A 72,089-nucleotide genomic window follows, 5' to 3' on the forward strand; every position below is an offset into this window, starting at 1 on the left:
AGAACAGCGGCGATGGACTGATACCTTCCTGAGAGGCTGGCTGGAGGGGTCCAACGCGGTGCGGAGGGAGTCAGTGGAGGCATCCCAGACTCGGGGGCGAGTCCTCAAGTTCCATATCCGTGAGGGGTATGGGTTCTTAGAGGAGGAGTGGACCGGACATGAGGTATTCGTCACCCGTGAAGTCATCAAGCGCGACTACCTGCCCCACCGTTTCCACAACCTGCATGTGGGAGACATAGTCCACTTTGTTAAATGTGAATGTTCCAGGGGGTGGTACGCGGCTGCGCTCACCCGACCGTACAAATGGGAGGATGTCCTCGAGAAGGACAAGGAGGTCCTCCAACGAAGAGCCAAGAGAGAGGCTCTGCAGCGCTGGGCTAGCGAAGCCCCAAAAGGATTCCTACCCCCTCTCAAAGCCAGTGTCCTGAAAGAGGAGGAACCCAGGAAGTGGCAGTGGGGAGACATCGAGAATGAAGGGGAGGAAGTCTTCCCGTGCTGCAGCAGGGCCACCTCTCTCAGTGAGGCGCCTGATGTTGACTCAGCAGCCAAACACCCAGCAGGGGCTGAGGCAGTTGAGCAGGGAACTGCCAGAAGGACTCAGGCTGGTGTCAGTCATGAAGTCAACAACTTTACAGTGACCAGCTACGGCCCTACCCAGGTCGGCTGTTGCAGTGCTACATCCTCGGACGAGGACCCCGGGCCTAGCAGATACCCTGATCAGCCTTGGAAGTGGAAGCAGCCACCTTCGTCTGCAGCATGGGCCGCCTTCATGAAGGAACGGGGGGAGGCCCGGAAGAAGTGAGCTAGCTGGCTAAAATGTCCGTTGACCTTTCACCTCTTCCTTTATCAGGACCCACCAGCGGTAGTCCTGTCTCTGGGACTGTTTCCCAATGGGGGCGGAGTGCCCCATGTTGAATTAAGTTAAAGGAAAATAAAAAAAATTGGAGGACTGTGCCTCTGCCTCCCAGGCCAGGAAGGCCTTAAAGCAGCACTACAGTTGAGTGCCAAAGGGAGCTGCTCTTTTTGTTTTTACTTCTACTTTTATTTTTGTTGCGCTTGTTGCGTCTTTTTCTGCTGGAATTTAAAACACTGAGGCACACTGTGAGGATGACTGTCCTCTAAATTTAAGAGACTTGTGGCCTAGCGGGAAGAACCGGTGACCCCCGCTAGGGCCAAGAAGAAAGTGACTCACGGGATGCTCCCTGTGACCGTGTGCCTCAGAATGCAGCCTTCAAAGTAGATTGAGGGCTATTGGTGTGTGACCTGTCTTAAAAATATGGACATGGACATTGTGTTTCGAGGGTCCTTGCCGAGAAGGACCGGTAGTTTTGAGAAGTTTGAAAGCTGATAATGGACTGTCCTGAATTGCAGTTCTGGGGCCCTTAACCGAGAAGGGCGGGTCTCCTACTCAAGAAGAAGACTCCAGGACCAGTCATGTACTAAAATGTTTTAGTAAATGTAGTAATGTGCTATGATGTTATAGCTGCTGATATGTATTGATTGTTTAGTGTGGTTGGGGACGACCAACATTAAAGTGTGGGGGAATGTAATAGTGGGGAAGGATGTAGCCTTCCCTTGGCACTGAGGTAGTTAAAAGAAGTGTTCCTGTAGTTAGACCTCTCTGAACTGTTGGTAGGCCAAGCTAAGGGGTTAGCTTCAGTGGTCCAGTCAGTAGAGTAGAGGGGGAACTTAGTGCCCTGATCAAGCCTTGAGTGATATAGAGCTTGTTCCTGGCATAATTCCTTGCGGGCTGCAGTACCTGTAAACAGCCACAAGATGCCACTGTCCTGGGTGCAGATGTCAGGTTGAGTCTGCTAGCAGTGTTACAGACAGTGATGGGTTCATGCTGTGTGATGACAGCTCACAGAGGGTGGGCACATTAGGAAAATCTCTGCTTAGTTTTCCAGAAGCAGGAAGTGATGAGCAGTAAGAGATAGGATAGTGAACTGTACAAGCAGCCTGACTATATGGTGGCTGCTAGGGTAGACGGGAGCTCCATACCCTCAGACAGTGGGAACACCAGTGTAAAAGTCTCCCTACGCAAGAGTCCTGTTAGCCGGCCGGAGAAACTAAGAGGTATTGAGGACGCGGGGCACTTCTAGTCTGCAGGAAGCAGAGGAAGATAAGTAGGACTCCAGGCTAAGACGTGGGGGAGATATTGGATCCGGAACACTGCTGGTATTGCAGAAGAGTCTCTTGGGCTAGAGATTAGAGTCACAGAGATGCTTCACTTAAAAAGTGAACCAGAGCTGAAGATGTTGCCAGCGCCTGTGAGAGAGATAATAACCTGGCGGGCCTTATCCATTATATCTGCCTGTAAATACTGTACATATTCCTCCTCCCCAAGTAAAGTCCAAGTTTTGGTTAAGAATCTCGTGTCCTCTGAATTTATTGCTGCCCTGGTCCCAGAAGAGAAATGCCTGGAGACAGCCGCCATCGGATGGTTTGAAGTAAGTGGAGAGCACCACATACACAGCCACACATCAGAGGGAGGACTCAAATTGTCTGTAGGGTGCCAGAGCGAGAGGGGGCTACAGCTCGCCCACGACTACCTCGCTGGGGCACCTTACATATACAACAGGTGCAGGCGTATACTTTGGAGAGACCTCAGATTGAGCTGTATTAGGTGTAACATTTTTTCATGTGTCGTAGTTCTTTTCTAGACTTTATTGGGTGACCTTTTTGGCTTATTTGTATTTTGACTTACCTTAATCCTTAAAGTTGTGATGATGAATATAATAGTTTCTCCAAGTGTCAAGTAAAACATTTAATTCTCCCACAATGTCTGAATGCTGATGATTCTGCTGAAAGCTGAAATTTGCAACAATTTTTGCATCAAATATTAGGTGCACGTGTATTGAGTAGATTCAGAAATAAAGGCTCTATATATGACGGGGGCCATCTTTATTATACCCCTAACTGCACCAGTCAAAGTTGGTTATGATCGCGGCAATTCAGCTACTTAGATGGCACGGTCAATAGTGACCACAGCATTTAAGTAGTCTAACGGTCGGAGAAGGCTCCATTTTTCACTGCATCACACAACACACAATGCTATCGTGGGCTGCTTATGGGCTATAATAGCAGACAAGGACCCCTTTTCTGCAATCTTTGTGCTCCTGCAAAACCTTTGAAGTTTTTGTTATCATCTTGTTTGCCAAAAATTGTAACTGAAAAGCATTCGAAAAGTTCCATAATTGTGCAAAATAAATGATATCTCATACTGCAAAAAAATATGCCCTTATGCTGCTCTTTCAACAGAAAAAAAGTTCTTTGTCTCATAATAAAGCACCACAAATCAAATATAATTTTTTTTACATTTTTTGTCCATTTTTTTCAGTATATTATATGTTGAGTTAAACATTAGCTTTCAAAATCAAAACTTATCCTGCTACAACCAAGCTCCTAATAATATGATTTCAACAGAATGAAAATTATGGCTCTTAGAAGATGGGAAAAAAGTAAACTAGAGGAAGAAACAAAGGACATTTCTCCATGGTGGGAAGGAGTTAAACACAACATAGATTGAGGTCAAACTCAACATACAAGTGCTTCTAACTAAATTAGAATATCATCAAAAAGTTCATTTATTTCAGCTCTTCAATACAAAAAGTGAAACTCCTATATTATATAGAGTTATTACACACAGAGTGATCTATTTCTAGTGTTCATTTCTGTTAATGTTGATGTTTATGGCTTACAGCCAATGAAAACACAAAAGTCATTATCTCAGTAAATTAGAATACTTTATAACAACAGCTTGAAAAATGTTTTTAAAATCCGAAGCTGGCCTGATGAAATGTATGTTCAGTAAATGCCCTCAATACTTGGTCGGGGCTCCTTTTGCATCAATTACTGCATCAATGCGGCAATGTGGCATGGAGGGATCAGCCTGTGGCACTGCTGAGGGGTTATGGAAGCCCAGGTTGCTTTGATAGCAGCTTTCAGCTCGTCTGCATTGTTGGGTCTGGTGTCTCTCATCTTCCTTCTGACAATACCCCATAGATTCTCTATAATAGATTCTCTATGGGGTTTAAGGTCAGGTGAGTTTGCTGCCAATCAAGCACAGTGATACTGTTGTGTGTAAACCGGGTATTGGTACTTTTGGCCGTGTGGACAGGGGCCAAGTCCTGCTGGAGAATGACATTTCCATCTCCAAAAAGCTTGTCGGCAGAGGGAAGCATGAAGTGCTCTAAAATTTCCTAGTAGATGGCTGTGCTGACTTTGGTCTTGATAAAACACAGTGGACCTACACCAGCAGATGACATGGCTCCCCAAACCATCACTGATTGTAGAAACTTCACACTAGACCTCAAGCAGCTTGGATTGTGGCCTCTCCACTCTTCCTCCAGACTCTGGGACCTTGAAATGCAAAATTTACTTTCATCTAAAAACAAGACCTTGGACCACTGAGAAATAGTCCAGGTCTTTTTCTCTTTTGCTCAGGCAAGACACTTCTGGTGTTGTCTATTGGTCATGAGTGGCTTGACACAAGGAATGCGACATTTGTAGCCCATGCCCTGGATACTTCTGTGTGTGGTGTCTCTTGAAGCAATGACTCCAGCAGCAGTCCTCTCCTTGTGAATCTCCCCCAAACTTTTGAATGGCCTTTTCTTAACAATCCTTTCAAGGCTGCGGTTATCCCAGTTGTTTGTGCACCTTTTTCTACCACACTTTTTCCTTCCACTCAACTTTCCATTAATATGCTTGGATACAGCACTCTGTGAACAGCCAGCTTCTTTAGCAATGAGCTTTTGTGGCTTACCCTCCTTGAGGAGTGTAACAATGACTGCCTTCTGGACATCTGTCAAGTCAGCAGTCTTCCCTATGATTGTGGAGCCTACTGAAACAGACTAAGGAACATTTTTAAATGCTTAGAAAGCCTTTGCAGGTGTTTTTTGCTAATTATTCTAATTTACTGAGATAATGACTTTTGTGTTTTCATTGGCTGCAAGCCATAATCATCAACATTAACAGCAATAAACACTTGAAATAGATCCCTCTGTGTGTAATGACTATATAATTTATGAGTTTCACTTTTTGTATTGAAGAACTGAAATAAATTAACTTTTTGATGATATTCTAATTTTGTGAGAAGCACCTGTAGTTCAAGGTCAGTCAAATTTTCAGGTTGGAGGAGTCATGTAATTGGGCAGAATCAAGACATGAAAAATTCCTGAAAATATAGTTGCCAACGGCTATGCTATATAGCACAAAAAAACAAAGTTGAGGTAGAGTCTGAGGGAGAGATGTGACAGAGCAGTAGTTGGAGGTCCATGGGGCACAGAAACCCGGTCCGATCAGCAGCAGGGGAACATTAGTCAGGAACTCTAAAACGACATTCCCTTAAATGTTCGGGGCCTACGGTCCACAGGAGTCAGCACAGTAGATTGTCTCAAAATTTTCCCAGGAGGGGAAGTCGGACGGGGAAATAGTATAGAGGAAATGGAACGGGACTCTTAAAACTGCAAGTGACGCGTCCCTGGGCCTGCTGCTTCGCGCGGCATCGCGCGCGAGGGGGAGCTTACCCGGATCCGGATCAGATGGGGGTAGTAGTCCTCGTGGCGGTGACCCGGTCCATGCCCAGGGTGTCAAACTAAGTGGTTGGCAGTCTTGGTAGATGTTGTTTCAGTGTCGACTACGCCACCCGTTGATTTGCGGTCACAAGGCCGCCGCTGCAGAACAGTCCGCTGAGGCCGGTAGTATGTGTGCAGCATAGATGGTATAACCCCCAACGGGAGGGGTATGGCCTCAGGGCAGCTGGTGCGGATGATGATGGAGGTAGTGATAGTGCAGAAAGGAGAGTCAGAGACGTGAGATGCAGTTTCAGGGTTTTTACTCACAGGTGTTCCTTCAGTCACTCTGGCCTTGAGTGACCACCCGAGCCGTGCTGCATTCACCAGGTGTGGGACTCGGCTAACCCCCAGGCAGTTCTGGAGCATGGTCCTGAGCTCCCTTCTCTTTCTCTCTCCGCTGGCCGTCCCCACCAGGGATCCACCTTTGTCCGGTTCCCTTGGGCCTTCTATGGTGAAACCTTCTCTGGCTTTCCTGACCCTACTCTTGGTGTACCTTCCTGGTGGATGTGGTGAGGGTCGTGGCAAAGTTTGACCACGACCTCCGGTTCCTGGTTAAGGGTTACTTTTGCCTCCGCCAGCTTGGGATCCGGTGCCCTCTTCTGCCAACCCTTCACCCTTCTGGCTTAATTCTGGGATCTCAGGGTTCCCTCTTGGTCTTATGTCTCCGGGCCTTTCTTCCTCCTACTCTCTGCTTCAGGCCTGGCCCTGGAGCTGGGCCCAGCCGGAGCCACAGCTCCCTGTCAGCCCTCTTGGCTGAGCTCCTCTCTGAACTCTCCTGGACTCTCTGACCCTGTTCCTAAGATGGTGCCCACCATATATACTCCCTCTATGTGTGAGCCCAGGTGACTAGCACCCAATGGGCTCCTACTTCTATGCCCAGAGCCCCTCCCCTATCTGCCCCTACACTACTGGGATGTTCCTCCCCCCCTCCCACTCCAGCCAGGGACAGACGCTGTCGTACCTGCACATCTAACTGGTGGGAGTACCGTAGTTCTGTCCCCCGGAAATGGGATGTATGTAGTGCATGCAGCTTGCTGAGCTCAGTTCCACACTCCATCCTTACCCGGGAGTGGAATACCACACCTCTGGGTCGAGGTGCAATACCCCTGTAGCAGCCGAGCCCTCGGGGTGCTACATTCCCCCCTGGTAAATCACAGCACGTCCTCGGGCTGTAAAAGAGCAAACAATATAAAACATACAAACTTTTTCAAAACATACACGAACATATAAAACATTATAAACATTATCAGATTCTAGCAATATAAACTTTTTCATATAAAACTCTTTTATAAAATGTTCTTGTTCTTCTGGCCACGGTGCACTTGTGACCAGGTAAAGTGCTACAGTCACTGGGAGGAAAACAGTAATCCTCCTATAATACCGGTAGGGGGCGCTTTAGGAAGCGCAACTATTTACAAGGGTATGGCCGCTCTCAGTCCTCGGCCAGTGGGAATAAGGGATGGCTGCTCACAGTCCTCAACCTGTTAAGGGATACGGACACACGGGTAACAGTTTGCTGGTCCCTACGGGTCCTCTTGACCTTCCTCGAACCGCAGCTCTTTCTCGGTCAATCTGTGCACATGGAGAGCATATGGACCTTTGGCACATTGATGCCGGGTGAAGGTGACCTCATCACCCAGGTAAAGATCACGTCCTCTGTAGAGATGAGCGTTGTTCTACTCGAACTGTTCGCCAATCTCAAATTCGAGCTGTTTTGGGCGGTGTTCGAGCCGGTCGGCGAACACGAACAATTTGAGAAAAATTCGGCTGTTCGAGGTTATGTTTGATAACTGTTCGTGCACCAAAATCATAACTGGATTTTTTCTCAGTAATGATGAAAATTAATGTTAATACGCAGTTTGAGTGTACAGCGGGGCGGGGGGAGGGGCAGGGGATGGATCTCTGCAGGAACAATGAAGATCTCCATTTTTTTTTCTCTTTCCCGCATTTGCAGTGGGGAGGTGCAATCTGTCAGCCTATCAGCAGCGCACACACGGAGCGAAGTGCTTTTTTTCACACAAGCAAGGGCATGTGTGATTGGCAGTGTATGTCACATGTCCTTGCCCTATAAGACCAAGCCATTTTCCCCGTCGCCACCATTTTCTCACTGCTGCAGCTGCGTGTTAGACGGCACCGCTGTTGCTGTGTGCGCTATACCTTGTTAATTTCAAGCCAATTTTCGCACAAATATACAGATAGCTTGGGAGTAGGGAATAGTTGTGATTGCAGTCCTTTTAAGGACTAGGTTACAGCATTTCCTACGACTTTAATCAGGCAGGTCTGTGCTCTTAAATAGATAGATTGTGGGAGTAAAGACTAATTGTAATTGGAGTCCTTTTCAGGACTAGGTTACATCAGTTCCTATCAGTTTTTGCCAGGCAGGTCTGTGCCAGTGCTGTGCAAGTTTTTTTCACAGCATTTGGCTGAATCTAGCAAAGATAATCCTTTTTGGCCTATTGCAGAGTGTGTTAGTCAGTGGAGTAGCCTATCTGTGTTGCAAGATATACCACCTGTGTATAGAATACCAATTTTTTTACTGCACCTAGTGAAGTAAAATCTTTTGGGCATAGCATCATTCTATTAGTCCATCTATACTGACCTCCATCAGGTTGCAAACTGAATATAATTTTTTTCTGCATCTAGCTCTGAAAAAATATTTGGGCTTCTAGCAGTGTGTGGGACTTGGTCTATTAGTCCATCTATACTGACCTCCATCAGGTTGCAAATTAAAAATAATTTTTTTCTTCATTTAGCTCTGAAAAAATATTTGGGCTTCTAGCAGTGTGTGGGACTTGTTCTATTAGTCCTTCTATACTGACGTCCAGCAGGTTGCAAATTGAATATAATTTTTTTCTGCATCTAGCTCTGAAAAAATATTTGGGCTTCTAGCGGTGTGTGGGACTTGGTCTATTAGTCCATCTATACTGACCTCCATCAGGTTGCAAATTAAAAATAATTTTTTTCTGCATCTAGCTCTGAAAAAATATTTGGGCTTCTAGCAGTGTGTGGGACTTGGTCTATTAGTCCATCTATACTGACCTCCATCAAGTTGCAAATTAAAAATAATTTTTTTCTGCATCTAGCTCTGAAAAAATATTTGGGCTTCTAGCAGTGTGTGGGACTTGGTCTATTAGTCCATCTATACTGACCTCCATCAGGTTGCAAATTAAAAATAATTTTTTTCTTCATTTAGCTCTGAAAAAATATTTGGGCTTCTAGCAGTGTGTGGGACTTGTTCTATTAGTCCTTCTATACTGACCTCCAGCAGGTTGCAAGTTGAATATAATTTTTTTCTGCATCTAGCTCTGAAAAAATATTTGGGCTTCTAGCGGTGTGTGGGACTTGGTCTATTAGTCCATCTATACTGACCTCCATCAGGTTGCAAATTAAAAATAATTTTTTTCTGCATCTAGCTCTGAAAAAATATTTGGGCTTCTAGCAGTGTGTGGGACTTGGTCTATTAGTCCATCTATACTGACCTCCATCAGGTTGCAAATTAAAAATAATTTTTTTCTTCATTTATCTCTGAAAAAATATTTGGGCTTCTAGCAGCGTGTGGGACTTGTTCTATTAGTCCATCTATACTGACCTCCATCAGGTTGCAAATTAAAAATAATTTTTTTCTGCATCTAGCTCTGAAAAAATATTTGGGCTTCTAGCAGTGTGTGGGACTTGGTCTATTAGTCCATCTATACTGACCTCCATCAGGTTGCAAATTAAAAATAATTTTTTTCTGCATCTAGCTCTGAAAAAATATTTGGGCTTCTAGCAGTGTGTGGGACTTGGTCTATTAGTCCATCTATACTGACCTCCATCAGGTTGCAAATTGAATAAAAAAATTTTCTGCATCTAGCTCTGAAAAAATATTTGGGCTTCTAGCGGTGTGTGGGACTTGGTCTATTAGTCCATCTATACTGACCTCCATCAGGTTGCAAATTGAATAAAAAAATTTTCTGCATCTAGCTCTGAAAAAATATTTGGGCTTCTAGCGGTGTGTGGGACTTGGTCTATTAGTCCATCTATACTGACCTCCATCAGGTTGCAAATTAAAAATCATTTTTTTCTGCATCTAGCTCTGAAAAAATATTTGGGCTTCTAGCAGTGTGTGGGACTTGGTCTATTAGTCCATCTATACTGACCTCCATCAGGTTGCAAATTAAAAATAATTTTTTTCTTCATTTAGCTCTGAAAAAATATTTGGGCTTCTAGCAGTGTGTGGGACTTGTTCTATTAGTCCTTCTATACTGACTTAGAGCAGGTTGCAAATTGAATATAATTTTTTTCTGCATCTAGCTCTGAAAAAATATTTGGGCTTCTAGCGGTGTGTGGGACTTGGTCTATTAGTCCATCTATACTGACCTCCACCAGGTTGCAAATTAAAAATAATTTTTTTCTGCATCTAGCTCTGAAAAAATATTTGGGCTTCTAGCAGTGTGTGGGACTTGGTCTATTAGTCCATCTATACTGACCTCCATCAGGTTGCAAATTAAAAATAATTTTTTTCTGCATCTAGCTCTGAAAAAATATTTGGGCTTCTAGCAGTGTGTGGGACTTGGTCTATTAGTCCATCTATACTGACCTCCATCAGGTTGCAAATTAAAAATAATTTTTTTCTTCATTTAGCTCTGAAAAAATATTTGGGCTTCTAGCAGTGTGTGGGACTTGTTCTATTAGTCCTTCTATACTGACCTCCAGCAGGTTGCAAATTGAATATAATTTTTTTCTGCATCTAGCTCTGAAAAAATATTTGGGCTTCTAGCGGTGTGTGGGACTTGGTCTATTAGTCCATCTATACTGACCTCCATCAGGTTGCAAATTAAAAATAATTTTTTTCTGCATCTAGCTCTGAAAAAATATTTGGGCTTCTAGCAGTGTGTGGGACTTGGTCTATTAGTCCATCTATACTGACCTCCATCAGGTTGCAAATTGAATAAAAAAATTTTCTGCATCTAGCTCTGAAAAAATATTTGGGCTTCTAGCGGTGTGTGGGACTTGGTCTATTAGTCCATCTATACTGACCTCCATCAGGTTGCAAATTAAAAATATTTTTTTTCTGCATCTAACCCAGCCAATAGTTTTGGCCTAATACCACAGTTTGGCCACTCAGCTCTGCTCGGTTACCATCCATTGTTTTTTTGTGCAAACAACTCCAGAGTTGTGAATTAGTTAACCACCAAAATGAGTGGAAAAAGGCCTGCTGCTGGTGGAAAGGGGAATAGGCGTGTTGGGAAGGGGAAAAAAGGTTGTGTCCGTGGGGTAGGTGCAGAAGAAAGACCATCTTCAAGCCAAACTAAAATGTCTACTTCTTTTAGCGGACAATGTGATAAGATCCCTTTCTTACGGCCACGCCAATCGCTACAAATTCCAGATGAGGCACAAAAACAGCAGGTGCTTCAACAGATATCAAGTGCTCCTTTAAGTGGGCTCTCCTCCACATCAACTTCAACATCACAAATACTCCAGTCCTCAAAGGTGTCACCCAAATCGCACTTGCTTCCTCACAGCTCCCAAATCTCCAGCTGCCCGTCTGAGTATGAGGTAGAACAGATGGTTGAGTCTGCAGAGCTGTTTACTCATACTATAGCCTGGGAATCAGAGGTCGACTCCAGCGCTTCTGTGAATCCAGACGAGGAAATGATCTGCACTGATGCCCAGAATCTTTATGAGTCGGATCCAGGACCAGACGCAGAAGGTTCTGACCATAATGTAGACCCTCATTCCCAAACTGTAACTCCTGTTGGTGGAGACAATGAGGAAGACGATGATAAGACTCAAATACCTGATTGGAGCGACAACTTTAGTTTTTTGTCAGGGCAGGAACAGGTTGGCTCTGAGGACGACGGGTGTGATAACGCACAGGGTGATGATGATGAGGTCGGAGATCCCACTTACTGTCAACCCACAGTCAGCCAAGAGATGAGGTCAGCAGAGGAGGTGGAGGAAGATGCTAGTGACGACGAGGTCAGGTTGCGCCTTCCTGGACAGAGACGTAGTACTGGAAGCACGTCAACAACTGCATCCTCAAACACAACTCTGCCTCTCACCACAAGTCGTGGTGGCTCTTCAGGTCGCATGGGTGCTAAGCCTTGCATAGCCTGGGCATTTTTTCAGATCGATAAAGATGACCCAACTCGTGTTATCTGTAACATTTGTCAGCAAAAGCTAAGTAGAGGCCAAAAAATACATAGTTTGAGTACTTCATGCATGAACCGGCACATGGACATGAAGCATAAGTTGCAGTGGGAAGCTCAGTGTGCTACAATGCGGTCTAGCCGGCCGGGCCAACCACCGTCTGCCATATCTTGTGCATCCGCGGCCTCTTCATCCTCTGTGACTGGGGGGACAGCAGTCACACCTGTTTTGGGGCGCAGACCTGCCACCTCTTTACCCGCAACAGCCAGCGTGATTGGCAGGTCATCATTTTCTTTGGAGGTGGTAACACCAGCTGGTCTTGAGCGCTGTCCGACATCGATAGCACCACCTTTGGATCAAGGCAACCTAACATGTCCGCCTGCATCTTCCTCACAGACCGGCAGTTTGCCGGGGACACCCTTATCAACCCCGTTTAAGCACAATAGCCAGCCCTCGGTCCCTCAGATGTGGACAAGTAAAAGACCATTTCCTCCTAGCCATGAGAAAGCTAAGAGGTTGAATTTCACCATCTGCAAGCTCTTGGCTACAGAAATGCTGCCTTTCCGCCTGGTGGACACAGAGGATTTTCGAGACCTTATGTCCGTCGCAGTGCCCCAGTACCAGATGCCCAGTCGGCACTACTTCTCAAAGAAAGGTGTGCCTGCGCTCCACCAGCATGTCGCACACAACATCACCGCTTCTTTGAGAAACTCTGTGTGTGACAGGGTGCATTTCACCACAGACACTTGGACGAGTAGGCATGGACAGGGGCGTTACATGTCGCTGACTGGGCACTGGGTAACTATGGTGACAGCAGGACAAGGGGCTGCTGTCCAAGTCTTGCCGTCCCCACGAGTTGTGCGTCAATCCTCTTTATGTCATTTTTCCTCCACTGCTTCTGCCTCCTCAACCTCCTCTCGGTCTTCCACCTGCACCCAAAGCCTGTCTGGTCATGCCACAAGCTTTCTAACTGCGCAGAAGGGATCCTGCACACCTCCTTACTATGCTGGCAGTAGGGATCAACGTCATCAGGCGGTTTTTACATTGAAATGTCTGGGAAATGTGAGTCACACAGCTGAGGAGTTGTGGTCAGCTCTGGAGAACCAATTTCATGAATGGTTGTCTCCACTGGACCTGAAACCAGGGAAGGCCGTGTGCGACAATGCTGCAAACCTGGGTGCGGCCCTTCGCCGGGGCAATGTCACACACGTGCCTTGTATGGCTCACGTGTTGAACCTGGTTGTCCAGCAATTTTTAGCCCACTATCCCAGACTAGATGGAATTCTGCAGAGGGCACGGTTGCTGTCTGCTCACTTCCGCCGTTCGCATCCCGCAGCTCAGCGACTTACATCTCTACAGAAGTCGTTGGGCCTGCCACTTCACCGGCTAAAATGCGATGTGCCTACCCGGTGGAATTCAACTCTGCACATGTTGCAGCGACTGTGGCAGCACCGACAAGCCCTGGTGCAATACGTTCTGACGTATAGCCTGGGCCAACGAGATTCAGAGGTGGGGCAAATCACGCTGGAGGAGTGGTCTCAGATCAGGGACCTATGCACCCTTCTGCACAGTTTTGAAATGGCGACGAAGATGTTTAGTGCTGACGATGCCATTATCAGCATGACTATTCCGGTGATTTACATGCTGGAGCACATGTTAAACAGAATTCGGAGTCAGGTGGTGGCACAAGAGGAGGTGGAGGAAGTAGAGGAGGAGGAGTTGTATGCGGATGGGCTAACATCTGCAAGGTCCAGACGGTCGGCAGCACCAGGGCGGCAGGCATGTGAGGGTGGGGGAGATGATTTTACCAGGGCGCATGGTAGCAGCCAAACTAGTGAGGAAGGTGCAGGAGCCCAGGAAGAAGTGGAGGACGAACTGATGGAAGACTCATCAGATGAGGGAGACCTTGATCACATTTCTGTTGTGCGAGGTTGGGGGGAGAGGACAGAGGAAGGAAGCATGATTGTTACCTCGCCACCAACACAACAGGGACTTGGTGCTCCTGGATGCGCAACACACATGAGTGCCTTCTTGCTGCACTACCTGCAACATGACCCTCGAATTGTGAGAATTAGAAATAATCCTGACTACTGGGTTGCCACACTGTTAGATCCCCGGTACAAAAGTAAATTTGCAGAAATTATTCCTGCCATAGAAAGGGATGCACGCATGCAGGAGTATCAGCAGAGACTGTTGCAGAATCTTACATGTGCTTTTCCACAAAATACCAGTGGTGCACGTAGTGAATCTCACAGTTCCAACTTGCCAACCGTGGGACCGTCAAGTGTTCAGCACTCAAACCGTAACAGAACCACAGTATCTGCTGGTAACATCAATTTTGCGGAATCATTTCACCACTTTTTTAGCCCATCCTTTGCAAGGCCACAGGAGACAAGAAGTCTGACACATAGTCAACGCCTAGAGACGATGGTACAGGAGTATCTCCAAGTAAACATTGAAGCCACGACTGTGTCACTGGACCCTTGCTCTTTTTGGGCTTCCAATCTGGATAAATGGCCGGAGATAGCCACTTACGCCTTGGAGATCTTGTCATGCCCCGCAGCCAGCGTTCTGTCTGAACGTGTGTTCAGCGCTGCTGGTGGTGTGCTGACAGATAAGCGCACGCGGCTCTCCACTGATAATGTAGACAGACTCACGTTCATAAAGATGAACAAATCATGGATCCGAAACGACTTTTCTACCCCTGTGTCATCCTGGGGAGAGTAAAAGCTTGATGATTGGTTAAAATCACCCTACCAACCGTTTTAAGCTTTCAAATTACTAATCATGTTTATCTGTATCTTGACTGGAAAATAATTTGGGCTTTGTAGCAGTGTGCAGCACTGATCCTATTAGGCCATCTATAATAAGCTTCACCAGATTTAAAATTAAAAATAATTTTTAGCTGCATCTAGCCCGGAAAATAATTTTGGGGCTCCGAGATGCGCAAGACACATAAGTGCCTTCTTGCTGCACTACATGCAGCATGACCCTCATATTGTCAGAATTCGAAGTAATCATGACTACTGGGTTGCCACACTCTTAGATCCCCCAAACTTTTCGATCAACCTTTTCATTTTAATAAAGGCCAAAAAAATGGTCATTTTTGAAATTATAAGCATTAGCAGGTTGTTAGAAACTGAAATCAAACAGTTTTCAACTCAAAACTTTATTCTAGGTGATGTTACATTTTCACATAGGACCCCTTGTTCGAAAGGAGCTTCTGAACTCTCTCGTCCATTGAATTTGTCAGGTTTTGGATGGTTTCTGCTTCAATTGTTTTGCATGAGGACAGAATACCCTCCCAGAGCTGTTGCTTAGATGTGAACTGCCTCCCGCCATCATAGACACTCCTTTTAATGATGCTCCAAAGGTTCTGAATGGGGTAGAGGTCAGGGGAGCATGGGGGTCACACCATAAGTTTGTCCCCTTTTATGCCCATATCAGCCAGAGATGCAGATGTTTTATGTGCAGCATGAGATGGTGCATTATCATGCAGAAAAATGATCTTGCTGTGAAATACACGGTTCTTCTTCTTGAACCATGGCAGGAAGTGCTGTTTGAGAAAATCCACATACATTATGGAGTTCATCTTTAGCGCCTTCAGGGATCCTAAAGGGGCCGACAATCTCTCTCCCCATGATTCCAGCCCAAAACATTACTCCACCTCCTCCTTGTTGGCGCTGTAGCCGTGTTTGCGTGGGGTGTCCATCAACCAGCCATCCTCCACTCCATTCATCTGGACCATCGAGCGCTGCACGGCACTCATCCGTGAACAAAACAGTTTTGAAATCAGTCTTCATGTAATGTTTGGCCCACTGGAGCCGTTTCTGCTTGTGTGAAGTGGATAGAGGAGGTCGACAGGATGGCGTATGCACAGCTGCAAACCTCTGAAGGACCCTGCATCTTGTTGTTCGGGGGACGTTGGAGGCACAAGCAGCTTCAAAAACTTGTCTGCTGCTATGACAAGGCTTTTTTGCCGCTGCTCTTTCAACCTGACGTAATTGCCTGTAGGAAAGAGTCCTCAATTTGCCCTTATCAGCACGCACACGTGTGTACTGTGAATCAGCTACATACTTCTTGATTGCCAAGACACTTCATCCTGATCATCGCACAATGTTGATTGTAGTCATGCCTTGACCTAAACACTCCACAATTTGTTGCTTCTCAGCAGCCGACACATCCTTTTTCTTTTCCATTTTGGCAGAAAATGTAGGCTGCTTAATAATGTGAGAGAGCCTTCTTAAGTAGTCTTGCCTTTCATTGGACACACCTGCCAAACTAATTAGCACAGGTGTCTGCAATTGCTTACAGTGATATAAAGAGCCCTGACACACATCACCATCAATGAGTTTAACTGACAAACAAACAAATTCTTCCCTTATCACTCCTAAACACTTTTTGCATAATAATTTGGAACGCGGTGTACATGTGCTTTTCCACAAAACACCAGTGGTTCACGTAGTGAATCTTACAGTTCTAACTTGCCAACCGTGGTCTGTATGGAATTGTTCAATAAAGGGCCCAAAATTAAGATAACATAGATGGGAGAGGTCTCTATGAATAGGAATTCCTAAGTATTTGATACCCTGTGAGGGCCAGGCAAAGGGAAAGTTGGACTGGATGGAATCCTATATGGATTTAGGGAGGGAGACATCGGGGGAGCTGTGCCAGGATCTCCACCAGGTCTTGTGGGGTGGTGGCTTGCAACAGGCTCCTGACCACTGGGTCGGTGCTGCCTGACTCTCCCTCCATCTCCGGGTGCGACCTCCCCAGACTCCTCCAGGTTGCACCCATCCTCTCTCTTTTGTTCTTGATCCGCCCACACTGAGGGTGGTCCCGGGGCAGCTTGGTGATTGTCAGTCCCAGGGGCAGACCCCCCACGCTGACGGACATCTCAATCATTACAGTCTCTGATGGTGGGGGCGGTCTTCGCTTTTGGCGCCATTCTTGGACCTGGCCCACGATGGGAGGTGGTCTCTTGCCACCCTCTGGCACGCCCATAATGGCGTCCGCTCTGCCAGGGCGGGAAATCTTCTCGGATGGCAGGAATCGTCTCCCAGTGGCGGGAAACTCCGTGGATGGCAGGAAAAGGCTGCAGATGGCGGGCAACCGGCGGGAAATGATCCGAGATGGCGTCCGATGGCGGGGACCCTCCGGGACTGGCGGGAGACTTCTTCTTACGGTACTTATAGACTTTTCTTCAGGCACGCAGTACCCGGTGGTTGCGGGCACGTAATCCTGCCGACTACGCCAAAGTTGACGCGCCCCTGGGCCTGCTGCTTCGCGCGGCATCGCGCGCGCGGGGGAGCTTACCCGGATCCGGATCAGATGGGGGTAGTAGTCCTTGTGGCGGTGACCCGGTCCGTGCCCAGGGTGTCAAACTAAGTGGTTGGCAGTCTTGGTAGATGTTGTTTCAGTGTCGACTACGCCACCCGTTGATTTGCGGTCACAAGGCCGCCGCTGCAGAACAGTCCGCTGAGGCCGGTAGTATGTGTGCAGCATAGATGGTATAACCCCCAACGGGAGGGGTATGGCCTCAGGGCAGCTGGTGCGGATGATGATGGAGGTAGTGATAGTGCAGAAAGGAGAGTCAGAGACGTGAGATGCAGTTTCAGGGTTTTTACTCACAGGTGTTCCTTCAGTCACTCTGGCCTTGAGTGACCACCCGAGCCGTGCTGCATTCACCAGGTGTGGGACTCGGCTAACCCCCAGGCAGTTCTGGAGCGTGGTCCTGAGCTCCCTTCTCTTTCTCTCTCCGCTGGCCGTCCCCACCAGGGATCCACCTTTGTCCGGTTCCCTTGGGCCTTCTATGGTGAAACCTTCTCTGGCTTTCCTGACCCTACTCTTGGTGTACCTTCCTGGTGGATGTGGTGAGGGTCGTGGCAAAGTTTGACCACGACCTCCGGTTCCTGGTTAAGGGTTACTTTTGCCTCCGCCAGCTTGGGATCCGGTGCCCTCTTCTGCCAACCCTTCACCCTTCTGGCTTAATTCTGGGATCTCAGGGTTCCCTCTTGGTCTTATGTCTCCGGGCCTTTCTTCCTCCTACTCTCTGCTTCAGGCCTGGCCCTGGAGCTGGGCCCAGCCGGAGCCACAGCTCCCTGTCAGCCCTCTTGGCTGAGCTCCTCTCTGAACTCTCATGGACTCTCTGACCCTGTTCCTAAGATGGTGCCCACCATATATACTCCCTCTATGTGTGAGCCCAGGTGACTAGCACCCAATGGGCTCCTACTTCTATGCCCAGAGCCCCTCCCCTATCTGCCCCTACACTACTGGGATGTTCCTCCCCCCCTCCCACTCTAGCCAGGGACAGACGCTGTCGTACCTGCACATCTAACTGGTGGGAGTACCGTAGTTCTGTCCCCCGGAAATGGGATGTATGTAGTGCATGCAGCTTGCTGAGCTCAGTTCCACACTCCATCCTTACCCGGGAGTGGAATACCACACCTCTGGGTCGAGGTGCAATACCCCTGTAGCAGCCGAGCCCTCGGGGTGCTACACAAGCGTCTCATAGGCCAAAGAGATCGACCATGTAAGGGACAGCTCGTGACAAATGGACGGTGAATATTAAAATATGCTGTGTGATGAACTGTGAACCTGGAAAAGGATGTACCCAATACTTCATGGCCCCACATGCTGAAGTTGGACTGTTAAAGGGGTCGTCCGGTACTTTTAAAAAAATGCCAGTGTTCTTTAATGATAAATACAACGTTCTTTCTAATTACCTTGTGCTGCTGATACTGCCTGTGAGCGGCGCTATCGGTGGCCGCTCACCGGCAGCACATGACCCCACGCTGACTTCACGCGGTGGCTGCTGGGTTGTGGGCGGAGTTATTCCCCTGCATCACACCCGGCATCCACCACGCGCTTTCCCAGTGAATGAGGACAGGGAGAGAGCGCAGTGGATGCCGGCTGTGACGCAGGGGAATAACCACACCCACAACCAAACAGCCACCGGTGGAACTCGGAAAAGGAAACCTCGGCTGCAGCCGCAACTTGTTGTGACGACGGCAGATGTCAGCGCCAGCGGTTTTCTTTTTGCAGCTGTAAAGTTTATGCTGGACAATAAAATACATGCTGTTTTGATATAAAACCCTGTGCCACATGTGTCCAAGCAACTACCCGAGAGTGTGAACCCCTACAGTATGGAATATACCATAAGAAGTAGTCAGTGATAGACTAGATAGCAGGTGATGATTCAGGTCTGCCATATCTTATACACATTATTCTATTTTCAATCTCACTTGCTTTCATCTTTGCACTCCATGGTCTTAGTTGTTTTTGCAGTAGCTGCCTGGCACTGGCTTACTTTGGTATTCACTAATATCCCCAACTTCTTTCTCATATAAGCTTTCCTGACTATTTTATTATACAATTTGTAATGATAATATTTGATTTCCCATATACTGTACATAATGTTACCTGCGGAATTACCTGTAGATTTTACTAGTTTAAAAAAATAATAATTATGTAATCTTTCCAAAAGAAGTTTAATGAAGTGTACTTGTTCTACAGACACTGCAAAGCTGATCAAGTGATAAAATACCACACCACTTGGGTGCCATTTCTTAAATACAATAGGGCATATAGTAATGTACAATTGCCGTATTATAATTATTATTTTTTTTACATTTGCAGCCTTTTTGAAAAAACTGCCCAATTATCCACAACTAAATTCATGGAGAGCAACCCAACAGCGTATCCAACCTCCGGTATTTCACTAATGTATAGCACTTCTAACCCCGCCAATTATGATTATGACTATAGTGATGAAGAGTATACAAAATCCTTTGGAGATTACTTCGCTTCGTTTTGGTGATGTACGCTTTGACTTTATTACTGGGAATTATTGGAAATGGCCTGGTTATCTGGATCGCAATATTTAAGATGAAGAAGACAGTCAACGTCATTTGGTTCCTTAATTTATCAATTGTTGACTTCATCTTCATATTATTTCTCCCCTTGCGCATCATCTCCTGTCTTTATGTAAGCACATGTCCCGATGCAAGAGAAGCATGGGGGAAACTTTAATATGCAAGTGTAATTTTATCTAATCTCTCAATGAACTTGCACCTAATTTAGCAATTTTTCAAAGTGAATGATGAAATCAGGCAGAAAGGGGAGGAGAGAAATGGCTCACAAGTGGAGAAAATAAAGCATATTTCTCCATTAATATATATTACAAAGGTTTTTTTTAATTTTTGTGCCTATATTCTTGATTTAATTTTAAGGTTCTTCACTGTAGAATAATGTTCTCCAGAAATATGTCAAATATGTTGAAGTTCAACCGTGACATCGGTTATAACATCGGATCCCGAGTCAATGAAAACTTATTGTTAATAGAAGATCCTCTTTTGCCTTAACACTTCGAGGACTGAGAAAGTTGCAGTTGTTTTTTTTTTTTGTTTTTATTGATAAACAAGATTTTATCTTTTATCAGTCGCAACATTTTTGTTTCCGCACCTTTAGAACTGTGATTTTTGTAATATGAGTTGTATAGTTTTTTTTGTTTTTTACATATTTTGACTCAGCCCATTCTGTTACAATCAATTTTCATTTTTGCTCTTTCCTCTTTTCCTCCCTTTTTTTTTCCAAGTGTCACAACATTCCTTTAGTGGTGAAAACAAAATTCAGAAATTTGGGAAAGAAATGGATTTGTGTCGCCATTTTTTTAAATCTATAACTTTTTTATTTTCCTGCTGATGGAGCTGCGGTAAGTCTTGATTTTTTCAATGGTGACCTGAACTATTTTGGAGTACAAGTGATGTTTTGATCACTTTTTATTGCATTTATTTTTGAAGGTACAACAGACAAATATGATCTTTTCATTGTTTTTTGTGCAATTTGTCCATGATTTGCGACTGTTTGACAGCTTTAATACATGTGAGGAAGGCTTGTTTCTTTCGCATTCCTCACATGTATTAAAGCTGTCAAACAATCGTAAATCATGGACACGGGAGTGATTCAAACATATCACTGAGTACACTGAAGATACTCGCCCGAGCATACTCGCCAAAAGGGTTAATCAAACATACTCGCTCATCACTAGTTGTCAACTGTTAAAACATAAACATTAACATTACAATAAATTTTATGTAGGTTTTTGCATGATTTTTAGGACTAGGGTTTGGGATAGTGATAGTAATAGAGTTAGAGCTAGGGTTAGTTTTAGGGCCAGGGTTGTTATAAAATAAATATATTACAAAAAGAAAATATAAGAACACAAAAAATGAAGCAAAAATATAAAAAGTAAAAAAATATATTAGAATAGTGTATTTTTTTATTTTATGTTGGAATTCAACAATAATAGAAAAAGCATAAGGACAATTGAAAATTGCTTAAGAATTTTTTTTTATATGAAATACACGTGCTTGCAGGTTAAAGAAGCCAAGACTGGCCAAATGGAGAAGACTCAGAGAGTGTTCATAGTCCGTGGGTCAAGGGAACAAAATACTTGCCTTTATTTATTTAATTGGTACACCAGGTGCCCTTTGGATACTTTGTGGATTTTGTGCCCACGTTTGGACTTGTCTTTTTTTTCATGTGATGCTAGGTCTGAACTCTTTGAGAACTGCCCGAGACAGTTGGCAGACAGCTTCTGTAGAATCGAAAAGTGGTGGTGACCCCATCTCTGCCCTCTCTGTGGTTCTGCTCTCACTTGGCTGATTCCTCTTCTACCTTGTAACCTGCCACAGAAACCTCTCTGCTGTCACTAACTCTATTCCCAACTTCAGGGATAAGAAATTACGGGAGTGTGCCGTCTACTCAGTAGAGGAGCGGACAACAACTGACCTCTGTCCTCCTCCGGGTACCCTGCTCTGGCTCTAGGGTATCTCCTTCTTATGGTTAAAGCACCTTCTCCACTTTTTGATTATCATCACAGTTACTTGGATTTTCACCACCTTAATTAGAAGTTTTTCTAGGAGTCTAACAAGTCATTGTGACTTTTGCACCGGAGAATTACAGTTCCTCAGTCGCGTTTCTGTCTTCCTCATATTCTTGTGGCATAAAGGCCTCTTCTTTCCTTGATTATTCTGCTATTTCCTTTGGTTTGCATCTAATGGTCTTCTACAAAAGGCACCGGATGAGGTGTTATGGATTCAGCATATTTGAGGAAGATCAAGATGGCAGGTACAAGGACCTTCAGAAGGACACCGTCTGCCATAATAACCGATTGCATTACAGGGAGCAGACGGGAGCTGGTGCTTACATGAACTGGCAAGGGTGTCATTGTAATGTTACTGTCAGGGATTGACCGAGGCATTTAAATTGTTAAACAGTGTGATAGAAGCGAGTTCCAGTCATTGCAGTAACAGGAAAATAATGTAATAGTCAAAGTCCACCAGATATAAAGCAGTTCTGTCTCCTGAGCCATCTTCATACTATCCTGTACTTTATAGGTCATTAAAGAGTTAAATGGTAGCATTCAAATCTGAAACTTGACCCTGCTAAATAAAAATTTTTCATATGACAATATCAACAGAAAGTTTATAAAAATGTTGGCTCTTGGGAAATGGAAAGAAAAAACCAAAAGTAAAATAAAAAAGGGAAAGGTTAAAACACAACATTGACCAATATGGTCGGTCAATACTTGGAGGTTGGTTGGAGGAGCTATGTAGCTGGACAGATTCAATGTGTTATAAATTGCTGAAATATGTTTTTTTGCCATCGCTGTTGTATGAGGCAATAATCATCTTCAATTCCCATAAAGAATAGTGATGAGCGAGTATGTTTTATTAATCCCTTCGCCGAGTATGCTCGGGCGAGCACCGAGTAGTTACAGCTGCTCGGTGATATGTGTGAATCACTCCCGTGTGCATGATTTGCGACTGTTTGACAGCTTTAATATATGTGAAGAATGTGTAAGAAATAGACATTCCTCTCATATATTAAAACTGTCAAACAGTCGCAAATCATGCACACGGGAGTGAATCAAACATATCACCGAGCAGCTGTAACTACTCGGTGCTCGCCCGAGCATACTCGGCGAAAGGGTTAATAGAACATACTCGCTCATCACTAATAAAGAACAGACGAAACGGCTCGATCTCCAGATTATCCTTACAGTGATTTTATTTAATGTTGTAAGCAATTTTGTACATCATTCTGGTTATAAACTAATTTGTTATACATTTTACAATCTAAGATTGTATCAATGTAATTGTTGATTTCTTTTGAGGTCCACCTTTCTTATAATAATGGTTGCACAAATGTCTTTTCAACGAACAATTGAATTAAAAGAAAAAATAAAGTTGAACCTCTTTAAGATATCCAACCATTGGGACACCCGGGTTCTGGTGTATTCACTATGGTTTGAAAATTTGTGCAAACTCTTAATGGTTCTTGGTCTTGCTCTTCAGGTCTTTTAGAGACTTAAAAAAAAGCTTTCTCCAAAATGGATTGGAAAGAGCTACAGAATTTATCCCTAAAGTCCCGACCCATAAATACATAGAGAAAAGGGTTGACGCAGCTGTTCATGAAGGCGGCAAGCTTGCTGCGATATGAAACCCAAGCCTAATTCTACCATATACATAATCATAATCATAATCGTCCTGATAAAATGAATTAAATTCCAGTATGGAGAAAATATGATAAGGAGCCCAACATATGAAGAAGGTAATAATCACGGCGATTATGACTTTGAAGGGCTTAGAAGAGGTGGCCATGTGTTTTTTTTGGATACGTATGGCAATCACAGAGTAACACGTGACAATGATTATGAATGGAATACAAAGTCCCACAATTAATCTTATTATCACTGTCATTTTGTGGCGGTAAATACCAAGATCTAGTGACCCTCCCAGATGAAAGTTGTTATAACATGAAATTCTGAAATTATCTTCATAGGTATCTCGAAATATAAAGTATGGTAAGCTTAATAAAATGGCCATTATCCAAACAGTTGTGATAACGATCAAAGCCAGTCTCGAAGTTCGGTGGTTTCGACACCAAACTGGGAAGATGACAGAGGCACAACGGTCCATGCTGATGACAGTGATCTGGAAGACGCTTACATACAGATTGATGAAAACCACCATGCCGCTCAACTTGCACATGAAGTTTCCGAAGAGCCAGTTGAGATCATTAACCAGGTGGATGATACGCAAGGGGAAAAACAATATGAAGAGGAAGTCGACAATTGATAAATTAAGGAACCAAATGATGTTGACTGTCTTCTTCATCCTGAAGATTGCGAACCAGATAACCAGGCCGTTTCCGATAGTTCCAAATAGAAACGTCAAAGAGTACATCACCAAAACGAAGTAATTTACATAGGATTCTAGGCGCTTTTCATCACTTATGTCATAATAATAATCGGTGGTAGGAGTGCCATTCAGGAGTGGAATACCGGAGTTTGGATATGCTGTTGTGTTGTTCTCCATGACTTTACGTGTTGATAGTTGGACAGTTCTTCAAAAAAAGCTGGAAATTTAAACATAAAAAGAGTATTTAAAATAAGTGTAAACTACTACTGTACATGTCCATTGGTCTTAATGATGGCACCCATGTGCTTTGTTATTTTATCATTGGCTTTACAGTCTCTACACAGTAATTAGGAAAACTAAACATTGAGGAAACCTTATTATGTAAGCTATTCCTTTTGAAAAATATTCCACTGATTTTTTTTAAAACCCCACACTGTAAAATCTAGAGATAACTCCACACACAACATTATGTCTAAGGAAAATTAATGTACATGAGGAATAATATAATTTATGGTAATTGCATAATTTGTATTTTGCATTTTTCACTAGATTTCTCTTCCACAGCTCTATATTTAATTTTCAGCTGTCTTTCACCTACCATATTTTTCAGAGTATAAGACGCACTAGACCATAAAAAAATACCCCAAATTTTGTGGTGGAAAATAGGAAAAAAATATTTTTCATAAGATGGGGGTCCGTCTTATAGTTCGAATAGGTATCTTACCTGGGGGGCGTCGGTGGTGGAGCGGGGTTCACAGGAGGTATAGTCCCTTATGAAGCCGACGGTGGCAGAAGTGGATCAATGCTGCGGGCCCTGGGTGGGAGAATGGAGTGCCCCAGCAGCAGGGGTTTGCGAAAGTGCTAGAGCTGGATCAAAGGAAGCAGGATCCCTCCCTCAAGAACCCGGCAGTGGCAGAAGCGGTGAGATGCTGCGGGGCCAGGGTCGGTGGTGAGACAGAGTGGAGTACATTGCTTTTATTGCTTTCCTGGCGGCCATCTTCCTGAAGCTGCCGCCCATGGCTTCAGGAAGATGGCCACTCGAGCCGGTGTATGCACAGTTGATATTTCGGCTGGGCCAGGATCCCAGTCTGCCCATGTGGCCCACGGCTTCAGGAAAATGGTCACTGGGAAAGCTCTGCCTGACCGCTGATACTGAGCCAACAGCATCGCACCGCTTCTGCCGCTGATGGGTTCCTAAGCAAGGGACCCTGCTTCCTGTGATCCTGCTCCACCACCACAGCAACTCCGTTGTAAGCTACATTCGGACGATAAGACGCAACCCTCCATTTTCCTCCCAAATTTGGGGTGGAAAAAAGTGCGTCTTATGGTCTGAAAAATAAGGTAGTTTGTAGATACTGCCCTCTATGATGTCTCCCATACACAGCACACACATACATGAATGATTCCTACTGTCCTGTCTATACTGTATGTAACACATCTTCATAAGCAGCAGAAACATAGGGAAATCTTCAATTGGCGGCTGTAATCTGATCTCTCAGTAAACTCCCAGTCTGATTTTAGCAGTTTCTTAAAGCAAATAATGAGGTCAGGAGGCAGAGGAGTGGAAAAGTGGTTCATAAGAGGGAAAAGAAGCAGATTCATCTGATCAGAAATATTACGAAGTTTCTTATTGGGAAGCTTATTGAAATGGGGATGAACAGTTAAATGACAAATTTTGTTTCTACTCCATCCATATCTATAGAAACATTTTCATTATGTGCATAGTAACAAAATTATCTATGTAATGACTGTACATTTTATAGTAGAATAGTAAACTTATAGCATCTCTGGGTCTTCTCACCGACATCACAGTCACTACACGTTCCCTGGAGGATACATGGCATATACATCGGTTACTTACTTGCTTATCTTCAGGGTCGGCTTCTTGTCTCACTTTTCAGGTTTATAGCAAAATAAAAATCATCCACAAGTAGGTGTCAACTATATAGAAATTGAAAATTGTGAAATCAGTTATTTCACCAGATCCCAAGTCAGAGAAAGTTTCTTGTAAATCGGAAATCCTCTTTTGCATTAACCCTTTAATGTCTGAGCCAACTGTAGCATTTTTTTGGTCAATACATTTTTTATCCACCATAACATATTTTTTTTACATCTACATTGCTGTTTTTTTGTGAGATGAGTTGAAGATTTTTTTTCAGTGTTTTCTCGTAAGTCAACCCTTTTCTACATCAGGGAACTGTTATTTTTGCACTTTTTTCCTGTCTTCCTTCCAAAAGTCATGGATTTTCCATCTTTCCATTGACACAGCTATGTAAGAGCTTGATTATTGCGGGACGAGATGTAGTTTTGAAAGACACATTTCATTTCGCCATATACAGTAATTTACTTGAAAATAAACAAAAAAAATGAATTGCAGTGAAACGGTGAAAATAAAAAATGCAATTCGAACATTGTTTTTTGGGCTGTTTTTTTAGTATTTCTCATGCATTCTAGCTATATGCAGTACTTAGTGATGAGCGAACGTGCTCGCCACTACTCGGTACTCGCCCGAGCATCACTGTGCTCGACAAGCTCGGCGCTCTGAGAGTATTTTCGGGTTGCTCAGGAGGGAGCTCGGGTCCCCTCCCTGCATGTTTGGCGCTCTTTAGAGAGTCAATGAACATGCAGGGATTGCTTGCCATGCACTATAATGCCGTAACCATGTTGGTTGTGGGCATTACAGTGATTGGCTGGCCGTACAGCATTATCAGGTCTATTTAAGACCTGATGACGCTAGGCTCGTTACAGTGTACCCTGGAAACAGGCCAAGTAGGGAGAGGTGCTGCTGCTGCTGAATCAGGGAGAGATTTTCTTGTTTATACTTAGTATAGGTATTCAACAACCTATATCTATAATATCCATCTGATCTAACAGTCCTTCTGAGGACTAATCCAGCTGCATATATTCAGTGGTGATAGAAGGAGTTAGGCAGGAAGGGTATGTGACAGACTGTAGTGCATGATACAGCACAAGACGGTCCATTGCACGTTCTGACTGATCCTGCTATTACAGATATTTGTAGACATAGCCCCAGATATTAGGGGCTAGGGCTAATTTTTTTTATCTTAATCCTGATTATTTTCTTAAAAAGCAATCCAGAGTACACCATTTTTCTGCTTCATTTGCTTGTTAGCACTGCAGAATACAGCCAGATCTTTTCCATATTACAGCGATAAAAATCCAGAAATTTGAGTTGAACGTGGAAAATATTGGCCTCCATTTACATTTTGTTGCAGTGTGTCAGTGAAGCTGTTCACACGAGGTTGCTGTGAAGAATAGTATTAGTAAACTACAGGCCCTCTATTTAAAACCATGGTTCTGTCAGACATATCACATATAACTGTGTTCCAAAATCAGCCACTTCTGGTTTCCATTTCTATTTTGTTGCAGTGTGTCCGTCAAGCTATTCACACAAGGTAGCTGTGAAGAATGGTATAGGTAAACTACAGGCCCGCTATTTAAAACCATGGTTCTCCGTCAGATGTATCACATATAACTGTGTTCCAAATTCAGCCATTTCTGGCCTCCATTTACATTTTGTTGCAGTGTGTCAGCGAAGTTATTCACACGAGGTTGCTGTGAGGAATAGTATTAGTAAAATTAAGGCCCGCTATTTAAATTCGAGGTTCTCCGTCATACTTATCACATATAACTGCGTTCCAAAATCAGCCATTTCTGGCTTCCATCTACATTTTGTTGCAGTGTGTCGGTGAAGCTATTCACACGAGGTCACTGTGAAGAATAGTAACTTACAAGCCCGTTATTTAAAACCATGGTTCTCCGACAGACATATCACATATAACTGAGGTTCAAATCCAGCCATTTGTAGTGAATGAGGAAAGTATTGTCCTCCATTTAAAATGGGCAAGGTGCGTGGCAAGGGATGGAGAAGTGGACGTGATGGTGATGGTGCATGCAGAGGACGAGGCCGTGGCAAGCTGAAATTGTGCCACAATAAACACCCACATCTTGTCGCTCGACCTTCTTGTCCCAATTACTAGGGTTCCACAAAACACCACTATTGAACACAAATTAGTGACAAAAGGTTGTTGATTGGATAGCAGGTAATACTTACAGTCACTTTGCCACCACCACCACCTTATCTTCGACACGGCCAAGTCTCAGTAGTCTTGAGTCTTGACCGCATTTTCCTTACACTGATCTTCCTTCCTCCCACCATGCCGAGTGCCTGGAGACAACTGATCCCACACTTGGAAATTCAGAAGAGCTGTTCGCTTTTCCATTTATAGATTCAGTGTATATACGCCTGGTGTGTCTGAGAGGAAGCCGCCGGTTATACTCATTTCTACTTGTGAAGCTTAGCAGGAGCAGTACCTCGTCCTCTCTGGAGCTTGAGGTTGTGTGCTTATTTGGAGTTCATCTAAACCTAAGCCGTTTTCCCCCTGTTTTGTCTACCCTTGTTGTCTATAGAATTTAGCGGAGTTGACTAGTGCTCATCTCCTCCCATCTCTAGCCGTAGCCATACGCAAGGGAGAGTAGGGCGAGGCACGCATGCGGTAATTGCTGAAGAGGCAATATAGGGACAATAGTTGAGACAGGGTGACACTAGACCAAACTAGGAGGTTTCCACTTCCTCCTTTCCGTAGTGTCTGGGCTCCCTTTCCCTTTTCCCTCTGTGTTTCACTAGTCTTTCCCACACCTGGCATGACAGGGACATGCAGAGCGAGGACAGCAGCACACAGGGAAAGGAATGCATAGCACCACAACAGGCAGGAAGAAGCAGTGTGGTGGCCGCAGACACAAGGCGTGAAAACGTTCCCCGTAACGTCAACACGACAGAAGTTTCCAGTACAACTGTTAGGTCTTCCCGAGTCTGGTTGTTTTTTAAAGACTTTGCCGATAAGCCCAAAAAGGCCATTTGCAAAACCTGCCAGGCCAGCATCAGCAGGGGTAGCAAAACTAGCAGCCTGACTACCACCAGCATGATCAGGCTCATGGTGTTAGAACTCTCCTGTTAGGTTTTTTTAGTTTGCTGGTCACATGACCATTTTTGCCTATTTAATCTGGCTCCGCCCTCCTGGCCTTGCTGGACTTCATTGTATTTACTACTCTTGAGCTAGCTTGGTGCTCTGTTGCCGTTCTCTGTTAGTTTTGCTAGGTCTTCTGACCTCTATGCTTTTTGTTGTGTGTTTGTCTTTGACTGCTACTATTTCTGCTAGGAGGTGTCCAACTTATCCCAGTCCCTAGTTCTTGTAGGGATCCCTCCCTCACATCTATAGGTCTTCATACAGACTAGCCGAGGACTTTAGCGGGTCTGATCGCAGGATCAGGTTCCCCGTTACATCGTAGGGATCTAGTTTAGTTCTATTGTAGGGACAGATCTCCTGTCTTTCCTTAGTCCCTGTAGCAGATCATAACAGTAAGTCCAGCCCTAAAACAAAAAAAAAATAATAATTTTCTCTAAGGAAAGACCTCCAGTTTTCCATCATGGTCTCGGTTCAAGATTTGGCTCAACGCTTGCAGGGACTCTCTCTGGAGGTGGCCAAGCTCCAACAACACGTGAGTAGCTGTTCTGGAGCACATTTTGTGGAACCAAAGGTACGTCTGCCTGATTTATTTTTTGGCGAACAACAAGATTTTTTTTCTTTTAAAAATGCTTGTTTATTGTATTTTAGTTTGAGACCTGGATCCTCTGGTGATGAATCACAGCGCATAGGGTTCATAATGTCACTTTTGCGCAAAGATCCTCAGGGATGGGCCTTCTCTCTCCAACCTAGTGATCCGTGCTTTAGATCAGTGGATAGTTTTTTTTCTGCTTTGGGTTTGTTGTACGATGATCCTGATCGTGTCTCATCTGCTGAGTCTGAATTGAGACGTTTGAGGCAGGGATCAGGTAATGTGGAAAAATATTGTTCTCTCGGTGGTCTGCCCAGGTGTGGTGGAACGATTCAGCTTTGAAAAGCTTGTTTCTTGCAGGGCTAGGTGAAAGGGTTAAGGATTTACTGATTGCTTATCCCACACCTGGAAATTGCAGGAGGCAATGCAATTAGCTATACGGGTGGACAGGAGACTGCGTGCAAGGGTTAATGAGAGCAAATCCTCTGCTATGTCAGCTCCGAGTCCTGAGAGGGTCTGTGCTGACAATGGAGAGCCGATGGAGATTGGGGCGATGGCACCCCGCTCTCAGGAAAAAGACCGCAGGCTTTCTGAAGGCTTGTGCTTCTATTGCGGAAATTCTGGTCATTTTATTAAGAACTGTGTGCTTTGTATGAAGAAAGAAAAAAAAATGGTAAGTCATGCACGTATTGCCTGTTTAAATTCTAAGGGAGTATTCCTATCTGCCACTACCACTGCTCAGGATGAATTAATTGAATTTCGGGTATTTGTGGATTGTGGTTCTACTCTGAATGTGATTGATGGGGGATTCTTGGAAAAACTTAGATTAGAACCTAAAACTTTGTCATCCCCTATTGCTGTGGTTTCTGTTGATGGCTCTCCCTTGAAGAGTGTTACTCATAAGGTCTGTGAATTTCCCCTCACTATTAATGGTATTCATGAAGAGAATTTGGATTTGGTGGTATTGGATAATTTGCCTTCTCCAGTAATATTGGGGTTACCCTGGTTAAAATTGCACAATCCTGTACTGGATTGGTCTACCAATGAAATTAAGTCCTGGAGCCCTAAGTGTTATGACAAGTGTTGTAACGGACGTATTGCTGCGGTGGAAAAAGGGGAATTACCTGTACCTATTCAGGATTTTTGGAGAGTTTTTTGTGAGGAGGAGTCACAAATTTTGCCTTCCCATAGAGACTATGATTGTACCATTGAATTTGTCCCTGGAGCGACTCTTCCTAAAAGTCGTTTATTTAATCTTACTATTCCTGAGAGAAAGGCTTTGGAGGAATACATACAGACGAGCTTGGCCGCCGGTCACATTAGGCCTTCCAAGTCTCCTGTGGCTGTTGGATTTTTTTTTGTAAAAAAAAAAGATGGCGGTTTACGTCCTTGTCTGGACTTTCGTGAGATTAATAAAATTACTGTACGCAATCCTTACCCACTGCCATTGATTCCTGATTTATTTAACCAGTTAGTGGGGGCCAAGTGGTTCTCTAAAATTGATCTCCGGGGGGCATACAATTTGTTGCGCATGAAGGAGGGTGATGAATGGAAGACTGCTTTTAACACTCCTGTGGGTCATTTTGAGAATCTGGTAATGCCTTTTGGTCTTACCAATGCTCCAGCATTTTTTCAGAATCTTATTAATGACATCCTTAGACCTTTGATCGGCAAAAATGTGGTTGTGTATTTGGATGACATTCTGATTTATTCGCCTGATCTGGAGTCTCATTGGCGGAGCGTACGTGAGGTATTACAGTTATTAATGGACAATTCGCTTTTTGCTAAGCTGGAGAAATGTGAGTTCGCTGTACAGAGAATTCGTTTTTTGGGCTACATTATCTCCAGTGAAGGTTTTGAGATGGACCCGGTTAAAGTTCAAGCTGTGCAGGAATGGCCTAGGCCTATTGGTTTGAAATCGATACAGAGGTTTTTGGGTTTCGCCAATTATTACAGAAAATTCATAAAAAATTTTTCTATTATTGTCAAACCGCTGACCGATCTCACCAGGAAAGGTGCTAATGTGGTTCAGTGGACTTCTGAGGCCATTGAAGCTTTTGTGTTTCTAAAGGAGAGGTTCACCTCTGCTCCCATCCTTATGCAGCCTGATGTGACTAAGCCGTTTTTGGTTGAGGTTGATGCTTCTTCGGTGGGGGTCGGTGCGGTGTTGTCTCAGGAAAACAAGGATGGAGTACATCCCTGTGCCTTTTTTTCAAAAAAATTTTCTGAGACTGAACTTAATTACGATATTGGTAATCGGGAATTGCTGGCGATTAAACTCGCATTTGAACACTGGCGTCACCTCTTGGAAGGTGCTGAATTTCCCATTCAGGTTTTCACTGATCATAAAAATCTGATCTATCTTGATGCTGCCAAGCACTTGAATGCCCGTTAGGCTAGGTGGGCACTTTTTTTCTCGCGGTTTAATTTTTCCGTTACTTACATCCCGGGTACCAAGAATGTTAAAGCGGATGCTTTGTCTCGCAGCTTTTCTCCCATGGTCGGTGTTGAGGAGGAAGAGGAGAGCATTTTACAAGAAGGTGTTGTGATTGCTGCTTTGGACTCCGTTTTGGAGGATAAGATTCTTAAAGCTCAGGAGAATGCCCCATCTAACACTCCCCATGGGAGGTTGTTTGTGCCTAGGACCTTTAGGAGAGATTTGTTTGTTGAGTGTCATGAGTCTCGGTTGGCAGGTCATCCAGGAATTTCTGAGACCAAGAGACTTGTGGGTCGCAGTTTTTGGTGGCCTGGATGGCAGAAGGAAATCATTAAGTGGGTGCGCCAATGTACTGTGTGTGCTAGATCCAAGTCTTCGCATGCTCCTGCTGCGGGGTTGCTTTGCCCTCTGGAGGTTCCTAGTGCACCTTGGACACATCTGGCTATGGACTTTATTACTGACCTTCCTCCCTCTGAAGGTTTCACGGTCATCTGGGTGGTCATGGACCGTTTTAGCAAGATGTGTCACTTGGTTCCCTTCATCAAACTGCCTTGCGCTAAGACACTCGCTAAGGCCTTTGTCAAGGAAATTGCCAGACTACATGGTGTTCCTACTGACATTGTTTCTGATAGGGGACCTCAGTTCTTGGCTCGTTTTTGGCGTGCCTTTTGTGACAGGTTGGGAGTTCATTTGTCGTTTTCATCCGGATATCATCCTGAGTCTAATGGCCAGACAGAAGGGAAGAACCAGGATGTTGAGCAGTTCTTGCGTTGTTTTGTGGCAGACAATCAAGAGGGGTGGTCTGAGTTTCTGCCACTTGCTGAATTTGCTCTTAACAACCATACATCCTCTTCTGCTGGGTGTTCGCCTTTTTTTTGTTGTTCTGGGAGACATTCGTCTTTTGGGTCATTCTCAAATTGGTTTCGGCTGTGCCTGAGGAGGAGAGTTTTTCCGGTGATTTGGAGAGAGTTTGGATGGATGTGCGTGGTAATCTTCAGGAGGCTAACAAAAAATCTAAGAGGTACTTTGATAGGAAACGGCAAGAGGTTTTGTTTGCTGTTGGTGACATGGTTTGGTTGTCCTCTAAGAATCTGCGATTGAGGATTCCTTCTAAAAAATTGGGTCCCAAGTTCGTAGGGCCCTTTAAGGTGCTTCAGATAGTTAACCAATCTGCTGTTAGGTTGGAGGTTCCTACGTCCTGGAAGATTAACCCGGTGTTTCATGTTTCTCTGTTGAAAAAAGCTGATGTGTCGGATGGTGACTCCTCTGCCACTGTTCCTCTGGTGGTGAAGGACGGGGAATATGAAATTTCCCACATCCTAAATTCTAGACGGTATAGAGGGAGTTTGCAGTATCTCGTTGCTTGGAAGGGTTTCGGACCTGAGGATAACTCATGGGTGAGGGCGGATGATGTTTCTGCTTCCAGACTTGTCAGAGCGTTTCACAGGAGGTTTCCTGGTAAGCCTGGGCCTAGTGGATCCGGAGGATCCTCTTAGAAGAGGGGGTACTGTTAGAACTCTCCTGTTAGGTTTTTTTTAGTTTGCTGGTCACATGACCATTTTTGCCTATTTAATCCGGCTCCGCCCTCCTGGCCTTGCTGGACTTCATTGTATTTACTACTCTTGAGCTAGCTTGGTGCTCTGTTGCCGTTCTCTGTTAGTTTTGCTAGGTCTTCTGACCTCTATGCTTTTTGTTGTGTGTTTGTCTTTGACTGCTACTATTTCTGCTAGGAGGTGTCCAACTTATCCCAGTCCCTAGTTCTTGTAGGGATCCCTCCCTCACATCTATAGGTCTTCGTACAGACTAGCCGAGGACTTTAGCGGGTCTGATCGCAGGATCAGGTTCCCCGTTACATCGTAGGGATCTAGTTTAGTTCTATTGTAGGGACAGATCTCCTGTCTTTCCTTAGTCCCTGTAGCAGATCATAACACATGGCAGCAAAGAACCCGACTAAGTGGGCCAATCTCCAGGATCCAGAAACAGTGTCTGCGGGTGACACCACTGCTTCTTCCTCCGCTGTTATACATGTACGCCAATCCCCTGTCCATGGCGCATGCGAAGATACCTCCCACCCTGCAACTGTCATTGCATTCTCTCAACTAGCACCATCAGCAACTATGTCCTTGTCCCAGTGCAGCGTTCAGTTGTCCCTACCCCAGTCCTTGGAACACAAGCGCAAATACGCAGCCAACGGCTCACAGGCCAGACTACTAAATTCACACATTTCGAGAATGCCTACGCTCAAAATGTTGCCTTTTAGGCTCGTGGAGATGGAAGACTTCCGCAACCTGATGGCGGCGGCCGTCCCAAAGCAGTCAGTCCCTAGCCGCCACTATTTCTCCCGGTGTGCCATATCCGCATTACACGAGCACGTGTCCCACAATCATTAGCCGTGCCCTCAACAATGCAGTTACTGGGAAAGTCCACCAAACCACGGAAATGTGGACAAGTGCTTGTGGGCAAGGACGTTACATCTCACTGATGGCACACTGGGTTCATATAGTGGAAGCCAGGACCCAGTCGGACCTTGGGACCGAACACCTCCTCCTGACGACGAGGATTACTGGACCTGGGTCAATCAGGGTTGCCCCCACAGTCTACAGCTCCTGCACTGCAGCACTGCCTCGGCCAAGTGGCAACAGGCTGTGCTGTAGTTAATATGCTTAGGTGACAAACTGCACACCACTGAAAAGTTGTGGACAGCTCTGAAAGAGCAGGCAGATATGTGGCTCACACTGCTGAACCTCCAGCCAGGCTTGGTTGTGTGTGACAATGGCCGGAACCTGGTAGCGGCTCTGAAGCGAGGAAAGCTCACACATGTATCATGCCTGGCCCATGTGCTTAACCTCACAGTTCAGTTTTCTCAAAACCTACCCAGATCTGCAGGATCTGCTTGTAAAAGTATGCCGCGTGTGTGTTCATTTTAGAAAATCAGCTACAGCTTCCGTCGCCCTTGCAGTGCTTTAGCAGCATTTGCAGCTTCCAGCTTACTGACTGATGTACATAGTCCCCACCAATTGGAACTCTACATTGCAGATGTTGGGAAGGATTTGTGAGCAGAAGAGGGCAGTTGTTGATTACAAGCATCAACAAGGCCGTCGGTATTCAGGTCAGACTCCACACATAAGACCTCAGGGGTGGACATGGATGTCAGACATATGTACCATCCTCCAAAACTTTGAGGACTCCAGCAAGATGGTGAGGGGTGATGATGCCATAATTAGCGTCACCATCCTGCTTCTCTGTCTTCTGAAATGCTCTCTGCTCACAATTAAAGAGGATGCATTGCAGGCAGAGCACGATGAGATGGAGCAAGGAACCATACAGGGTGATTCCACAAAGCCCAGCCTCATCTCATCCCACCGTGGATTGGGTGACAATGAGGAAGAGGAGGAGGAACCGGAGCTAGTGGTATTACCTGCATAACTGTCATATCGTCTGTTCAGCATGGATGGCCTGAGTACAGGGAGCAGGAGGAGGAGGAAGATGAGGAGGAGACCATGTTTAGTCATCCTCTTGGTGAGGACACGGAAGATTTGCCTATTAGCAGTCTACCAAACATGGCTGTTTATGTTACGCTGCCTTTCCCGTGACCCTCGCGTTGTTCAAATTTTGGTCACCAGTCATTACAGGTTGGTGACACTTCTAGACCCAAGCTACAAGGATAACTTTATGTCTCTTATTCCCAAGGCGAACACGCCTAATAAAGTGGGGCAGTACCAGAAGGCCTTTGTTGCGGAATTATTAAAAAAATTTCTAACTGAAAACACTGGCGGCAGAGGTCACAGTTCATTGGACAACCAAGGAGTATAGGCGAGAGAGACATAAATCCAATCAAGCAGAGGCCAAGGAACACTGTCAAAGTTCTGGGACAGTTTTCTCAGATCCTCCCATCACACAGGCCCTGAGGTGGGGGGTACTCTAACAAGGAGGGAAAAGTTTCAGAATATGCTGAGGGAGTACCTTGCCGACCGTACCAACGTCCTCCATGACCTCCGTGATTCCTTTTTGCCTTATAAAAATTGGGTATCCAAGCTGGACATGTGGCATGAACTGACTCTCTGCGCCTTGGAGGTCCTGACCTGCCCTGCCGCTAGCGTTTTGTCAGAGCGGGTTTTTATTGCCGCTGGTGGAATTACAACTGATAAGCGCATCTGCCTGTCAACTGAAAATGCTGACAGGCTGACTCTTATAAAAATGAGCAAAGGCTGGCTTGGACCAGACTTCTCAACACCACCGAATGATAGCATCGTAACGTAAACTCAAATAAAGTGTCTTTTTTTGGGGAGGTCTAACTCTATTTTCATGCACCTCTGTCTTCACACCCAGACATGGGTATACGCTTACTGATTTTGTCTATTTGCTCTTGTCCTCCTCCTTCTCCTCATCCTCATCCTCCACCACCATATCAAGACCATACCTACCATATCACTATATCTAAGTCTCTTGCAAGGGGCATTAGAGTTCCTCCAAATTTTTAGCAGCTGTTGCACTCACTTCATAGGCAAACAGTATGGGAGACCCACTTCCTAATAATGGGAAGACTTTTTTTCAGAAGGACCTCTGACCTCTACGTCTCTTGCAAGGGGCATTGAAGTTCCTGCAAATTTTTGGCAGCCGTTGCAGTCACCGCATATGCAAGAACAGTATGGGAGACCCACTCCTTTCTAATGGGAACATGTCGTTACTGTGGCCCACCTCTATGTGACTTTAATTTGTTATTGGGGTTTTTCCTACATTTTGGCAGCCGTTGTACTCACTGCATACTCTATTACTTGATAGCAGAACTGATCCTTTATAGAAACATGTTGTTACTGTGGCCCAACTCTATGTGTCTTTAAATTGTTATTGGGGTTTTTGCTAAATTTTGGCAGCCATTGTACTCACTGCATACCCTATAACTGTATAGCAGACCCTTTCCTTTCTAATGGGAACATGTCATACTTGTTACTGTAGCCCAGCTCAATGTGTCTTTAAATTGTTATTGGGGTTTTTCCTAAATTTTGGCAGCCTTTGTACTCACTGCATACCCTATAACTGGATAGCAGAACCTCTTCCTTCTAGGAACATGTCATTACTGTGGCCCACCTCTATGTGTCTTTACATTTTTATTGGATTTTTTCTCAAATTTTGGCAGACCTTGCAGTCACAGCATGGGCATTACCACTATAAGAGACCCATTCCTTTATGATGGGAACATTTTTTTTACTGAGGCCCTCCTCTATGTCTCTTCAAAGGGGTATTGGGATGCGTCCAAATTTTTGGCTGCCTTTGCAGTCACTGCATACACAATAACAGTATAGGAGACCCACTCTTTAATAATGGGAACAACAAAGCACAGCCGACTGCTGGCCCTTAAAGAACAGTAAGGGCCACCTGATGGCCCCATAAAAATAGTCTTTGACTTTCAGAGTCTCTCCTTCACAAATGAAACAGGATGTGTCTGATTATGTCTCACACACCACATAGCGAGATAAGGTAGTAAAATATTAAAATCACATTTCCCGGTGAATGTATTTTTCACCATTGGAAGCAATGCAAAAGTGCAAAAACGCATCAAAAACGCTATATGTGAACATACTCCAAGGTGTGGAGGAGCATTTTTTTTTGTTTTTTTTATTTTGCCTTATATACAAGTCATTACCCTGGAAAGGATGTTCCTTAACATTTTTCCCAGGAAAATGCATTTTGGTTTTGTTTTTGTATGTTTTATTGTGAGTCCGTAAAGGTGGCATAATACTCTGACAACATTGTTGACAGCAGTGACCTGGGAGTCAAAGATGCTTCCAGGGGTCTTCCCCATGCTGTTTCCATGTCATTTGAGCACTGTTCCCATCTTTTGGGCAATTTTTAGGCGCTCTGCAGACCGCTGGGGGGACCACCGGAAAAATGCTTGAGTTTCCCATAGACTTACATTGGGCTTTCCAATTTGCTTGACCCGAGCAACGAGTACCCAAGCATTTCGGTGCTCGCTCATCACTAGTACTTAGCATAAATGAATACTCCCCTTTTGAAAAATATGATTTGGATCAATATCTAATTCAACACAAGGACATTCTCCAAATTTTTGACAAGACTGAGCTTCATAGAACATTTTTTAACCCATAACATGACAGTAAGTTTAACTTTCATTACAAAATTTTCAGTTTTACTCAAATTAGTTGATGCAAAAAGGAATACAACCCACATCAAAATCTACTACATTGAGTATTTTGCATGACCTCCATGTTGTTTAAGGACCGACCGCACAAAGTCTTCTAGGCATGGAATAATCAAATTGGAGACATATTTCAACATTTCTCTTTTTCCTTTCTTCATGATCGAACTCTTCTAGAGCCTAGATGCTGGATGGAGAGTGATGACAACTTGTCTCTTCAGAGTTCCCCATAGGTGTTCGATTGGGTCAGATCAGGAGACACTTGGCCACTAAATCGGTTTCAACCCTTTTTTTTTTTCCAGAAATGCAACAGTGGAATTAGATTTGTGTTTTGGATCACAGTCATGTTGGAAAAATGAGCGGGCCTTCTACTGTTTTAACTAACTGCAGTGAACTTGCATGTTCATTTTCTTCAATGCTTTCATAAGAAGATGCTCCTTTTTTGATGGTAACTTCTGTTGTTGACATGGACATCTCAGTGAGATGGTTACAGGTCCATCTTCGTTACATTTTTGTATCGTTTTTGTTCCAGTTTCTGGCTGATAAGTAAAGCATTGCTTCTTGTAACCTTGACCTTTTTGTGTAAAGAAGTTATTTTCTTTATCAGGTCTTGTGACATTTCTCTTCCATGTGGTACCATTGGTGACAGAATGAAATGGGAAGAAGTTTCCTTTGTTAAGAAATAACCTTTTAATGTCTGCTGGACCCCTGTTTTATGAAGAAACGTGGTTGAATTCTTGTTAATTAGAAATTTGTTTTCTAAATTTTAGCTTAGCTCCTAAGACTTTCATTGGGGTGTACGCATTTTTCCAACATGGTCTTGAATTAATTTGTAAGAAAAAATAGTTTTTTGGGTGTGAAAAAAAAATTTGGTTTGCAATCATAGACCCACATTTGTGCAAGTATTTTGCAGTAAGGTATCCCATAGAAAATAGTGATTCTGAAAGGAAACTCTAGGTTTTCTGACAAATCTGTTGGGGTGCACTCATTTAATCTGAGCACTGTATATCATAGCTAATTACTAGAGATGAGAAAATCTTTTAAAATTCGAGTTTGCCAGCAATGATAAATTTTCTCAGGATATTCAATTTGTGGTTATTCAATTTGCTGTCAAGTGAAAGGCCTCCAAATGCCTTGAAAAACATGTATGACATTCTTCTCTCTCCTTCTCAGGCTAAAGGTCCCCACTTTAGACTAATGGCACTGAAACCGCTGATATTGACAGATTCGGACAACAGACTGCCCATTGAATTGTTCCCTCAAAGATAAGCAGCCAGTCGATATCTCAGTTGGCAGCTTTCTCATTGAGAACACAGGAAGCATTGTTTGGCCGACAGCCATCTAATGTGCGTGTCCAGCTTAATCCTCTTCACTGGTGTGCTGTCACTCACTGTCTGTACAGTTTTTTCAGTGTTTTATGACTTTTACTACGTATCTCTATGTTCTCCTGCTCTCAAACGCTTTCAATCTACAAAGGTGTAGGAAGACACAAAATGTAAAAAGTACTTGTCATGTATAGTCCATACATAAATGTATAAATAAAGTGATTCATGTAAATTTGCATGAACCGGTCACTATCAAGTATCTATATCAGCCAATAAACAGAGAGCTATTAAGTGCATGGTGTGTGAGCAAATGGTAGAAGGACCATATCCTGAGGAAAATTAAGGAAGGGAGAGTCGAGAAAAGTTTTATTACTGTGGTGAGGTGAGTCTAGAGACAGTCTAAAGAGACGTGTTTTTAGAGCTCGCTTAAAACTGTGGATACTGGGAATTCACCAGATTGTCTGGGGTAGTACATTCCATAGAACAGATGCAGCCTCCGAAAATTCTTGGTTACTGGATTGGGAGGTTAATATTCTATAGGATTTTCGTCTTAGGTCATTAGCGGAACAAATAGCATGGGTAGGCAAGCTGAGGGAAGAAATGTAGGTTGGTGCAGCAGTAGAGAGCTTTGTGAGTGAGTGTGATAAGTTTATGTTGTATTCTGTAGTGGATGGGTAACTAGTGTAATGAATGGCACAGAGTGAAGGTATCTGTGTAGCAGCAGGACAGAAATATAAACCTGTCTGCTTCATACAGTGTAGATTGGAGAGAAGAGAGTTTAGTGAGAGGAAAAAGGATTGGTAGAGAGTTGCAGTAGTCAAGACAAGAATGAACAATCAAAGTCACAATAAGAGTTTTTGCAGTTTTGGATGTTTGAAAAGGTCGGATTTTGGAGAAGTTTTTAAGGTGTAAGTGACATGTGTAAGTGAGTGATTTGACGTAGGTAATTAAGAAAATATCAGAGTCAAGTATAACTCCAAGACAACGTGTGTGCTATTTGAGAGTTAAGGTAGTACCACAAATGGAAACGGAAATGGAAATGTCAGGTTTAGGAAGGTTAGTAAGGGATGGAAACATTAGAAGTTACATTTTGGTAAGTTGTAATTTCAGATAGAGAGAGGACATCATGATAAAGATAGCAGACAATCACTGGTATTATGTAGTAATAGAAGGAGAAGATGCGAATAATTGGGTGTCATCAGCATAGAGATGATACTGAAAACCAAATCAACTGAAGATTTTTCCAATAGGGGTGGTGTATAGAGAAAAGAGGAGGGGACATAGGATTGAACCCTGAGGAACCACAACAGTAAGGGGAAGAGAATAAGAAGAGCAAGCAAAAAATATAGTAAAGGAGAGGTTAGAGAGGTAGGAGGAGAGCCAAGACATCGCCATGAAGGCATGTACAAGGTCACTCTATGTATATTGCCGCATTTGCTTCTTCCTCAGAGGTAATACAATATACTTAAAGGCACCATTATATCCTCTTTCATCAGTTATCAAGGAGAGATAGGTGAAACATAAACTCTCGATAGTGATATAGGAGTATGTAAGGGCCTTATATACTGCAATATCCATATCTTGAGTTCATGTTTCAGCTATATGTGTGATAAATCCAGTGCAAAGATATTTAGCTTGTGATCTTTGTAGACTTTTATGCCAGACTACCAGTTAAAAAAAGAGCAAAGAGCACTTAATATCATCAAACATGCATAGGGGCAGATATACAGTACAGACCAAAAGTTTGGACACACCTTCTCATTTAAAGATTTTTCTGTATTTTCATGACTATGAAAATTGTACATTCACACTGAAGGCATCAAAACTATGAATTAACACATGTGGAATTAAATACTTAACAAAAAAGTGTGAAACAACTGAAAATATGTCTTATATTCTAGGTTCTTCAAAGTAGCCACCTTTTGCTTTGATGACTGCTTTGTACACTCTTGGCATTCTCTTGATGAGCTTCAAGAGGTAGTCACCGGAAATGGTTTTCACTTCACAGGTGTGCCCTGTCAGGTTTAATAAGTGGGATTTCTTGCCTTATAAATGGGGTTGGGACCATCAGTTGTGTTGTGCAGAAGTCTGGTGGATACACAGCTGATAGTCCCACTGAATAGACTGTTAGAATTTGTATTATGGCAAGAAAAAAGCAGCTAAGTAAAGAAAAACGAGTGGCCATCATTACTTTAAGAAATGAAGGTCAGTCAGTGCGAAAAATTGGGCAAACTTTGAAAGTGTCCCCAAGTGCAGTTGCAAAAACCATCAAGCGCTACAAAGAAACTGGCTCTCATGAGGACCGCCCCAGGAAAGAAAGACCAAGAGTCACCTCTGTTTCTGAGGATAAGTTTATCTGAGTCACTAGCCTCAGAAATCGCAGGTTAACAACAGCTCAGATTAGAGACCAGGTCAATGCCACACAGAATTCTAACAGCAGACACATCTCTTCAACAATTGTTAAGAGGAGACTTAGTGCAGCAGGCCTTCATGGTAAAATAGCTGCTATGAAACCACTGCTAAGGACAGGCAACAAGCTGAAGAGACTTGTTTGGGCTAAAAAACACAAGGAATGGACATTAGACCAGTGGAAATCTGTGCTTTGGTCTGATGAGTCCAAATTTGAGATCTTTGGTTCCAACCACCATGTCTTTGTGCAACGCAGAAAAGGTGAATGAATGGACTCTACATGCCTGGTTCCCACGGTGAAGTATGGAGGAGGAGGTGTGATGGTGTGGGGGTGCTTTGCTGGTAACACTGTTGGGGATTTATTCAAAATTGAAGGCATACTGAACCAGCATGGCTACCACAGCATCTTGCAGCGGCGTGCTATTCCATCCGGTTTGCGTTTAGTTGGACCATCATTTATTTTGCAACTGGACAATGACCCCAAACACACCTCCAGGCTGTGTAAGGGCTATTTGACCAAGAAGGGGAGTGATGGGGTGCTATGCCAGATGACCTGGCCTCCACAGTCACCAGACCTGAACACAATTAAGATGGTTTGGGGTGAGCTGGACCACAGAGTGAAGGCAAAAGGGCCAACAAGAGCTAAGCATCTCTGGGAACTCCTTCAAAATTGTTGGAACACCATTTCCGGTGACTACCTCTTGAAACTCATCAAGAGAATGCCAAGAATGTGCAAAGCAGTCATCAAAGCAAAAGGTGGCTACTTTGAAGAACCTAGAATATAAGACATATTTTCAGTTGTTTCACACTTTTTTGTTAAGTATATAATTCCACATGTGTTAATCCATAGTTTTGATGCCTTCAGTGTGAATGTACAATTTTCATAGTCAAGAAAACACAGAAAAATCTTTAAATGAGAAGGTGTGTCCAAACTTTTGGTCTGTACTGTATGAATGTTGTTTAATTCTTAGACAGTGCAAACTTGGATTTGACATTCTTAAAATGCACTAGGTTTATCACTATGGTTCTTGCTGTCTACGTTTAAACCAACTATTAGTTGGCTTACTATGTGTTGCTTTTTTGGTACATCAAGTCATTCCCCTTTTCCGAAAAACCTCAATCCTTTTAAGTCATAAAAAGTGTCTAAATTACATAAGAAATATGATGCAAGTAACAAAATACAGGGTTTTTTTGCATTATAATTATGCCTCATTTCTGGAGCGCTTAGCCTGATAAATATGCCCCATAGTATCCCAGAAGTCTATAGGTTTGTGTAAGACAAGAAAAAGTTGAGCCCAGATTGAACTGCAAAACGGTACTGTAGTTAAGTCTACCCTCATAGGATGAAATCTGTGTGTTGGAAGATAATGTACAATAGGGGTTACCCAAGAAGAAATCATTGAATCTCGGTATCATGCATGCTTATTTTTTTGCATCTTTTCGATATACTATCTGATTATCTTGCATCTTTTCATACCTGTTGATGATTTTGTTTTGTATATAGTGTGAGGTGAGAGGGATCATATGCAAGGGATGGTATGTGTCTCCTAGGATGTGCATAGAAGCATTTTGAACCCGCTGGAGTGCATTGATATCACAGACGCAGCTGTGATTGCAGTGCAGAATAAAAGTAAAGTTTGAACTTGGTCAAGCTGTTTGGCTAAGTTGGATTTTAGAAAACCCGGAATGGGCTTTTATTCTTGGAGTGGACTATAGGATGGCAGTGGGGTGGTCCACGTCCTCCAGCCCGTGTCTTACAAGTGGCTCATGGTCACAGATTCCTTTTAAAAACCTACAGTAAAGGTTTGGGTGTGTCAGTGTTGGGACTGCTAGCAGCAGAGCAGGAGGCTCTACAAGCTTGTGGGAAGCTGAACACAGACCTGTGAAGGCAACGTACCTGATGCACCCTAAATGACATGGCGCAGCGGTCTCCCCTGGCAATAGGTTTACATGGACTGTGTGGATATCTCGGCTGTAATCCGGAGGACAGCTTTTTGCATTTGAGTTGTGAGTTTTTTGCAAATAAAGCCGTTTAAGTTGGACTTCCCTTGGGTCACTGCCTCATTACCGCACAGTGTAAACACCACCGCACTACAGTAGCTTTTGATATGTTTTGATATCATTCATGTTTTTGATACTTTGGTCTTTTTTATAATTTTTATTAAAGATGTTTCAGAAATTTATAGACACCGTCATATGCAATAAATTGTTGTCGTTATCTCTTGTACATTGGTATCACAAGTAAAACAGACATCATCAACTTAATTAAGCAATGTGATTGCAAAAAATGAGGCTTTAGACTCATCATTCAATTTAAAAAGATAAAATCCAGCTTTAACCCCTTTACGCCCGAGGGTGGTTTGCACGTTAATGACCAGGCCAATTTTTACAATTCTGACCAGTGTCACTTTATGAGGTAATACCTCTGGAACGCTTCAACGGATCCCGCTTATTCTAAGACTGTTTTTCGGGACATATTGTACTTCATGATAGTGGTAACATTTCTTCGATATCACTTGTGTTTATTTGTGAAAAAAAAACAGAAATTTGGCGAAAATTTAGAAAATTTAGCAATTTTCAAAATTTGAATTTTTATGCCCTTAAATCAGAAAGATATATCACACAAAATAGTTAATAAATAACATTTCCCACATGTCTACTTTACATCAGCATAATTTTGGAACCAAAATTTTTTTTTATTAGGGAGCTATAAGGTTTAAAATTTCACCAACGATTTCTCATTTTTACAACAAAATTTACAAAACCATTTTTTTAGGGACCACATCACATTTGAAATGACTTTGAGGGACCTTTGTGACAGAAAATACCCAAAAGTGACACCATTCTAAAAACTGCACCCCTCAAGAAGTTTATTAACCCTTCAGGTGCTTCACAGGAATTTTTGGAATGGGGAAGAAAAAAATTAACATTTAACTTTTTTAACAAAAATGTTACCTTAGACCCAAATTTTTTTATTTTTGCAGGGGTAGCAGGAAAAAACTTGTCCCCAAAATTTGTTGTACAATTTCTCCTGAGCACGCAGATACCCCATAAGTGGGGAAAAAACACTGTTTGGGTGCACAGCAGGGCTCAGAAGGAAAGGAGTGCCATTTGACTTTTTGAATGTAAAATTTGCTTGAATAATTAGCAGATGCCATGTTGAGTTTAGAGAGCCCCTGATGTGCCTAAACAGTGGAAACCCCCCATAAGTAACACCATTTTGGAAACTAGACCCCTCAGGGAACTTATCTAGATGTGTGGTGAGCACCTTGAACCCCCAGGTGCTTCACAGAAGTTTATAACATGAAGCCATGAAAATAAAATTTTCAAAATTTTCCCACAAAAATGTTTTTCAGCCCCCAGTTTTGCATTTTCATAAGGGTAACAGGAGAAATTGCACCATGCAACTTGTTGTGAAATCTCTCCTGAGTAAGCCGATACTTCATATGTGGGGGAAAACCACTGCTTGGGCACACGGCAGGGTTTGGAAGGGAAGGAGCGCCATTTGACATTTTGAATATAAAATTAGCTTGAATAATTAGCGGATGCCATGTTGCGTTTGGAGAGCCCCTGATGTGCCTAAATAGTGGAAACCCCCCACAAGTGACACCATTTTGGTAACTAGATCCCTCAGGGAACTTATCTAGTTGTGTGGTGAGCACCCTTAAGCCCTAGGTGCTTCACAGAAGTTTATAACATGGAGCCGAGAAAATAAAAAAATCAAACTTTTTCCACAAAAATGATCTTTTAGCCCAAAATTTTTTATTTTCACAAGGGTAAGAGGAGAAAATGGAACCTAAAAACTGTTGTGTAATTTCTCCTGAGTATGTCAATACCCCAAATACACTGGGCGCACGTCAAGGTTCAGAAGGGAAGAACCACTGTGTGACTTTTTGAACGCAAAATTGTCTGGAATCGAGAGCAGACCCCATGTCGGGAACCCCTGATGTGCCTAAATAGTGGAAACCACACACAATTAACTCAATTTTGGAAACTATACCCCTCAAGGATTTTATCAAGGGGTATAGTGTAAATTTTGAACCCAGAGGTACGACAGAATTTGATAACATAGGTCAACATATTAAATAAGTTGTCATTTGTCTTGAGCGCAAGTGCTCGCTACTTGAGTTTGCATCGGGTACTCGGGTATGCACCACGTATCACGGGTGCTAGAGTGACCTGCTCGAGTCCCTGTCCGGCATGTTTCACGGTTGTTAGACACCCAAGAAAACCATGCGGGGATCGCTCGTGCATGGCAGGCGATCCCAGCAACGTTTTTTTTGGCTGCGAAGCATATGGGGCGGAGACTCGAGCATGTCAATCGAACACCCGCGATACTCAGTGCATACCCGAGCACCCAATGCAAACTCAAGTAGCGAGCACTTATGCTCAACACTGGTCGCTATATGTCAACATTTTTTTTTTCTTTACTTTTGAAAAAATCCCAACCCTAACCCAAACCCTAACCCTAGCCCAACCCTAACCCTAGCCCAACCCTAACCCTATCCCAACCCTAACCCCAATCCTAGCCCAACCCTAACCCTAGCACAACCCTAACCCTAGAGTTTATTTTTTTACGCCGTTCCTCGTGCGGCATAAGTGATTAGACGACTTTATTCTTCGGGGCAGTGCGATTACAATAATACCAGATTCATATCGGGTTTTTATGATTGACAGCTGTCACACATTAAAAGACTTTTTTTTGCAAAGACTAGTTTTTGCATCGTCATATTTTGAGAGCTATAATTTTTCCATATTTTGGCCAACAGAGTCATGTGACGGCTTGTTTTTTGCAGTACAAGTTGATGTTTTTATTGGTACCATTTTCGGGCATGTGACATTTTTTAATCGCTATAATTTTTTTATTTTTCGGATGATGGAGCTGTATGGTAGTTTGCTTTTTGCAGGACAAGATGACGTTTTCAGCGGTAACATTTTTATTTACATTCGTCTTTTTGATTGCGTGTTATTACATTTTTTGTTTGACGGTATGATGATAAAGCATTGTTTTTTGCTTCGTTTTTTTTTTTTTCTTTTTTACCGTGTTCACTAAAGGGGTTAACTAGTGGGAAAGTTTTATAGGTCAAGACGTTCCAGACGCAGTGATACCAAATATGTGTACTTTTATTGGTTTATTTTTTTTCATAATAAATAAATATTATGGGTACAATATATTTTTAATTTTTGGGGATAATTTTTTTCATATATTTTTACTTTTTTTTTTTTTTCACTTTCCTACCCTTTTTTTTTACTCTTACCCTATGTCCCACTATGGGACTTTCACTTTTTGCAGCCTGATCAGCTGTATAGCATAGGGAGCAGTAGCTCCCTATGCCATGCAGCCTGTCAGAGCTGCACACAGGGGTGACATTACTTTGGTCATGCACTGCGCATGATGAAAGTAACTTCCTGCCTCCTGGTGACCCGGATGTTGTCATTACGACATCGGGTCGTCATGACAACATCTGGGAGCCGCATCAGACATCGCTGGAGGCCGGAGAGGAGGTAAGTGTCGGCGCTTACCTCCCCCCTTGATCGACTTCGATCGTAGCATTGCAGGGGTTAATGTGCTGGGAGCGGTGCGGGACCACTCCCTGCACATAGCACCGGGTGTCATCTGTGACAATCAGCTGACACCCGGCGGCGATCGCCCCACACCGCTTGTGTGCAGGCGTGATCGCATTATGCGTAATAGTATGTAGTTCGTCCATAAGTTCCAGGGCTCAGCTACGTACTATTACTGACTTCATCAGAAAGGGGTTAAACAACATTTATGACAAGACAAATATATAGATGTTTACAAGACCAAAAGAGGGAAGCTGGAGACCTAATATTTTGTATTCATCGGAGCTCAACGCTGGCAAGAAATGTCAAATATACAAATGTGAAGTATATGAAAATCTTTTCACTCTGTCATCAAAAAATACATGTATCAATTATAATCAAAATGTATTGCTTTCATAAAACTTCAAGGGATTCATAACCAAAACAATCTCTTCTGGGCACAGGTATATTACAGGAAATAAGCAGTTCATTCAGCAGGCAATCATATGTCAGTGCGGGCTCCCGTGAACAGATTACAGTCTTTTCTTCCGAAACAAATTTATACACAGAAGAGATACGGTCTTACCCGTCTCGGTATCACATTCAGCTTGAGCTCCAGCAGCTTCCAGCATAAAACAGAAGTGTTCAACTCCATGCGCAGTTCATACTTAACAAGGTGCAGCTTCCACACATTACTCTGGAGCTCCAACACACAGACTGCTCAGCTTTCCTAGCTGACCCGTGTAGTCTCCATTCAAAGAGAGACCCTGGCTTGTTTATTTAGAGCTTTTCATGTCACAAAAAAGCCATAGAGTTATGCAAACAGGACCTTTTACTAATTTGGTGGAAAAATAAGAAGAGTAATAAAATACATTCATTTTTTTAATGTATATGAACGCTGGCCATGAGTTGGTGTAAGCAAGAGATATGTGTTTATGGCCAGGGTCACATTCATCTTTGCCACACATCAGTGGCTTTGTTGAAGATTCCTTCCGAAGCTCTGAAAAATTGGATTCGAGTACATACACTGATGGGCCAATTAACTTCAATTGTTACACACCTGTCCTGGTGTAACAGGCCAAATTAACCCCTGTCCTGATTAAACCCGGGTATAGTTTGGCCCATTCCAGAGTATACCCAGGAAATAAACTGTCCTAGGCCAACCTATACCCGTTGGTGTAAAATAGCCTAGGCCAAACTATACCCCTCCAGGCTACAATATACCCCCCTATTTTATGAGCCCTTGTAAAGAAGAAAAAAATTAGATGCCATTTTTTTAATAACTAAAGCCCCCGTCTCACATAGCGAGATCGCTAGTGAGATCGCTGCTGAGTCAAGGTTTTGGTGACGCAACAGCCCCTGGTGTGAGGTCGCTGATCGCTGCAGAATGTCCTGGACCATTTTTTGGTCTTTGCCCTCCCGCTGGTCAGCACACATCGCTGTGTGTGACCAGCGGGACCAGCGATCAGGCTGGTAACCATGATAAACAGCGGGTTACTAGGGGCACACGCGCACTTAGTAACCCGCTGTTTATCATGGTTACCAATATGCTATGGTGAACGTTACCCTCCTGCTCACCATAGCAGGCTCGCAACCATGATAAACAGTGGGTTACTAGGTGCGCGTGTGCCCCTAGTAACCCGCTGTTTATCATGGTTACCAGCCTGCTCCTGCTTCAGCAGGCTGGTAGCCAAGAGCAGGACATCGTGGAAAGATTCTTCCCACGATGTCGCTGCTCCCCTGATCGCTGGTGAGTAGTGTTGAGCCACCCCCGTAGTGTTCGGGTTCGGTTCGGTTCGTCGAACACCGGGATGTTCGAGGAACTGCTCGTCGAACTGTTCGTGGAACACCTTAGAACACCGTCGAACACCGTTAAAACCAATGGCAGGCAAACAAAAACACATAGAAACACATAGAAAACACCTTCAAAGGTGTCCAAAAGCTGACAAACTGCTCAGAAGACACTCTCTTTAAAAAAGCCGGCCGGCAATTCAGCAGCGGCATACACCGGTACCCGACAATTTAGACAAGAAGGAATAGAGCCTCACACATAGATTAGATAGATAGAAACATGTCAGTCACATATATATGAAGTACAGTGACAGTGTTGCTTACTGTACTTGTCATTTAGTGTAAAGGATTTATTAAAAAATATAATAGTGTTTTCATGCACTGTCTCTTTAAAAAAGCCGGCCGGCAATTCAGCATCTGTACCCGACAATTTATAACAGACAGAATAGAGCTTCACACATAGATAGATAGAAACATGTCAGTCACATATATATGAAGTACAGTGATAGTGTTGGTTACTGTACTTGTCATTTAGTATTAAAATAAAGGATTTATTATTAAAAAAAATTGGCGTGGGGTTCCCCTTAATTTTAGTCTCTAGCGGAGGTTAAGCAGACAGCTGGGGCAGATGTTTGAAGCCTGGGAAGGGGGTAATACCCACGGAGCTTCCCAGGCTACTAATATGAGCCCCCAGCTGAATACATAGCCTTTACTAGCTATTAAAATGGGGGACCCCCCAAAAAAAATGACGTGGGGTCCCCCCTAATTTAATAGCTAGCAAAGGCTAGGCAGACAGCTGGGGGCTGCTATTAATAGCCCGGGAAGGGAGCCATGAATATTGGCCCCCTCCCAGGCTAGAAACACCAGCCGTCAGCAGCCCCAGAAATGGCGCATTCATAGGATGCGCCAATTCTGGCACTTAGCCTCGCTCTTCCACGCTGCCCTGTAGCGGTGGCAGGGGGTAATAGGGCTGGGGTTGATGTCAGCTTATAATGCCAGCTGACATCAAGCCCAGGTTAGTAATGGAGAGGCGTCTATAAGACACCCCCATTACTAACCCCATAGTCAAAGTTAAAAGAAAACACAAACACCCAGAATAAAGTCCTTTAATTGAAATGAAGACACAATCCTTTATTGTTCTAAATTAAACCATACTTACCATCACGCCCATTCCAGCTGAAGCCAACGATCTCCTGCAATAAAAGAAAAATAATAAAGCAACATCATCCTTACCTTTCCATGGTTCCCACGACAGCTTCAGCTCTGCTACATTGAGATGACAGGCTGGACCGCAGCAGAACGCTGCCATCCAGCCTGTCATCCCGCAGACACTGAGAAGCGCAGGCATGCTTGCGGTCTGCAGTGTCTGGCTGTGACGGCATAAAGATGAGCCGAGGTCATGTCCAATGAACTCGGCGCACCTCATGCACGTCACTGACAGCGTGGGAAAATTCTTACGCTGAAGCGCTGAGTGCAGGAGAATTCTCCCACGCTGTCAGTGACGTGCATAAGGTGAGCTCATGTCCAATGAACTCAGCTCACCTCCTGCACGTCACTGACAGCGTGGGAGAATTCTCCTGCACTCAGCGCTTCAGTGTGAGAATTCTCCCACGCTGAAGCGCTGAGTGCAGGAGAATTTTCCCACGCTGTCAGTGACGTGCATGAGGTGAGCCGAGTTCATTGGACATTAACTCGGCTCATCTGGATGCCCTCACAGAGAGACACTGTAGAGCGCAAGCAAGCCTGCGCTTCTCAGTGTCTGCGGGATGACAGGCTGGATGGCAGCGTTCTGCTGCGGTCCAGCCTGTCATCTCGATATAGCAGAGCTGAAGCTGTCGTGGGAACCATGGAAACGTAAGGATGAGGTTGCTTTATTATTTTATTTTTATTACAGGAGATCGTTGGCTTCAGCTGGAATGGGCGTGACGGTAAGTATGGTTTAATTTAGAACAATAAAGAATTGTGTCTTTATTTCAATTAAAGGACTTTATTCTGGGTGTTTGTATTTTTTTTAACTTTGACTATGGGGTTAGTAATGGGGGTGTCTTATAGACGCCTCTCCATTACTAACCTGGGCTTGATGTCAGCTGGCATTATAAGCTGACATCAACACCAGCCCTATTACCCCCTGCCACCGCACCAGGGCAGCGTGGAAGAGCGAGGCTAAGTGCCAGAATTGGCGCATCCTATGAATGCGCCATTTCTGGGGCGGCTGACGGCTGGTGTTTCTAGCCTGGGAGGGGGCCTATATTCATGGCTCCCTTCCTGGGCTATTAATATCAGCCCCCAGCTGTCTGCCTAGCCTTTGCTAGCTATTAAATTAGGGGGGACCCCACGTCATTTTTTTGGGGGGGTCCCCCATTTTAATAGCTAGTAAAGGCTATGTATTCAGCTGGGGGCTGATATTAGTAGCCTGGGAAGCTCCGTGGGTATTACCCCCTTCCCAAGCTTCAAACATCTGCCCCAGCTGTCTGCTTAACCTCCACTAGAGCCTAAAATTAAGGGGAACCCCACGCCAATTTTTGAATAATAAATCCTTTATTTTAATACTAAATGACAAGTACAGTAACCAACACTATCACTGTACTTCATATATATGTGACTGACATGTTTCTATCTATCTAATCTATGTGTGAAGCTCTATTCTGTCTGTTATAAATTGTCGGGTACAGATGCTGAATTGCCGGCCGGCTTTCTTAAAGAGACGGTGCATGAAAACACTATTATTTTTTTTAATAAATCCTTTACACTAAATGACAAGTACAGTAAGCAATACTGTCACTGTACTTCATATATATGTGACTGACATGTTTCTATCTATCTAATCTATGTGTGATTCTCTATTCCTTCTATTCTAAATTGTTGGGTACAGATGCTGAATTGCCGGCCGGCTTTCTTAAAGAGACAGTGCATGAAAACACTATTATTTTTTTTGATAAATCCTTTACACTAAATGACAAGTACAGTAATCAACACTGTCACTGTACTTCATATATATGTGACTGACATGTTTCTATCTATCTAATCTATGTGTGATTCTCTATTCCTTCTATTCTAAATTGTCGGGTACCGCTGCTGAATTGCCGGCCGGCTTTTTTAAAGAGACGGTGCATGAAAACACTATTATTTTTTTTGATAAATCCTTTACGCTAAATGACAAGTACAGTAAGCAGCACTTTCACTGTACTTCGTATATATGTGGCTGACATGTTTATATCTATCTAATCTATGTGTGAAGCTCTATTCTTTCGGTTCTAAATTGTCGGGTACCGGTGTATGCCGCTGCTGAATTGCCGACTTTTCGTGTTTCACTGTGAGCACAGTTCCCATCGATTTGGGCAATCACTGTAATGCCACAACCACCATGGCTGTGGCATTAAAGTGAGTGGCAGACAATCCCTGCATGATTGGTGCTCTAAATAGCGCCAGACATGCAGGACATGCTTTTGGTGCACGAACAGTTATCGAACATAACCTCGAACAGCCGAATTTTTTGCAAATCGTTCGGGTTCGTCGAACAACTCGAACACCGCCCAAAACAGCTCGAATTTGAGATTGGCGAACAGTTCTAGTCGAACACCGCTCATCTCTACTGGTGAGCCTGCCTGTTTGACAGCTCACCAGCGATCACATAGCGACGCAGCAACGATCCCTGACAGGTCATATCGCTGTCGGGATCGCTGTAGCGTCGCTAAGTGTGATGGGGCCTTTAAAACTGACTTGCACCTAGTGGGAAGGTATTTGATCAGATTGCTCTTACAATACAATGTGACTGGTAACAGTCAACAGTCATTACATGGGAGATTACACAGTTGTCCATTAAGATAAGAGTTTTTACCTTAAAATGCAATTGTAACTTGATCTTATCACTTGACTGGTTTTCTCACTCTGTCTCTGGTTGCAAACTGTGCAGATCTCTTTTTATCATCCTCAGACACACAGCTGCTTTTATTGTGTAACTACTGAGAAGTGCGGTAGGATTCTATACCTCATTATATCTTTGTGGAAGTCTAATATTTTTACTGATTGAAGTTTTTCTGGTTTAAGTAATAAAAGTCTATGTGTTTAGAACTTTACGATTGAAGTCAGTTATTTTCTCATGTAACTTACCTGACAAACCTGAACCCCCAATAAGATGTTGAAAAATTAAGTAATTGTTGCATATATAACTCAACGCGGTTGATATCAAGGTGGGTGTAATCTGGCATGAGGCGGTATGAAATGGCCTAGGCCAATTAATACCCCAGAGTATCAATTGGTCTAGGTCATATTATACCTTAGGTAAATTCAAGCCTAGGCCGATTTAACCCGGGTGTAGTCTGGACTCGGGGTATACTGTTACAGATCCGGGTGGTGGAGCCTCTGTGCTTTGATGCAGGGAAGGACCAGAGGGGCGTAACTAAGTACCTACTCGAACTGACCTACAGTACAGACCAAAAGTTTGGACACACCTTCTCATTTAAAGGTTTTTCTGTTTTTTCATAACTATGAAAATTGTACACTCACACTGAAGGCATCAAAACTATGAATTAACACATGTGGAATTATATACTTAACAAAAAAGTGTGAAACAACTGAAAATATGTCTTATAATCTAGGTTCTTCAAAGTAGCCACCTTTTGCTTTGATGACTGCTTTGCACACTCTTGGCATTCTGTTGATGAGCTTCAAGAGGTAGTCACCGGAAATGGTCTTCCAACAATCTTGAAGGAGTTCCCATAGATGCTTAGCACTTGTTGGCCCTTTTGCCTTCACTCTGCGGTCCAGCTCACCCCAAACCATCTCAATTGGGTTCAGGTCTGGTGTCTGTGGAGGCCAGGTCATCTGGGGTAGCACCCCATCACTCTCCTTCTTGGTCAAATAGCCCTTACACAGCCTGGAGGTGTGTTTGAGTTAATTCTCCTGTTAAAAAATAAATGATGGTCCAACTTAACGCAAACCGGATGGAATAGCATGCCGCTGCAAGATGCTGTGATAGCCATGCTGGTTCAGTATGCCTTCAATTTTGAATAAATCCTCAACAGTGTCACCAGCAAAGCACCCCCACACCATTACACCTTCTTCTCCATGCTTCACGGTGGGAACCAGGCATGTAGAGTCCATCCGTTCACCTTTTCTGCGTCGCACAAAGACACAGTGGTTGGAACCAAAGATCTCAAATTTGGACTCATCAGACCAAAGCACAGATTTCCACTGGTCTAATGTCCATTGCTTGTGTTCTTTAGCCCAAACAAGTCTCTTCTGCTTGTTGCCTGTCCTTAGCATTGGTTTCCTAGCAGCTATTTTACCATAAAGGCCTGCTGCACAAAGTCTCTTCTTAACAGTTGTTGTAGAGATGTGTCTGCTACTAGAACTCTGTGTGGCATTGACCTGGTCTCTAATCTGAGCTGCTGTTAACCTGCGATTTCTGAGGCTGGTGACTCGGATAAACTTATCCTCAGAAGCAGAGGTGACTCTTGGTCTTCCTTTCCTGGGGCGGTCATTATGTGAGCCAGTTTCTTTGTAGCGCTTTTGAAACTGCACTTGGGGACACTTTCAAAGTTTTCCCAATTTTTTGCACTGACTGACCTTCATTTCTTAAAGTAATGCTGGCCACTCGTTTTTCTTTACTTAGAATTTGTATTATGGCAAGAAAAAAACAGCTAACAGTATATTCAGTAGTACTATCAGCTGAGTATCCACCTGACTTCTGCACAACATAAATGATGGTCCCAACCCCATTTATAAGGCAAGAAATCCCACTTATTAAACCTGACAGGGCACACCTGTGAAGTGAAAACCATTTCCGGTGACTACCTCTTGAAGCTCATCAAGAGAATGCCAAGAGTGTGCAAAGCAGTCATCAAAGCAAAAGGTGTCTACATTGAAGAACCTAGAATATAAGACATATTTTCAGTTGTTTCACACTTTCTTGTTAAGTATATAATTCCACATGTGTTAATTCATAGTTTTGATGCCTTCAGTGTGAATGTACAATTTTCATAGTCATGAAAATACAGAAAAATCTTTAAATGAGAAGGTGTGTCCAAACTTTTGGTCTGTACTGTAGGTCACATGGCGGCTTAGTCGACTCCGTGAACCAAGGAGGGACCGGGCAGGTGAACCAGGTGCCACTCTGGGACCGACCTTGTGTGAGAGCAGGTGACTCCCACAGGTCAGATGACAGGAGCTGACCAGTACAGTGGATGAGCACAGCTGGTAGGCTGGTGGGTGATCTAGGTAGGCAAGCAGGCGGGTATGGCGGATAGCCAGACAGGTACTCCGGGTAAATGAGCAGGCGGGTATGACAGGTAACTTGGCAGGTGCTCCGGGTAGGCAGGCTGGCGGGCACGGCAGGTAACTGGCAGGTACTCCGGGTAAGCAGACTGGCGGGCATGGCAGGTAACTGGCAGGTGCTCCGGGTAAGCGGACTGGTGGGCACGGCAGGTAGACAGACTGCCGGGCAGGACTGTTAGACAGACTGGCTGGCAGGACTGTTAGACAGACTAGCGGGCAGGAACCTGAGGGCTGAGGAGAGTGTTAGCACACAAGCAACAACCTTGCACAGGCACCTCCATTTTGGAGGAAGTGCTTAATATAGTGGCAGTCCTCTGGCCATTGGCCGGGGACTCTTTAGGACAGCGCGCACGGCCCCTGTAAGAGGGAGGGAGCGTGTGCGCCCTAAGCACAGTGCCCGGGAAGCTGCGCACAGTGCACGCCTCAGCAGCAGGGAAACAGGATGACGCCAGACCGGGACCGCGGCGGTGAGGGGAACGGCGTCTATGCCCAGCAGGAGGCAGAGACGCCAATGATACAGTAACCCCCCCTTGACGCCCCCTCTTCTTTAAGCCTGTGAGAATTTTTTCTAGAAGATGAGGGGCATGAATGTACTCCCTGGGCTCCCAGGACCTCTCCTCAGGGACAAATCCCTTCCAATCCACAAGAAAGAAAGTCTTTCCTCTTACCCTCTTGGTGGCCAAAATATTTTCTACCTCAAAGACGTCCTCAGCGGAGACAAGAGCTGGGGTGGTACCTTTATCGTCAGAGAAAGAATTAAGGACAACCGGTTTGAGGAGAGACACGTGAAAGGAGTTGGGAATCTGTAAGGAGGCCGGGAGTTTCAGCTTGTAAGCCACCGGATTAATTTGGTTCAGAACCTCGAACGGACCGATGAACCCAAATTGTAAGATGGTATATTAAGACGAACATATTTGGAAGAAAGCCGGACCTTGTCTCCTGGACGGAATAGAGGCGGGTCCAGACGTCTCTTATCAGCATCCTTCTTCATCCGCTCCGAGAACGGAAGAAGCGCAGAGCCAGTGTCTTCCCAAATTGCAGAAAATTCGCTGACGAGAGACTCCACGGCAGGATTGTCCACTGAAGAGGAGACGGGAAACGGAATCTGGGGGTGTTGACGGTAGACCACAAAAAAACAGAGTTTTAGCAGAAGTCTCGCTCTCATGGCTGTTATAGGAAAACTCGGCCCAGGGCAGGAGCTCAACCCAATCGCTATGGTGAGCGCTGACAAAGTGTCAAAGAAAACTGGTGAGGATTTTATTGATGCTTTCCACTTGGCCATTGGACTGAGGATGATAGGCCGAAGAAAAATCCAAGGAGACATCCAGCAGCTTTCACGTGGCTCTCCAGAAACGCGAAGTGAATTGAACTCCGCGATCCGAGACAATGTGGAGGGGTAGGTCGTGAAGACGGAAGATGTGTTGGATGAAGTCCTTAGCCAGCATCGGTGCAGACGAGAGAACAGGCAGGGGAATGAAGTGGGCCATCTTAGAAAAGTGGTCAGTGACCACCCAAATGACAGTACAACCGGCAGAAACAGGGAGATCCGTGATGAAGTCCATTGCAATATGTTGCCACGGAGCGAAAGGCACGGGAAGAGGAAGAAGACGGCTGTCTGGGAGGTGCCTAGGTATCTTGTTATGGGCACAAGAGGAACAAGCCGCGACAAATTCCGCAACATCCTTACGCAGGGTGGGCCACCAATAATGTCGGGCAATGAGCAGAAATGTTTTCCTCTGGCCAGCGTGACCATCAAGTTTGGACGAATGATCCCACAGTAAAACCTTCTTCCGATCCTGAACCGCTACAAAGGTCTTACCGGGAGGTAGATGAGACAAGTCAAATGGAGCAACAGTCATTATTTTGGAAGGGTCAATGATATGTAGAGGGTCCTCCTCCTGGCCAGTAGACAAAAATGAATGGGATAGTGCGTCGGCCTTAATGTTCTTGTCTGCCGGGCGGTAGTGAAGAGTAAAGCAGAATCGAGCGAAAAATAGTGACCATCTGGCCTGACGCTAGTTTAGTCTTTGGGCATTCTGCAAATAATGAGGTTTTTATAGTCAGTGTAGATGACCACCGAGTGCAAGAAGCGCCACTCCTCCAGCGCTAATTTGATGGCCAGCAGCTCTCGATCTCCTATGGAGTAGTTGCACTCGGACGAGGAGAAGAGCTTGGTGAAGAAGCCGCTAGTTACCATTCTCTCGGACAAGGATTTCTGGGTGAGCACTGCTCCTGCACCACAGGAGGAGGCATCAACCTCCAGGAAGAACTGCTTGTTGCAATCCGTACGGTGTAGCACTGGAGCGGAGGAGAAGGCTTGTTTTAGGGAGACAAAGGCTTTCTCCACCTCGGAAGACCACTCCCTGGGATTAGCTCCATTACGGGTGAGAGCAGAGATGGGAGCAGTCCGGGAGGAAAAATGAGGAACGAAGAGGCGGTAATAGTTTGTGAAACCCAGAAACCATTGAATCGCCTTCAATCCCTCTGGTCGGGGCCGTTTTAAGACGGCAGACACCTTCTTGGGATCCATCCGCAGACCGGTCTCAGAAACGATGGGCAGGAACCTGAAGGCTGAGGAGAGTGTTAGCACACAAACAACAACCTTGCACAGGCACCTCCATTTTGGAGGAGGTGCTTAATATAGGGGCAGTTCTCCAGCCATTGGCCGGGGATTCTTTAGGACGGCGCGCGTGGCCCCTTTAAGAGGGAGGGAGCGCGCTCCCTATGCACAGTGCCCAGGAAGCTGCATGCAGTGCTCGCCTCAGCAGCAGGGGAACAGGAAGACGACGGACCGGGACCGCGGCGGTGAGATGAACGGCATCTCTGCCCGGCAGGAGGCAGAGACGCTGATGCTACATATACTATGGCTTGTTACACGGGGTTTGGGCTCAGCTCGCTACACCCCAGGTCTGCTAAACTTTCTTGTGCTCCACGTCAGGCTTTGCAAATAGCCCGGAGTGCTCACATCTGTTGAACTTCCTAGGCCTACATACAGCCTCTCTAGACACACACCTGTGTCTTGGTAGTAAAGGGAATTTGTCAGAAGGTTTTAGCTACCTCATCTTAAAGCAGTGTCATGTAGGCATAGAGACTCTGAATCTAACAATGTATCCCTTAGTTTATTGGATGCAGCGGTTCTGACACAATCAGAGTTTTTAGATTTATCATGTAGCAGAGTTGAGAAAGCTAACCCGGCCCACACCATAGCTGACCCCACCCATACCAGGCTCTGTATATACAATGCCTATAGACTCTGAGCTGCTTATCACAGGAGGGGGAGTGTGGGCCCAGGAGGCAGCATTGCTGTGTCCAACCAATGATAAACTCCTGGTGCTAAAACAATCATTGCAAGTAAATAAAACCACAAGCTTGATAAGAGAGGCATCCCTGAAATCTATGTTTTAACTCCTACAGCATGGTGTCTTAAGATTTCTGAGCAAAAAACTGCTGACAGGTTTCCTCTAACACTTTCTAGTAGGAATTTAGTTTGCCTGTGCACAGGTTCTGTCCACAGTCTCCAGGATGTCTCCTGGCTGCCTGTGGTTTCTAGTCCCCAAGTTACCTGTCTGTGCCTTCAGTACCATTGCTAACTGTCTTCAGTCTCCAGGACATCTCCTATCTGCCTGCGACTTTCAGTGACTTTGTTATCTGTCTTCGATTTCCCAAACATCTCCAATCTGCCTGCGGCTTCTAGTAACTCTCCTACCTGTCTGCTGTCTCCCAGACATCACCTGTCTTTTTGTGGCTTCCAGTAAACTTGACATATGTCCGTGGTCTCCAGGACGTCTCCTGTCTTCCTGTGGCTTCCAGTAATTCTGCTGTCTGTGGCCTCCAGGACATCTCTGGTCTGCCTGTGGTTTCCAGTAACCATGCTACCTGTCTGCGGCCTCCAGGATGTCTCCTGTCTGCCTGCAACTTACAATAACTCTGATACCTGTCTGCATTTTCCCAGACATCTCTGGTCTGCCTACGGCTTCCAGTAACCCTGCTACCTGTTTCCCACGTGCAACACACACCTGCAGCACCAACGCTCATGGCCTGTATGTTCACCCAGACCTTGTGCTTTGAGGATCCACCACACCTAGTAATCCCTTGACACAATGAAGCAGATGGAGTCACTTTGTGCCCAGTTCGAGAACCTCCAATGTGGCAGCATTCACCTTTTTGAAGCTGGCACTAAATTGTGGTCAATTAAGATTTTATGTCTGTGGACACTGGTGAAAAGGAGGACAGCCAGGGCACAAAGTTACTTTTTGCTTCATTAAAGTCAATGGCCCCATCGGTGTATATGCTTGAATCCTGTTTTTTAGGGCTTCAGACACTGGAAGCCGTGATGGAGCCACTGACATGTAGCAAAAAAAGCGATGTGAACATAGCCTCAGAGGTTGAGCGAATTGCACTAAATGTATTTTGCCATGGGCTATTTTGATGAATTTGTTGCAATTTGATTATTTTTATTTAATAGTAAATTTTTGCTTCCTAGGACTTTCATAAATCCAAGGTCATATACTGCAATCTGGGAAAGAACAAAAACTGCAGAAAGCCGGTGCCACCAGACCCCACTGCCCTATAAATAGAATGTGTTACAAGTTCCGGTCCTTACAGTTTAGTAGGTGAGGAGGAAGAATAAAGACTCAGGGAGATTTCTAATACTTGAAATATCAAAAGTTTTTCCATTTTAACATCTGTTCTTAGCAAACAAGAGTGAGATTCATAAAACTCCTCCGCTTGCATTTATATTTTTAGTTCATTTTACATTGGCACACTGTGGTGATATTATGCTTTACTGAAGTTCTCGGGGCCCCTGGGTTGCAGTTGTTCGGCTTCCTGATGATGTTTACAATTTTTATATATTAATAGATTTTCATTAGTGGAGAGCGAGCATGTTCACCACTGCTCGATACTCGATTAAGCATTGGGATACTCGGGTACACTCGCTGCTTGATCAAGTATCACGGGTGCTGGAGCGCCATGTTCAAGTCCCCCAGCCAATAAACAAGCGAGGATTGCCCACCATGCACGGTAATGCCATAACCATATTGGCTAATCGTATAAGGCTGCGTGCCTACGATCAGGAATGCTAGCGCTTTGGACGCAGCATATTTTCGATGAGTCCAAAACGCTGAGTTGTACAGTACAAGCACAGTGGATGGGATTAATAGAAATCCCATGCCCACTGTACTTATGTAATTGTGTTTATTAGCCTGATTTTAATAAATACATAACCTATAAAAAATGACTTGGGGTCTCCCTTATTTTTGATAGCCAGTAGTGTTGAGTGAGAGTACTCGTTTAACCCTTTAAACGAGCACGCTCGGGTGTTCGCCTAGTAGGTTTGATTCGCCGTGGCTGCATGTGTCACAGCTGTAAGACAGCTACGACACATGCAGGGATTGCCTATTTGTTAGGCAATTCCTGCATCTGTTGCAGCTGTTTAACAGCTGCGACACATGCAGCCGCGGCGGATCAAACCTAGATTCCGATCACGCCGCAAATACTCGGCGAGCACCCAAGAGTGCTCGTTTAAAGGGTTAAATGAGCACGCTCGCTCAACACTAATAACCAGCCAAGGTAGAGCAAATAGCTGTGGGTTTATATTATCAGACTGGGAAGGTCCATGGTTATTGGCCCCCTTCCCAGCCTAAAAATACCAGCCAGCATCAGCCCCGGAATTGGTGCATCACATGCCATGCACTTGTATTTACACTCTGGGAAGGGCCCAATTACCAGGGACCTTCCCAGCCTGATATTATAAGCCTGCAGCTGCCTGGTTTTCCTTGGCTGGTTATTAAAAATAGATAGGAGGGATCCCACGTCATTTTTTTTAATTTCTTTTTAAAATCAGGCTAAAAATGTGTGCAAAAATACACTTACAACTCATATGCTTTTTTTCAGCAGCGGATTAACCGTATCTAATACAGCAGTGGAGGTCAGTATTCTCCCTATGCTGATCAGTAAAAGAAAAAAGAAAAAATGACTAATAATTAGTGTTGAGCCACCCCCGTAGTGTTCGAGTTCGGTTCGGTTCGTCGAACACCCGTGTGTTCGCCGAACTGTTCGTCGAACTGTTCGTCGAACACCTTCGAACACCGTTAAAACCAATGGCAGGCAAACAAAAACACATAGAAACACATAGAAAACACCTTCAAAGGTGTCCAAAAGCTGACAAACTGCTCTGAAGACACAACTAACACATGGAAAAGTGACAAGTACATATAGTCATGCGAAAAGAAAAGAGGTGGAGGAGTAAAAGGAGGGGGAGACACAGATATAGGCATGTCATGCCCTTCTAAAATCCAAAAAGTGAGAAGCCGACACGTTCAGTCTGCTCCTGCCCGTGCCACCTCCGTGTCGCCGGGTTTGTGCCAGAGCCGCGGTGAACCCTGATGGCCAGCGCCCTCTCCCAATACTGGTGCCTGTCCGCTGGTGGGTCGAGCGAGCCCCCCTGTGGTGGAGGCAGCTCTAAGCTTTTTAATTTAAATTGTCTCTCTAATTTGAATGAATACACTTTAAATCCATTTACAAGGATCTATTGGAGGGCAAGTCTCATGCCAGCAGCCGCGTAATTCCAGCTCCAGTAGCGTCCACTAAAGCTGCTGCAGTTAAAAAGCTTTTATAAGGATCGAGCTCGGCTGTCCACCGCAAGGCATCCTACTGCCAGTCCCAGCCCCTATGCCTTGGGGTGCCTCCTGATGCTCTTCACTGAGTATCCCGTGGTCCCGAAGCATTTCCTTTGAAAAAATTAAGTGTCAAAACTACAGGTGGTGTAGCTTGCTTAACAGCCGGGATAATCCGCTGACTAGCAGACACTGCTACTAGGCACAAAGTATTTCCTGGGCTAGATGCAGTTAAAAATTTGTAATTAGATACTCTCGTTGGATGCTGAGAAAGCATTCCATAGAGTCTCCTGGCACGCCATATATGATTCTCTTAAAAAGCTTGGGGTAGGGGTCTAGGGGACCCTTTTATAGCCAAAATCACGGCCCTGTATCGCAATACGTCACCTAGGCTGAAGATAAATGGAACTGTATTACCCTGAGGGCTCGGTTGCTACAGAGGTATTGCACCTCACCCAGAGGTGTGATATCTCACTCTCAGGTAAGGATGGAGTGTGGATCAGGACCCGACACCTGCATGCATTACACCACATTGCCGTGGGGCAGGGCGACCAATATGCCCCTGAGATGGGCACGACAGTCCCTGTCCCTGGCTGGAGTGGGGGGAGGGAACACTGAGGAAGGGGAACCCTGTAGTGCAGGAGCAGGGAGGAAGCAGTTCCTGGGTGCATTGAGAAGGGAGTATAAAAAGTGGGCACTATCTTAGTTCAGTGCAGAGAAGTCTGAGCAGAAGTGGCAGGGAGCAGGGGCACTGCATGAGCTCTGCTCCGGAGGCGGGCCTAGTAACAGAGGCCCAGGCCTGGAAGAGGGAGAAGGAAGGAAGAGGAGCGGAGAAGGCTCCAGGAACGAGGAACGAAGGGATCCCAGGGGTGCGGACGGGCGAGTCGCCACCGCACGCCCGAATCCACCTGCGTGGAGGGGTCAGGCCAAAGGGGGAGACCGGTCCCCAAAACTAGTGGAGGCAGGAAACGACCCTCAGCTAGAAACAGGAGGCTGTGACATTTTATGTGGAGCAGCCCCTCGCTACACCCGCTAGGAAGGCACCACATAGGGTCAGGGAAACTGGCACCAAGTTTACCAAGAGGAGGCCCGAGGCAGCCGGACAGAAGGGTTGGTAAGAAAGGCCAGACAAAGGACACACAAAGGGGGTCCTGTGAAACGCTCCAAAGTTATCTGGGAGTTGTCTGAGCCCCTCACCTGGTGAGCACAGTACGACGTGGGCAGCCGTTACCTGCAGACGTGGTCTGGATAATAAGAACTGTGAGTAAAGGCCCTGGACTGCATCACTGACTCCGTGTCGTTACTGCTGCTGCCCTGCACCATCACCCCCATCCTCCGCATACACTGCCCTGAGGCTATACTCCTCCCATGGGGAGTTATGCTACGCTCTGCTGCACCCACAACACCAGCCTCAGTGGTCTGCCCTGGAGCGGCGGTTCACTCTGACCGCAATCCACGGGTGGCGTAGTCGGACATTTAAACATCAAAACCACATAAATAGTTCCGCTACTGGTTTGACCGCCCTGAGCCACGGAACCTGGTCGCCGCCACGGAGACTACAACCACCAGCATCCACCAAAAAGGGTCCGGCTCCGGGTGTCCCAAGGCCCAGGGGGCGCGTCAGAACATTTTCATCACCTTTCACAATCACCAATGGGACAAGGCAGGGATGTTCTCTGTCCCCTCTCTTATACATCCTAGTGACGGAGCACCTGCTCTCATCAATTCGCCATAACCCCAATATTAGGTGGATTGAGGTGGGAGGCACCGAGTACAAGTGCTCTCTATTTGCTGATGATGTCCTAGTATATATCACTCAATCACATATATCCATCCATGCTGTTATGGCTGAAATAGATCACTTTGTTACATGGTCAAATTTTAAAATCAATGCAGCGAAGTCTGAGGCCCTCGATGTCTCCCTCCCCAAATCCATATAGGATTCAATCCAGTCCAACTTTCCCTTTGCCTGGCCCTCACAGGGTATCAAATACTTAGGAATTCCTATTCATAGAGACCTCTCCCATCTATGTTATCTTAATTTTGGGCCCTTTATTGAACAACTCCATACAGACCACGGTTGGCAAGTTAGAACTGTAAGATTCACTACGTGAACCACTGGTGTTTTGTGGAAAAGCACATGTACACTGTGTTCCAAATTATTATGCAAAAAGTGTTTAGGAGTGATAAGGGAAGAATTTGTTTGTTTGTCAGTTAAACTCATTGATGGTGATGTGTGTCAGGGCTCTTTATATCACTGTAAGCAATTGCAGACACCTGTGCTAATTAGTTTGGCAGGTGTGTCCAATGAAAGGCAAGACTACTTAAGAAGGCTGTCTCACATTATTAAGCAGCCTACATTTTCTGCCAAAATGGGAAAGAAAAAGGATGTGTCGGCTGCTGAGAAGCAACAAATTGTGGAGTGTTTAGGTCAAGGCATGACTACAATCAACATTGTGCGATGATCAGGATGAAGTGTCTTGGCAATCAAGAAGTATGTAGCTGATTCACAGTACACACGTGTGCGTGTTGATAAGGGCAAATTGAGGACTCTTTCCTACAGGCAATTACGTCAGGTTAAAAGAGCAGCGGCAAAAAAGCCTTGTCATAGCAGCAGACAAGTTTTTGAAGCTGCTGGTGCCTCCAACGTCCCCCGAACAACAAGATGCAGGGTCCTTCAGAGGTTTGCAGCTGTGCATACGCCATCCTGTCGACCTCCTCTATCCACTTCACACAAGCAGAAACAGCTCCAGTGGGCCAAACATTACATGAAGACTGATTTCAAAACTGTTTTGTTCACGGATGAGTGCCGTGCAGCGCTCGATGGTCCAGATGGATGGAGTGGAGGATGGCTGGTTGATGGACACCCCACGCAAACACGGCTACAGCGCCAACAAGGAGGAGGTGGAGTAATGTTTTGGGCTGGAATCATGGGGAGAGAGATTGTCGGCCCCTTTAGGATCCCTGAAGGCGCTAAAGATGAACTCCATAATGTATGTGGATTTTCTCAAACAGCACTTCCTGCCATGGTTCAAGAAGAAGAACCGTGTATTTCACAGCAAGATCATTTTTTTGGATGATAATGCACCATCTCATGCTGCACATAAAACATCTGCATCTCTGGCTGATATGGGCATAAAAGGGGACAAACTTATGGTGTGACCCCCATGCTCCCCTGACCTCTACCCCATTCAGAACCTCTGGAGCATCATCAAAAGGAGTGTCTATGATGGCGGGAGGCAGTTCACATCTAAGCAACAGCTCTGGGAGGGTATTCTGTCCTCATGCAAAACAATTGAAGCAGAAACCATCCAAAACCTGACAAATTCAATGGACGAGAGAGTTCAGAAGCTCCTTTCGAACAAGGGGTCCTATGTGAAAATGTAACATCACCTAGAATAAAGTTTTGAGTTGAAAACTGTTTGATTTCAGTTTCTAATAACCTGCTAATGCTTATAATTTCAAAAATGACCATTTTTTTGGTCTTTATTAAAATGAAAAGGTTGATCGAAAAGTTTGGGGGATCTAAGAGTGTGGCAACCCAGTAGTCATGATTACTTCGAATTCTGACAATATGAGGGTCATGTTGCAGGTAGTGCAGCAAGAAGGCACTTATGTGTCTTGCGCATCTCAGAGCCCCAAAATTATTTTCTGGGCTAGATGCAGCTAAAAATTATTATTAATTTTAAATCTGGTGGAGCTTAATATAGATGGCCTAATAGGATCAGTGCTGCACACTGCTACAAAGCCCAAATTATTTTCCAGCCAAGATACAGATAAACATGATTAGTAATTTTAAATCTGGTGGAGCTTATTATAGATGGCCTAATAGAATCAGTGCTGCACACTGCTACAAAGCCCAAATTATTTTCCAGCCAAGATACAGATAAACATGATTAGTAATTTGAAAGCTTAAAACGGTTGGTAGGGTGATTTTAAGCAATCATCCATCTTTTACTCTCCCCAGGATGACACAGGGGTAGAAAAGTCGTTTCGGATCCATGATTTGTTCATCTTTATGAACGTGAGTCTGTCTACATTATCAGTGGAGAGCCGCGTGCGCTTATCTGTCAGCACACCACCAGCAGCGCTGAACACACGTTCAGACAGAACGCTGGCTGCGGGGCATGACAAGATCTCCAAGGCGTAAGTGGCTCGCTCCGGCCATTTATCCAGATTGGAAGCCCAAAAAGAGCAAGGGTCCAGTGACACAGTCATGGCTTCAATGTTTACTTGGAGATACTCCTGTACCATCGTCTCTAGGCGTTGACTATGTGTCAGACTTCTTGTCTCCTGTGGCCTTGCAAAGGATGGGCTAAAAAAGTGGTGAAATGATTGCGCAAAATTGATGTTACCAGCAGATACTGTGGTTCTGTTATGGTTTGAGTGCTGAACACTTGACGGTCCCACGGTTGGCAAGTTGGAACTGTGAGATTCACTACGTGCACCACTGGTGTTTTGTGGAAAAGCACATGTAAGATTCTGCAACAGTCTCTGCTGATACTCCTGCATGCGTGCATCCCTTTCTATGGCAGGAATAATTTCTGCAAATTTACTTTTGTACCGGGGATCTAACAGTGTGGCAACCCAGTAGTCAGGATTATTTCTAATTCTCACAATTCGAGGGTCATGTTGCAGGTAGTGCAGCAAGAAGGCACTCATGTGTGTTGAGCATCCAGGAGCACCAAGTCCCTGTTGTGTTGGTGGCGAGGTAAAAATCATGCTTCCTTCCTCTGTCCTCTCCCCCCAACCTGCCGCCTTGGTGCTGCCGACCGTCTGGACCTTGCAGATGTTAGCCCTTCCGCATACAACTCCTCTTCCTCTAATTCCTCCACCTCCTCTTGTGCCACCACCTGACTCCGAATTCTGTTTAACATGTGCTCCAGCATGTAAATCACCGGAATAGTCATGCTGATAATGGCATCGTCAGCACTAAACATCTTCGTCGCCATTTCAAAACTGTGCAGAAGGGTGCATAGGTCCGTGATCTCAGACCACTCCTCCAGCGTGATTTGCCCCACGTCTGGATCTCGTTGGCCCAGGCTATACGTCAGAACGTATTGCACCAGGGCTTGTCGGTGCTGCCACAGTCGCTGCAACATGTGCAGAGTTGAATTCCACCGGGTAGGCACATCGCATTTTAGCCGGTGAAGTGGCAGGCCCAACGACTTCTGTAGAGATGTAAGTCGCTGAGCTGCGGGATGCGAACGGCGGAAGTGAGCACACAGCGACCGTGCCCTCTGCAGAAGGCCATCTAGTCTGGGATAGTGGGCTAAAAATTGCTGGACAACCAGGTTCAACACGTGAGCCATACAAGGCACGTGTGTGACATTGCCCCGGCGAAGGGCCGCACCCAGGTTTGCAGCATTGTCGCACACGGCCTTCCCTGGTTTCAGGTCCAGTGGAGACAACCATTCATGAAATTGGTTCTCCAGAGCTGACCACAACTCCTCAGCTGTGTGACTCACATTTCCCAGACATTTCAAAATAAAAACCGCCTGATGACATTGAGCCCTACTGCCAGCATAGTAAGGAGGTGTGCAGGATCCCTTCTGCGCAGTTAGAAAGCTTGTAGCATGACCAGACAGGCTTTGGGTGCAGGTGGAAGACCGAGAGGAGGTTGAGGAGGCAGAAGCAGTGGAGGAACTTTGACATAAAGAGGATTGACGCACAACTCGTGGGGACGGCAAGACTTGGACAGCAGCCCCTTGTCCTGCTGTCACCATAGTTACCCAGTGCCCAGTCAGCGACATGTAACGCCCCTGTCCATGCCTACTCGTCCAAGTGTCTGTGGTGAAATGCACCCTGTCACACGCAGAGTTTCTCAAAGAAGCGGTGATGTTGTGTGCGACATGCTGGTGGAGCGCAGGCACACCTTTCTTTGAGAAGTAGTGCCGACTGGGCATCTGGTACTGGGGCACTGCGACGGACATAAGGTCTCGAAAATCCTCTGTGTCCACCAGGCGGAAAGGCAGCATTTCTGTAGCCAAGAGCTTGCAGATGGTGAAATTCAACCTCTTAGCTTTCTCATGGCTAGGAGGAAATGGTCTTTTACTTGTCCACATCTGAGGGACCGAGGGCTGGCTATTGTGCTTAGACGGGGTTGATAAGGGTGTCCCCGGCAAACTGCCGGTCTGTGAGGAAGATGCAGGCGGACATGTTAGGTTGCCTTGATCCAAAGGTGGTGCTATCGATGTCGGACAGCGCTCAACACCAGCTGGTGTTACCACCTCCAAAGAAAATGATGACCTGCCAATCACGCTGGCTGTTGCGGGTAAAGAGGTGGCAGATCTGCGCCACAAAACAGGTGTGACTGCTGTCCCCCCAGTCACAGAGGATGAAGAGGCCGCGGATGCACAAGATATGGCAGACGGTGGTTGGCCCGGCCGGCTAGGCCGCATTGTAGCACACTGAGCTTCCCACTGCAACTTATGCTTCATGTCCATGTGCCGGTTCATGCATGAAGTACTCAAACTATGTATTTTTTGGCCTCTACTTAGCTTTTGCTGACAAATGTTACAGATAACACGAGTTGGGTCATCTTTATCGATCTGAAAAAATGCCCAGGCTATGCAAGGCTTAGCACCCATGCGACCTGAAGAGCCACCACGACTTGTGGTGAGAGGCAGAGTTGTGTTTGAGGATGCAGTTGTTGACGCGCTTCCAGTACTACGTCTCTGTCCAGGAAGGCGCAACCTGACCTCGTCGTCACTAGCATCTTCCTCCACCTCCTCTGCTTACCTCATCTCTTGGCTGACTGTGGGTTGACAGTAAGTGGGATCTCCAACCTCATCATCATCACCCTGTGCGTTATCACACCCGTCGTCCTCAGAGCCAACCTGTTCCTGCCCTGACAAAAAACTAAAGTTGTCGCTCCAATCAGGTATTTGAGTCTCATCATCGTCTTCCTCATTGTCTCCACCAACAGGAGTTACAGTTTGGGAATGAGGGTCTACATTATGGTCAGAACCTTCTGCGTCTGGTCCTGGATCCGACTCATAAAGATTCTGGGCATCAGTGCAGATCATTTCCTCGTCTGGATTCACAGAAGCGCTGGAGTCGACCTCTGATTCCCAGGCTATAGTATGAGTAAACAGCTCTGCAGACTCAACCATCTGTTCTACCTCATACTCAGACGGGCAGCTGGAGATTTGGGAGCTGTGAGGAAGCAAGTGCGATTGGGGTGACACCTTTGAGGACTGGAGTATTTGTGATGTTGAAGTTGATGTGGAGGAGAGTCCACTTAAAGGAGCACTTGATATCCGTTGAAGCACCTGCTGTTTTTGTGCCTCATCTGGAATTTGTAGCGATTGGCGTGGCCGTAAGAAAGGGATCTTATCACATTGTCCGCTAAAAGAAGTAGACATTTTAGTTTGGCTGGAAGATGGTCTTTCTTCTGCAGATGTTACTGTTGCTTTAACACCTACCCCACGGACACAACCTTTTTTCCCCTTCCCAACACGCCTATTCCCCTTTCCACCAGCAGCAGGCCTTTTTCCACTCATTTTGGTGGTTAACTAATTCACAACTCTGGAGTTGTTTGCACAAAAAAACAATGGATGGGAACCGAGCAGAGCTGAGTGGCCAAACTGTGGTATTAGGAAAAAACTATTGGCTGGGTTAGATGCAGAAAAAAATTATATTCAATTTGCAACCTGATGGAGGTCAGTATAGATGGACTAATAGAACAAGTCCCACACACAGCTAGAAGCCCAAATATTTTTTCAGAGGTAGATGCAGAAAAAAATATATTCAGTTTGCAACCTGATGGAGGTCTGTATAGATGGACTAATAGAGAAAGTCCCACACACTGCTAGAAGGCCAAATATTTTTTCAGAGCTAGATGCAGACAAAAAATTATTTTGAATTTGCAACCTGATGGAGGTCAGTATAGGTGGACTAATAGAACAAGTCCCACACACTGCTAGAAGGCCAAATGTTTTTTCAGAGCTAGATGCAGAAAAAAATTATATTCAGTTTGCAACCTGATGGAGGTCAGTATAGATGGACTAATAGAGAAAGTCCCACACACTGCTAGAAGGCCAAATATTTTTTCAGAGCTAGATGAAGAAAAAAATTATATTCAGTTTGCAACCTGATGGAGGTCAGTATACATGGACTAATAGAGAAAGTCCCACACACTGCTAGAAGCCCAAATATTTTTTCAGAGCTAGATGCAGAAAAAAATTATATTCAGTTTGCAACCTGATGGAGGTCTGTATAGATGGATTAATAGAACAAGTCCCACACACAGCTAGAAGCCCAATATTTTTTCAGAGGTAGATGCAGAAAAAAATATATTCAATTTGCAACCTGATGGAGGTCAGTATAGATGGACTAATACAACAAGTCCCACACACAGCTAGAAGCCCAATATTTTTTCAGAGCTAGATGCAGAAAAAAATTATATTCAATTTGCAACCTGATGGAGGTCAGTATAGATGGAGTAATAGAACAAGTCCCACACACAGCTAGAAGCCCAAATTTTTTTTCAGAGCTAGATGCAGATAAAAATTATTTTTAATTTGCAACCTGATGGAGGTCAGTATAGATGGACTAATAGAGAAAGTCCCACACACTGCTAGAAGGCCAAATATTTTTTCAGAGCTAGATGCAGAAAAAAATTATATTCAGTTTGCAACCTGATGGAGGTCTGTATAGATGGATTAATAGAACAAGTCCCACACACAGCTAGAAGCCCAATATTTTTTCAGAGGTAGATGCAGAAAAAAATATATTCAGTTTGCAACCTGATGGAGGTCTGTATAGATGGACTAATACAACAAGTCCCACACACAGCTAGAAGCCCAATATTTTTTCAGAGCTAGATGCAGAAAAAAATTATATTCAATTTGCAACCTGATGGAGGTCAGTATAGATGGACTAATGCAACAAGTCCCACACACAGCTAGAAGCCCAAATATTTTTTCAGAGCTAGATGCAGATAAAAATTATTTTTAATTTGCAACCTGATGGAGGTCAGTATAGATGGACTAATAGAGAAAGTCCCACACACTGCTAGAAGGCCAAATATTTTTTCAGAGCTAGATGCAGAAAAAAATTATATTCAGTTTGCAACCTGATGGAGGTCTGCATAGATGGATTAATAGAACAAGCCCCACACACAGCTAGAAGCCCAATATTTTTTCAGAGCTAGATACAGAAAAAATTATATTCAATTTGCAACCTGATGGAGGTCAGTATAGATGGATTAATAGAATAAGTCCCACACACAGCTACAAGCCCAATATTTTTTCAGAGGTAGATGCAGAAAAAAATTATATTCAGATTGCAACCTGATGGAGGTCAGTATAGATGGATTAATAGAACAAGTCCCACATACAGCCAGAAGCCCAATATTTTTTCAGAGCTAGATGCAGAAAAAAATTATATACAATTTGCAACCTGATGGAGGTCAGTATAGATGGAGTAACAGAACAAGTCCCACACACAGCTAGAAGCCCAAATATTTTTTCAGAGCTAGATGCAGATAAAAATTATTTTTAATTTGCAACCTGATGGAGGTCAGTATAGATGGACTAATAGAGAAAGTCCCACACACTGCTAGAAGGCCAAATATTTTTTCAGAGCTAGATGAAGAAAAAAATTATATTCAGTTTGCAACCTGATGGAGGTCTGTATAGATGGATTAATAGAACAAGTCCCACACACAGCTAGAAGCCCAATATTTTTTCAGAGGTAGATGCAGAAAAAAATATATTCGGTTTGCAACCTGATGGAGGTCAGTATAGATGGACTAATACAACAAGTCCCACACACAGCTAGAAGCCCAATATTTTTTCAGAGCTAGATGCAGAAAAAAATTATATTCAATTTGCAACCTGATGGAGGTCAGTATAGATGGAGTAATAGAACAAGTCCCACACACAGCTAGAAGCCCAAATATTTTTTCAGAGGTAGATGCAGAAAAAAATATATTCAGTTTACAACCTGATGGAGGTCAGTATAGATGGACTAATAGAGAAAGTCCCACACACTGCTAGAAGGCCAAATATTTTTTCAGAGCTAGATGCATAAAAAA

General features: G+C 44.6%; 1 pseudogene; it reads right to left on the reverse strand.

Moving 5' to 3' along the window:
* Positions 1 to 22,763: 22,763 nt before the first annotated feature.
* LOC141173041 (chemerin-like receptor 1) lies at positions 22,764 to 25,863 on the reverse strand (annotated as a pseudogene).
* Between the last annotated feature and the right edge of the window lie 46,226 nt (positions 25,864 to 72,089).

This window comes from Phyllobates terribilis, unplaced genomic scaffold (assembly GCF_046119375.1).
Source record: "Phyllobates terribilis strain yellow unplaced genomic scaffold, ASM4611937v1 Scaffold_12__6_contigs__length_324123572, whole genome shotgun sequence".
Taxonomy (NCBI): Eukaryota; Metazoa; Chordata; class Amphibia; order Anura; family Dendrobatidae; genus Phyllobates; species Phyllobates terribilis.